Consider the following 72089-nt stretch of genomic DNA (forward strand, 5'->3'; position numbering starts at 1 on the left):
TATGAAATCATGATAAACAAACACAAGAAAATAATAACTAAACTAATTATATTAAAACAGAGTATGTCACAAGAGAATAAGTTCAAAGCAAGAAAACTAGCATCCAACGTTACAACGAAACAAGAATCACAGGAAGATATGCTTCCTCTTCGTTGCGGTGTGCTAAATCGGTCTTCTTCCTTATCTCCTTCGCTCATTGCGTAAAAACACAATCTTCTTCAATCCACACTTGTGAAAATGTCTCAAATCTACTTATATAATAGCCCCATAAAACTCAGATTACATAGAAGTGGAAACCAAACAGAAGTAGAAGTCCAGAAACATTATATCTTTTTTCCCGACCCTGCGCGGCCGCTCAGCATAGCTGAGCGGGCGCTCAACTTGCTGCGCGGCCGCTCAGCAATGCTGAGCGGGCGCTCAGACCTCTACTGGAAAAAATCTGATTCTGCTCCGTTTCTTCGCCGTAATCTGCCCGTTTCTTTCCTCTGGCAATGGTGAACACATGCCAAGGTTTATTCTTGATGATTCCTCCCCCGAAATGCAACTAATACCCTAAAATGCATAAACACTAGAAAAACGCATCAAATACACAAAATACTTGATTTCAAGACACCAATTTAAGCCATTTTAAGACGTTCTAAATGGTATAAAATGCCACTTATCACACCCCCAAACTTAAATCGATGCTTGTCCTCAAGCGTCACAGACTTAAAAACAAATAAAAACATGCATGAATGCAATCTATATGAAAATGCAGCGATCACCCTTACTACGATTAACCAACCAAATTGCAACATCTCAACGAATGCAGTTAGACAACTAAGATCAATAAACTCATGCAAACGGACATACAGCCAGAAACGTGGTGTGTGCAAATGCTTAACAGATATGCTTCGGAACTAGACCAATTATTATGACTAGACTATCCTCAAGGCAATCCAATGATTATACAAAGAATAAAAAATTCTAGGCACAAAGTGATATACAACACTACAAGAACTCTGGAGCTTATTACGGAATCGTGCTTTTTATTCACAACTCAAATGCTTATTTGACCGTGCAATGAGTGAGGTCCATAAAAGACTTATACAATGCTATCCATGTAACGAGCGTTAGGTTAGCGGATCCCAGACTCTAAAAGCCTTAGGTCACTAGGCACAAAGTCCCCTAAGAACTTAATAACTCGAATACCAAAGAGCACACTCTTGATCAATTATGCATAAACTAAAATTTTTTTTTCTTCTGAGCAAGTGCGTTTCGCTCCATCTTGCTCAACCCTAGACTACTCGCACCATATGCGAGCCGGCTACTAGCCATTTGACGCCTAGCCACAACTAGCAACAACTTCCATATTTTTTTTTCTCCAAATTTTTTTCTTTTCATGCCTTTATCACTAAGAACCTATAATCGAATTCTAAGCATAATAAGTAGATTGACCTTGAAAACAACCAAATCATAACAACAATCTAGCCCTTACGCATTCTCTAAGACTTAGTGGACTTATAATTGTTTCTAGCATGCATATCAACCTACACGACTTAATATCACTTTTAATGCTATCACTACACTCGCATCAATATCACAATTCAGTCGATAAATTATTGCAAAAGGGATCATGGTAAATGCATGAGCTACATGACATTCATAACAAAAAAAACTATATGGCATAAATTATGCAACTATATGAACTAAACTATCATGAATATGCAACTATATGACACACACACAATATTCCTTAACTACCACCCCCAAACTTAAAATCTTCACTGTCCTCAGTGAAAGTAGTAGAAAGGAACACAGGGTATACCTACTCGGAGTCATCATCATCATCACCCTCAGTGGGTGGAGTATCAGGCGGCGGGTATGCAGAGTCCTCACCAAAAACTAGCCACTGGATATCAGCTCCAAGGCCCCGAAAAGCAGTCCCTAACGCAAGGGTGAGCTCCTGAGCAAACCTGCTCTGCGTCTCATACATGGCATCCATCCGCCGTGAAAGCCTCCTATACTGGGCATCAACCATCCCAGCACCCTCCTGAGCTCTCGAAGAACCAGCCTCATCACGCCCTGGCCTAGCCATAGTAGCACCTCGTGCTGGACGCCCTCCTGGAAGATGATAACCCAGCCCATGCTCCTCAGGCTCACCACCGGTCCACTCCTGCATCCCATTCAGAGTGCCAGAATCAATCGGAGCTGCCGGCAACTGCAACTGCTCATGAGCCGGCCAGTTCACTCCCACTGCTTGGCATAGCTTCGTAACCGTGGATGCATAAGGGATGTTCATATGCTTCACTCCCCTCAAAAACTTCAGAATTCCTTGGTAGATAAACTCACCAAGGTCCACATAGTACTCCTCATTAAGAATTCCCCACAACAACTGTGCTCTCTCAACTGTGACCTCGTGTGCATGCGAAGAAGGCAAAATATTAACACAAATAAATGCATTCCATGCACGGGCATACCTGTTCATGGCGATCGCCGGAAAGTGACGATACTCATTAGTGCCGGTCCTGAAGGTCCAAACTGTGCCCGGTCGACAGAGAGTCGCACAAATCAAATCCAAGTCAAAATCCTCAGCAGTCTTTTCATTCCAGTTCTCCTCCTCGGGCTTCCTCTCTCGCTGTCCAATCACACGGCGAATCGCCGCAGGATGATAATGAACCGTCAGCCCTCGGACCACAGAAAACCCATTCTTTTCGGCCTTCGCGTTCGCGTAGAACTCGCGAACAACGCTCATCGGTACCGCTTCGGGTGACTCACAAAAAGCTATCCACCCCTTCTCTGCAATCATGGGCAGCAACTCACCATCCCTCCCCGATGGTAAAAACCCCCTCTCCTTCAGAATCGGCTTCCCCAACAGCCTAGTGTACTCCTCCTCCGCGGCTCTGTCAGTTAACCGAGGCCTTGCAGCAGTACCCCTCGATGAATCAGCAGTAGGAACTGTGCTGCTGCTGTCAATAGTGCGTACTCTCTTGGGTGCCATTGATTCGTGAATAAAAGTGTGTAAGAACTGATTTTTGATGTTTGTGAGAGAGTTTAAGTGTAGGAAGTTTTGTGGGAGATATGTAGGATAGGTGTATGTATATATAGGGTGTGGATTAGATTAGGGTTTGGGAATTAAGGGTTAAAATGATGGTGTAGTGGGAACAAATCGTGGGTTTATGGGCTAAAACTGTTTTTGTGTTTTTTTTTTCTGAACTGTAAAAAAAAAAAAATCTGGTACTCGACCCCTGAGCGGGCGCTCAGGGGGTCACTGGAAAAAAAAAATTCAGCCCCTATTTTCTGATTTTTTTTTGTGTTTTTGGATAGGTTATTAACTTCTAAGGGTTCCTGTAACAACAATTCATGGGTTGCCTCCCACGCAGCACTTCTTTTTCGTCATTAGCTTGACGTTTCCTACCCTTCTCAAGTAGTCAACAAAATGGCACTAACCACTTCTCGGTTTGCCATGTCCTCATAGTAGTGCTTCAACCGCTGACCGTTAACCTTGAATGCTTGGTCCGGATCATTCTCAAAAATTTCCACCGCTCCATGTGGAAACACAGTTTTGACAATAAAAGGTCCAGACCACCTTGATTTCAACTTCCCAGGAAAAAGTCGAAGCCGAGAGTTGAATAAGAGAACTTGTTGCCCTGTCACAAATAACTTAGGATGTAGCTTCCTATCGTGCCACCTCTTCACCTTTTCCTTATACATTTTGTTATTCTCGTACGCTTGAAGTCGAAATTCATCAAGTTCATTAAGCTGAAGCATTCTTTTCTTACCAGCTGCATCTAAATCCAGGTTCAACTTCTTCAATGCCCAGTAGGCCTTATGCTCAAGCTCCGCAGGTAGATGACATCCCTTACCGTACACCAACTGAAACGGTGACATTCCAAGTGGAGTTTTGTATGCTGTTCTGTAAGCCCAAACAGCTTCATCGAGCTTTAAAGACCAATCCTTCCTTGACGGACAAACAACCTTCTCTAGAATGCGCTTTATCTCTCTGTTAGACACTTCCGCTTGACCATTTGTTTGCGGATGATAGGCAGTAGCTACTCGATGATTCACATTATAACGCTGCATCATAGAAGTGAACTTACGGTTGCAAAAATGCGATCCTTCATCACTTATGATTACCCGAGGTGTTCCAAACCTTGTGAAAATTTGCTTATGAAGAAAATTTAGCACTTCCTTTGCATCATTTGTCGGTAAAGCTTTAACTTCGACCCATTTTGAGACATAATCGACTGCCAGCAAGATGTACTGATTATTGCAAGACGAGATAAAAGGCCCCATGAAATCGATTCCCCACACATCAAAGACCTCGACTTCAAGCATCACATTTAATGGCATCTCATCCTTCCTTGACAAATTTCCCACTCTTTGGCAACGATCACACCTTAAAACAAACTGATGAGCATCCTTGAACAAAGTAGGCCAAAAAAAACCTGCTTGCAGAATACGAGCTGCCGTCTTCTCACCACCATAGTGTCCACCATAAACCGTGGAATGGCAGTCTCGTAATATCCCCTCCGTCTCACAGAACGGGATACATCTCCTGATGATCTGGTTAACTCCCTGTCTAAACAAATATGGTTCATCCCACATATACCACTTTACCTCATACAGAAACTTCTTCTTTTGAGCGGATGTCAAATTAGGAGGCATTATATTGCTGACGAGATAGTTTACAATATCTGTAAACCATGGTTCTTCCTCCTGAATTGCAAACAACTGCTCATCCGGAAAAGATTCATTGATTAACGTCCTATCTTGTGAAGTAGAATCGGGATTCTCCAACCTAGAGAGATGGTCAGCTACTTGATTCTCAGTACCTTTTCTATCTTTGATCTCTAACTCAAATTCCTGAAGTAAAAGCACCCAACAAATGAGTCTCGGCTTCGAATCCTTCTTGGAAACCAGATAGCGAATAGCCGCATGATCAGTGAATACTGTTACTTTCGTACCAAGTAGATAAGATCGAAATTTCTCAAAACCAAAGACTATAGCCAAAAGCTCCTTCTCAGTAGTGGTGTAGTTCAATTGGGCACCATTTAAAGTCTTACTCGCATAGTAGACCACATGGAAGAGGTTTTTCTTGCGCTGTCCCAGAACTGCACTTACCGCATAATCACTCGCATCACACATCATCTCAAACGGTTTTGTCCAATCTGGTGCTGTAATAACTGGTGCAGTGATCAAACTCTTCTTGAGAGTCTCGAATGCTGCCAAACATTCATCATCAAATTTGAAAAGCACATCTTTCTCAAGCAAATTGCACAACGGCTTAGATATCTTTGAAAAGTCCTTGATGAATCGCCGATAAAAACCCGCATGACCAAGAAAACTACGGATTCCTTTCACAGAATTAGGTGGGGGAAGATTTTCAATGACTCCCACCTTGGCCTTGTCCACCTCCAGACCCTTGCTAGAGACCTTATGCCCAAGGATAATGCCTTCACGCACCATAAAATGACATTTCTCCCAATTGAGCACCAAATTAGTTTCCACGCATCTTTTGAGTACGGCGCGCAGATTATTCAAACATTCATCATATGAATGTCCAAAGACGGAGAAGTCGTCCATGAACACTTTGACGTTAATCCAATCATGTCAGAGAATATAGCCATCATACATCTCTGAAAAGTGGCCGGGGCGCCACATAACCCAAATAAAACTCTGCGAAAAGCAAACGTGCCAAATGGACAAGTGAAGGTAGTCTTTTCCTGATCCTCTGGTGCAATACAAATCTGATTATACCCGGAATAACCATCCAGAAGATAAAAATACTCATGACCCGCCAATCTGTCAAGCATCTGATCAATAAATGGAAGAGGGAAGTGATCCTTCCTTGTGGCTTTGTTCAATTTTCTATAATCCATGCATACTCTCCATCCTGTAACTGTTCGAGTAGGGATGAGCTCATTCTTTTCATTTGCGACCACAGTGATACCTCCTTTCTTAGGTACACATTGTACGGGGCCCACCCACGAGCTGTCAGAAATAGGATAAATGATGTCTGCATCTAGCCATTTCAGAATTTCTTTCTTCACCACCTACTTCATGATGGGATTCAGTCTTCGCTGCTGTTCCACAGTTGGCTTACTACCTTCCTCTAGCAGAATTTTATGCATACAATATGAAGGACTTATCCCCTTGATGTCTGCTATGGTCCATTCTATAGCCGATTTGAATTCTCTCAAAATCCTTAAGAGCTTGTCTTCCTCACTACCTGAAAGGTCAGATGAAATAATAACAGGTAACGTAGATGAATCACCTAAAAAAGCATACCTCAAGTGTTCAGGTAATGGCTTGAGCTCCAAGGTAGGTGCTTCCTCTATTGATGGTTTGAGCTTCCCTTCAGCATTCTTAAGGTCAGAAGTACCAAGAGATTCAAATGGTATGTCCAGCTTTCGCTTCCAGGGAGAAGCGTTCAGATATTGTAATTGCTCGTTGCCATCTTCATCATCGCTGTCAAAATCCCCCACTAAGGCCTTTTCCAATGCATCAGACATTAGCATGCGATCGAGTTCCGAAGTAACCGCAGAATCAATCACATCCAATTTTAAGCACTCCTCATCTTCTGTAGGGAATTTCATTGCCTTGAATACGTTGAAGGTCACATCCTGATCTTGGACCCGCATAGTAAGTTCACCTTTTTGCACATCTATCAAGGTACGGCCAGTAGCCAAGAAAGGCCTTCCCAAGATTATGGGAATCTTCTTATCTTCCTCAAAATCCAGAATAACAAAATCTGCAGGAAAGAAGAGCTTATCCACCTTGACGAGCACATCCTCAACTATGCCCCTTGGGTAAGTAATGGAACGATCAGCCAATTGTAGCGACATGTATGTGGGTTTTGGATCAGGCAGATCCAGCTTTTTAAAGATCGACAACGGCATCAGATTAATGCTTGCTCCCAAATCACAAAGGCACTTGTCAAAAGTCAGATTGCCAATGGTGCAAGGAATGGTGAAGCTTCCTGGATCTTTCAGTTTTGGTGGTAACTTTTGCTGCAGAACAGCGTTGCATTCTTCCGTGAGAGCAACGGTTTCAAGGTCATCCAGTTTCACCTTCCTTGAAAGAATAGTCTTCATAAACTTCGCATAACTAGGCATTTGTTCCAGAGCCTCAGCGAAAGGTATATTGATGTGAAGTTTCTTGAACACCTCCAGAAACTTCCCGAACTGTCTATCCAGCTTTTATTGCTGCAATCTCTTAGGAAAAGGTGGTGGAGGATAGAGCTGTTTCTCCCCTGTATTAGCCTCAGGCAGAGTGTGTTCAACAGTAGTCTTCCTTGGTTCCGCCGCTTTCTCCTTTTGCTTAGATTCTTCATCTCTAATTTCAGTTTCTCCTTCTTTTGCCTTTTCAGCATCAGCCACTTTTCCAGACCTTAAGGTAATAGCTTTGACTTGCTCTTTAGTTTCCTTCCTGCCTGGTACTTCCGTGTCACTGGGAAGAGTGCCAGGTTGACGATTGAGCACTGCATTGGCTAATTGACCGATTTGATTTTCCAAGGTCTTGATAGAAACCGCCTGACTCTTGCACAACAGCTTAAGTTCCTCAAAATCAGCACTAGTAGGTGCAGTTGTACTTCCCTGTTGAGGATATGATTGCCTTGTAGCATACTTCTGTGGTTGCTGGAATCCAGGTGGGTTAAACTGTTTACTCACTCCTTGCTGATATGGTGGCTGAATAGCATTCTGATTATTCCCCCAGCTGAAATTTGGATGATTTCTGTTGTTAGGATGATAGGTCGCTGGCACAGGCTGCTGTTGTCGCTGATAATTATTCACATACTGAACAGATTCGTTGACAAGAGAACACTGATCCGTAGCATGAGAACCTGCACAAAGCTCACAAACCATAGCTATTTGATTAACTCCATATGTAGCCAGAGAATCAACCTTCATTGTTAGCGCTTGGAGTTGGGCTGCAAAAGCGGTGGCTGCATCAACTTCCAGAATACCTGCTACCTTGCCTGACGTCATCCTCTGAGTTGGGTTTTGATGCTCATTTGCAGCCATCGTCTCTATAAGATTATACGCCTCAGTATAGCTTTTAGCCCATAAGGCGCCTCCAGCTGCTGCATCGAGCATGGGCCGAGATTGGGCCCCCAAACCATTATAGAAACCAGTGATCACCATCCAATCCGGCATTCCATGATGTGGACATTTTCTCAACATTTCCTTGTAGCGTTCCCAAGCCTCGCACATAGATTCTGTAGGTTGCTGCGCAAACTGAGTAAGAGCACTCCTCATAGCAGCAGTCTTTGCCATCGGATAAAACTTCACCAGAAACTTTTGCGCAAGATCTTGCCACGTAGTGATGGACCCAGCTGGTTCAGAATGTAACCAGTCTTTAGCCTTGTCCCTCAGTGAGAATGGGAAAAGCCTCAACTTGATAGCCTCATCAGTCACGCCATTATACTTAAAAGTGCTGCAGATCTCGACAAAATTCCTTATATGCATGTTGGGGTCTTCAGTTGCTGCTCCTCCAAAAGAAACAGAATTCTGCACCATCTGAATAGTGACCGGCTTGATTTCAAAGGTGTTAGCTTGAATAGCCGGATGAAGGATGCTTGACTGAATGTCATCAATTTTAGGCCGAGAAAAATCCATAAGAGCTGGACCAGCTTGAACAATACGATCTCCCATGTTTACTGGTTCTTTCTGCTCAGTTCCTGAATCCGGATCCTCAAAATCTAACTTCTCCGAAATATCAAGAACTTCGTCTGTCTCCTCAGCTGTATCTAAAGTCCTCTTGCGAGCACGAGAACGAGTTTGCATAAACGCTTGCTAAAGTACCTGAAATACAACCGGAAAAAATAAGTAACTACTACGTCCTAATCACTGAGTCCTAATGACCAATGATGGTAAGTACATAAACTAAACAAATACGCCGAGTCCCCGGCAGCGGCGCCAAAAAACTTGTTAGGGCTAAAATACGCACTAATATTCACGCAAGTATACGCGTTCGCAAGTAATATAGAATACTTTCTAGTTCGTTCCCACAGAGACTCAGACTAAATTATTGTCTAATTAAACTCACTCACCAATGTATGATTACTTCTCAATGTTAAGATACTAACACTTAAAATTGTTGATTAAATATTAACTATAATTAACTACTTAATTAATCACTTAACTAACACTTCAATTTATCAATAATAAAACACTCATGAGATCACAACTTCATTATTACTTCCTTCTATAGCCATTGTTATTACCTTTAGCATGTGACAGTGATGATATTAATCGAATAACACGAAACTGATAAAAGCCAACTTTCATTGTACTAATACCATTCTACCAAGCATCCACAATTAAGATAGAAGTTGAATAGTCATCAATTATGTTGAGTTCCTATATGTCTACAGAAATTGACAACACAACGATTTAAGCACAAGTTATTCCTTTTGATTACATAGGGCAAATAAAACTGTTAGAGTTACCCATTAATCATGCACAACGTACATGAACCTATGCTAGCATGGCAAGTTCTAAATCTCAAGATCCACCGTCGCTTCACAAGAGATTAACACCCTATCTTATATGTTCGCGACGCACATAAGACGAATACGCACAACCAATACTAGATATCATACAATCATCACACACTAAAGTATTAAACAATTAACTAAAGAATTCCATAATAAATCCGTTGCAACCCCATGATCACGATTAGCCCATAATAGCACTTATCGTCATCATGGGTTCATATGAAATCATGATAAACAAACACAAGAAAATAATAACTAAACTAATTATATTAAAACAGAGTACGTCACAAGAGTAAATAAGTTCAAAGCAAGAAAACTAGCATCCAACGTTACAACGAAACAAGAATCACAAGAAGATATGCTTCCTCTTCGTTGCGGTGTGCTAAATCGGTCTTCTTCCTTATCTCCTTCGCTCCTTGCGTAAAAACACAATCTTCTTCAATCCACACTTGTGAAAACGTCTCAAATCTACTTATATAATAGCCCCATAAAACTCAGATTACATAGAAGTGGAAACCAAACAGAAGTAGAAGTCCAGAAACATTATATCTTTTTTCCCGACCCTGCGCGGCCGCTCAGCATAGCTGAGCGGGCGCTCAGCTTGTTGCGCGGCCGCTCAGCAATGCTGAGCGGGGGCTCAGACCTCTACTGGAAAAAATCTGATTCTGCTCCGTTTCTTCGCCGTAATCTGCCCGTTTCTTTCCTCTCGCAATGGTGAACACATGCCAAGGCTTATTCTTGATGATTCCTCCCCCGAAATGCAACTAATACCCTGAAATGCATAAACACTAGAAAAACGCATCAAATACACAAAATACTTGATTTCAAGACACCAATTTAAGCCATTTTAAGACGTTCTAAATGGTATAAAATGCCACTTATCATTTATTGACAGTCAGTGTTTGAAGCCATAAAGTTGTTGCAAGCTTAACAATGTAATTAAGGCTATAATATGAAGACCTGAATCGAAGTTAGTCTTCTGTGAACCAGACCAGTTGCACTAGACGTCAGTGGATCGTGAAAGAAATTTTAGTATTTATAGAAGAATTGTTAAGTTGAAGAACGTACTTGTAATGAACGTTTATTTAATTAAGTACGAGAAGAGATGCGCAGAGTGTATAGCTAAATAGCCAAGTGGTTACAGGTATAAAGTTTGAGTTGAAGATTGAATATATAGCTAAGTACAGCTCAATAGCTAAACGGCTCAGAGGCTTACAAGTGGTACAATGTGGCACCTCCAAATAAACTAAGTACTACTACAAGGAAGCACCCCTGTAGGTTCCACCAAGTAGTAGAACTAGTTATAGGTGCCACCAATTAACTAACACAAAAGAAATGAAGTACTAGTACTGGTATTTTAAGGTGACACAACTAAATTTGGATGGAAAAAAACTAAGTTAAGTACTAGTACTTAACTAGCTCTTGGTGCAACTAAATTTAAGGCCACAATCAAGTTTTTGTTGCGCCTACACTAGTACTACTACTACTCCCTCTTGGCGCAACTGATGTCTCAAGCAGCTACTTTTTGGAAACATAAATTAATTTGTAAGGCTCACAATCAGCCACATAAATTAATTTGTGTATTAAGTCTACACACAGCAGCAAAAGCAAAAGTTGTTCTTTTCATCTTCTCTCTCAGAATAGCTGAAGAATTGAAGCAAAGAGAGAGAGAGGAGATACACACTCAAATTTATATTCGTTAATCTTCTGACTGAAGTAATGTTATAATGCCCGATTTAACTCTTGTATATTCATTGGGGCTATATAAACGTTACCTGGTAATTAAATCTTTAGACAAACAAAAGCTAGATCTTTGTATAGGATTTAATTTGTTGATCTTTGTAGTAGCTAGGAACTTTGTTGTTCTTGGATTATAGCCGATTAATTTATTTACCGAAGTGTGGCAACCCCTCGCAGATTTAGATATGAATATATATATAGATATATATATATATATATATATATATATATATATATATATATATTTCCCCGAATATCTTGTGTTCCTTGTTTTAATGTCATAAACACTATTCACCTCAAGAACACGGTACCACTAACCGAACACTACATTAATTATCCACAAAAGATTCGAAAGAATTGTTTAATTTAGTGAGTATCGTATTTAACCCCCCTTCTACAATACTTCGGGACCTAACACATATGTTAATGTTGAGGAGTTGAACCTCAATTGCGGGGAATTTCTTTATTTTACCATATATGGAATTACACCATGTCTGGGACATTTGAGGAATATATTGAGACTTGCATTAGAATCAGAAGCTCCAAGGATGGAGGTTCCTTATAAAACTTAAAAGTTTTAAAGTAAATTAAAGTGAAAATGTTTAGGTTTATTCCTGGAGCAGGAGCTCTAGGAATATGGTAAATCAAAACATTAGGGTTGTTGTTGGGTTCATGGTTGAACCTAAAATATAAAGGTTTGAAGGTATATTAGAGGAGCAGGAGCTCTAAGAGAATGGCATTATTGGTTAAATGGTACTTTGGTTCATATTATATTCAATATTGTAAGGAACCGGGGGTAGTTGTTGTGCCCAAAATCTTGAATGGACTAGATTTAAGGACCATAAAAGGATTGGACTTTATTGGCATGGGCTATGATGTACTTTGATATGAATTTGGCCCAAAGGTTCATGGTTTTGGAGGTACCTGCATTGAGGTACATGGCCCCTTGATGAAGCAGCAGTTAACCAGGAGGTTTATCTGACTGCTAGTAGGCATACATAGTCATTATATATGCTGAAAGACATCGGGTATAGTCCTATATAGACATGTGAGGTGCTAGAAGCACCAGGAAAGCTAAGATAAAGATATACTGATGCAGGATCATCAGTGAACATCTGTTGGTAGAATTGGAGTTATACTAGGATTGTACCTCCTGGAATGAAGGAGGGCGGTTCTTATCTTCATGGAATGGTATCCTAATAGGTTTGTATCACTACACATGTGATAAACAACAACAATTAAAGAATAAATACATGGTTTAATGATAATTATATTTCGGTTATGGATTAAAATAGGTTTCTAGTGTCCAGCCACACTTGGACACTAGAACCTCACTTGAAAATAGTTGGAATAACAGTGGGAACTAGTTTAGCTTATCAAAAATGTGAATTATTGGTCAAGGAATGGAGTCGAGCCCTATAGAATTACATTGAGCTTGATCCCTGTATATAGGGTATGTAGGCAATTGACAAAGGGGTCTAGATATTCATTTTATACACAAATTGACACTTGTAACCATTGTGATTATTTTCCAAGTACATATGGACGGAACTGAGAAGGTATTTCTCAGCCATTTTTCTTGGTTTTTTGTAGATTTTATTCATTTTTTATACACAATTTCAGCTTTTCTTCTGCAGCCGTACATCTGTTCAGCATCCACATCCTCACCCGAAAACCAAGGTCGGGTGATTTAGTTATTTAGGCATGATTATTCTGGAGTGTTATAATCAGTTTTTTCTCATAACAGAGTACAAACCAACATTTTTTAGATGATGATTATTTCTTTTTATGATAATATTATATCATAATTATTAATTTGGACATATACCGAGCAACTAAAGTAAAGTGTGTCAGGAGTTAGAGTGTAATTCCTGCAGAGACACGCTAGCTAGCTACACAACTAAGACTATTTTTTATCAAGATTAATATCTATGGTCATTTAGTTAAACAGATAAGGTGCGTACATGGCGAATTAAATAACAAAGTTTTGTATGCGGAGAATTCACCTACACTAGGATTAAAAATTTGGTCCAACATCGTCAAATTCGTTTATAATTACATTAAATTGTTACCAAATTTTAATTTCAATGTTTAAAAATGATTTATTTCTTATTAATTTTTGAAGTGATAAGTTCGAAAATATATCCGACTCATTCAAATTAATTTGATTAACTTACGTGTAAATTCGACTAGTTGAATGAAAGAGTCAATTTAAATCAAAAATTTGCTCTCGTTCAATTTAAAAGGGTTGGCCCTAGTAATTAAAGACCTAGTAAAAAATATTTTATAAGCCATTTGGAACCTAATCATCTGCTATGATATTTAGGTTAACTTATCCATAAGACTTAATTTTTTAACTAACATGTTTAGTTTGAGAAAAGAAAAATTATCAAAATATAAAACTATTTTACGGGAAAGTTACAAGAATAAACAATAACTACATCAAAAATGTCTTCCTACAATTCACTTATGTTTTGTTTAATTCTCCTCACAACTTCGTATCTGAAATGATCTTCACGCACATCGGCTCGTTTAAAAATACTCAATTAAAATCCGTTTATTAGTTATCTGACTTAGATCAACTCGAATTATTGTACTATAACATGGTGTCTGAAAATAGGTCATGACATTCTTATCAGCATTTAATTGAAGTTATATGATATTTTTATTAATACTTTATTCGAATTGAAATTACGATAAAATTAAAGATTTAAACTTGAAATGTTAAAAGTTGACATCTTTTATTTTATGGGATTACTATGGTTAAAAATTAGTTTTTTAATAATTAACTAATATCTCTAGAACAACTTTATATTACATAAATTTATTATTAAATTATATATATATATAAAACCTCAGTCCCACATCGAAGAGATTTGGAATTTTTGTTTAGTTTATAAGATAAAGTATTATTACTACTTACACCAACAAATCATGATCTTTTGGGGGCTTGTGGTGGGCTTGTCGTAATCCAAGTTGGTTGCACTCGGGACAGTATGCTTCATCTTATTTCGGACTCGTAATCGGGACTTGGCCCAGTTTCGAAAAAGGCTCGGTATTTGACCCGGGTTATCACATATGGTATCAGAGCTCGGCTCGGCCGGAAGTGTAGAGACACTGCCCGGGTTTCGTATGTGTGTTTGTGGGCTCGACGAGGACATCGAGGTTATAAGAAGAGGTGTTTGTAACATCACACGTCGATAAGAATAAGAGTGTTTGAGACCTTTATATATACAAGTAAACAACCAATGTGTACCAAATTGCTAGCTTTTTTGGATTGACCTGTGGTGGGTTGTAATATTCTGTACTTTAGATCACAAAACTTAAACCAAACTCCTTATGCAACTAGAAATGTAACTAATAATTTACTATAGACCTTTATGAAATCAAATATGAAACACATAATACAATACTTACACCCTAAACCCTAAAGGGAAATTCTAAACCATAAAACCTCATTGTGCGCCAACTTATGCAATAATTTATGCAAGATTTTATATTTTAATCGTAAACTAAACACCTTATTTAAAAGTCATTATACAACCACTTATGAAATACTAACCATTATTTTAAACCCAAAATGCAACCTCTTATTCAACAAATTACGCATCATTTTAAGCACGTATGCAACTAATAATGTAACACCCAGATGCAAACCACTTATGCAATAAAATTAAATTTATTTTAACCACAAATGCAACCCATTTCCTTTTATCGATCCACAAAATCAAGAAACTAATTATAAAAAGAATAATAGAAAAAAAGTTAATATATTAACACATAATGCAACCAATAGCACGCTATCTATTTCATTCAGTTTTAACCACTGTAATACACTACTACAACCTCAAATGAAAGATAGATATAACATTAAAAGCACAATCCAGAATATATTAAACTTTTCTAAACATTTCTTACAAATCCATAACATAAAATTTAATAAATCTGAGGATATTTCAAAGTTAAATAGAGCATTAATGAAATGGGACTACATTAAAAGTTCAAATTACAAGATCTTGGTGTAATCTTTCGTCTCTTTGCTTTTCTTCGAACGTTTAGGCAGCTTCTTCTTTGCTATCGCTTTCTTTTTATTCGGTTTTACATTTGGCACATAATCAAGGGCATCTTAACTAACATCATTATATATTCAGTGTGAGTATGTCATATTGTAAACCCTAAAAATTGAATAATCATACAAAAATATTAAGATGGTGAACTAAATTATAGTATTAAAGTAAATTCCTTAACAGAACTTGTAAAGGTTCGATTCACACTATCAAAATTACTCTTAGCAGGCCTGTTATCCACCTTCGAATAACTTTTCTTATTAGAATTATCAACACACCTAAGTCCGGGTATAGGTCAAACTCAATATCCAACTTCAATTTCACACCAACGACACAAATTCATACTCGTCATAGTTTGGTTGTACTAACCGCGTAACTAACAAATTATAAATAATCTAATTCTTAACTTTATAGTTAGGCAAGTTCATCAACTAACCAAAACACGATTTACTAAAATCACAAAGTTCTTCAACGAAAAGAATGGTTCACAATTCATTAATTATATCATATTTGTTAGCACAAACAACTTTCGCAACCTTATGTTTGTCAACCAGTAACCCATATAATCCAGTATTAATTATAGTTAAAAAAACATATGTAAAATACCCAAAATTGGAGATTACCATATTATATTGAAAAATTAAACATACATTCAATACACAACTATATATCACTAGTAACGAGTATTAAAATATCAAAATCAACTAAATTAGAAGTTACATTTAGATACGCATGCAACGAGAGAACACGCAAAACAAAAATAAATTAAATCAAATTACCTCTAACGGCTTAAAATACTAATTAAACCTTAAAAGAGCTTCAAACAACAGCTATAAACAGATTGGAAAAATATATTGAGAAAAAAACAGAGAGACAGGGGGAGAGAGAGAGAGAGAGAGATTTTTGTAAAATAAATGATGTCATTTAAAAAAATGAATATTTAAAATAATTATTAGATGTTGGTATATTTGTATATAAATATCCCAAAATTGGTATTCCTAACAATTTACTTAATATTAATTGTATATAAATTTAAAATTTATTTATTTATTTAATTCAGGTACTTTCAGTGTCGAATAATTATTTGGTAAAATTGATACCAATATTAACTATATTTCTATTTTTTTCATACTCGTGTTCAGGTGCCAAATTTTGCATCCGAACACTAATTATTTTTATCTTTTCGTCACATTTTCACGTGTATTATACCAAATTGACAACCCATAAAAGTTTTTAAGGATGCAACTTGTTAGGAATATGTTGAAGTATTGATTATAACTCTCCAAAACATCTTAAGTAGATTTGTTAAGTGTCATTTGGAAGCCTTCAACGGATAACCATAGTTTGTCTATCTGTTAAAGGAGTAGCTTATATTAATAAGTATGTAGCACATTTTGTACAATATGGTAGCTGAAGAATTTGGGAGTTATAGTGATCTCTAAGTCATATTGACTACTAGCAAGATATAAAATGCCTTATAATTTTATATAAATGAAAGAGTATCAACTGCTAAGAAAATATCTTCAACTGCTAAACTACAAGCTTCAACGGATGACTCAATATGTTAATAATGTACCTAGGAAGCGGCAGATGAGCTAACCCTTGACGGACTTAAGGGGGAGGCAAACGGGCTTTCCAGTATGGGCCTAAGTGGAGCAGATAGCTGGATGGACTTTCAGTATGGGTCAAAGGGGAGCCAGATCACAGTGAAAGGGGCAGCTTCGATAGGTGTTGAGCCTGATATGTGAAGGGGAGATTGTTGGGATATATCCAACACCGTTTGTGGGAGGGGCGGGTTACTAGTATGTAAGCAGCGAAATAAAGCCAGATAACAACATTAGTATGAGGCCTTCTGGGATGTGCCCAAAAATAAATTCGTGTGGGCTTGGCCCACAGCGGACAATATCATACTAATGTGGAGTTAAGGCTTGCTCGCGACTTAAAAATGATATTAGAGCTCATGTCTCAGTTGGATCTTGGGGAAGTGATGAGTTGTGGTAGTTCGATGTGGGGGTTCCCCTCGGTGGCGATTGGAGATATGTTGGGTTCGTTGTGTTGAAAGTCTTCTTGATGGTGTTCAAGTAGCGGTTTCTACGAGGTGAATTGTGCGGTGCAAGATGTAGACAGATTTATCGCGGGAATAAGAACACGAGTTATGTGATTCTTGGTTTAAGGGGAAGATTGTGTGGTAGTGTCAACCCAAGTACCACATTGATGAGATAAGTGATAATTCTCTGGTATATAAAGCAGCCAGTTAACTTTATTAGTATGAGGCATTTTGGGATGTGCCCAAAAATAAATTTGTGTGGACTCGGCCCAATGCTGACACTATCATACTATTATGGAGTTAATGGCACGCTCACGGCCAAACAAGTGGTATCAGAGTTTTAGGTTATAAATGTCCATAACAATCTCACATGGGCTCCAGAATGGACCTAGAAAGCGGCAGATGGGCTACCCCATGATGGGATTAAGGGGAGGCAGATAGGCCTTCCAATATGGGCCTGGGGGAGCATATAACCAAATGGACTTTCAGTATGGGTAGAGGGGCCAGATCGTACAATCAGGAGGCAGATTCGACAGGTGTCGAGCCCAATGTGTGAAAGGGGAGATTGTTGGGAGTAGTCCCACATCGTTTGTAGGAGGGGCAGATTGCTAGAATCTCCATTAGTATGAGGCCTTTTAGGATGTGCCCAAAAATAAATCCGTGTGAGTTCGGTCCATAGCGGACAATATTATACTAATCTAGACTTAGGCCTTCTTAGCAAGCCTAACACCACCGTCATCACCTCCGTCGATTTCTTTCCATTTTTCTCATATAATTCCTCTTTTAATATTTTCTAAACTTTTCTTCTTTTTTATGACCTCTCGCTTCCCGCCTTTCTCTGTCTCTTTTCCACCTCTCTCTACACGTAATAATTATTGTATTTATAATTATAGCTAGTGATTGTTGTTTGATATTATGGGTGTTGCTCGGTGACGGTGGTGAACTGATTGGAACTTGGAAGTGATGGTAATGGTGAGATATGAGGTAATGGTATAATGGTTATCTATAATATTTAATCACTTCGTCTCAATTTTTATTGATTTTTAAATATAAATTGGTGATTTGTACAACACTTATTAGTGATTAGTGTAATATAAATTAGTGATTTGAGCTCTAGTCCGGTATTTCAATAATATAAAATGGTGATTTCTGTTTAGATCAGATATAATATTGATGAGTAATATAAAATTATGATAGTTTAGATCATATATAGTGGTTATTGTGTATGTATGTATATCTATTATCATGTTTGTATGAAGATGAAGATGGGACAAAAGAAAGGTATATAACATTGTTCAAAAGAATGGTATATAACATTGTTGGGTCGGTTGGGGCACTTAAATTAGGCAGCTTGTTTGGTTTCAAACTTTTATTTTAAGGTTATTATTATTTGAAAATGGAAATTTATCACAAATACAATTTTTTGTAAAATTATTTGTGATTTTGCCAACTCATGAAAAAATTTGCAAAAATACTAATCTATTTAGAAAATATTTGCAAAAATAAGATATTACATATTAGATTGCATTTGAGTTTGAATTGTGCAAATGTTTGAGTTAGCATTTTGGGTTACATTTTATGTTACATTCTAGGTTGCGAATTATATTGTAAATATGGTTACAAATTTGTTGAACTTATTTTAGCAATTTTTTTTTAAAATTCAAGTTGTAAACATGGTTGTAAAATGCAGAACGTATTTTTGTAAATATTTTTAAATAGTGATAATATTATAACAAAATTTTTGTAAAACTTGAATATTTATGTAAAAACACTTTGAAAATTAGTCTAAATTTGAATTTCAAAGTGTTATTTACTTACAAGTTAAATTTGAAACATGATAAAGATTTATAACAATGCATTGAGGACATGCTTTTATGAATGATTTTTTACATAAATAATAAGCACAAAATTTTATAAATTTAATTTATTTTAATTAACTTTCATTTTTTAGTATTGAGAAAAATTCATGAATTTAAGTGATTAGCATATTTATCAAGCTAGACAAACATAAAGGATTAACAGTAAAAAAATTCCCAAATAACGATGGTCGTTGGATTGAGCAGCAAGTGAAGTGAGGTGACAAGACAATCTAAGCAGCAGAAGCAGCTGGTTCATGTGAAGTGAGATATACGTAAAAATAAACAAAGATGGGACATGAGGGGGGGAGTTATGTTACATAGAAATCCGAAAGGACTATTTATTAATCCTTGTGAAATGACCTCTCCTTGACTGCAGTCTCTCTGATCTGCATGCATGTTTCATCTTTCCCTTCATGCATCATCATCCATCCCATGCTAGCTAGCTTCTTCCCCCTTCTAAACGGCTATCACCAACCGTACGATCACTTTACTGTACTACTACTCTTTCCTTGTATAAAGTTTGCAGGTCCCCTCGTCATTGGTATTGACACGTGGCAACAACTCATGACCTCTCTCACTCCACTCCACTGTAGTTTCTGATTCGTAACATTACATTTACTTTCATCAGCAGGGTTTAGTCCTGATCCACAACATGCACTTTTCTTTAGGGTTTGGTCTTTTTTTACTCTGAACCGTAAGAATCTTGTCATGGGCATGGGGAGGAGAGATTGGCACTGATATTCACGTGAGATTTACCTGATAAGTTCTGACACTACTCTACGATTCTTTCTTCATTTATTTTGTTTGTTTGATTCGTTTCTTTGGTTTTAATTTGTCAAACTCACAGAGTATCCCACTGCTAGCTCATAGTCCTACTCCTACGTAATTACGTTTGAAATCCATAAGATATACTATATTTAAATATATATGTTGGTGTCCCTTCCAAATTTCAACTACTCACTAATTCCTTTTGCTTCACTTTAACAGCTTTAGAGTCATTTTGTATCAAGACTGATTGATCCCATGTATGTGATGAGTGTATAGAGTCTACGTTAAAAACTGACATTAATAACGTTAAATGATGTAAATCATATTATGACTGATTTTGATATTTGAGTTGATATGTCAACTGAAATTTCATCATGTAATAAGTCAGCCCCTTGATTATTCCTTCTACCTCATTTGGTTGGAGCAGTTTGTTTTCTTAACCAAAGTTTCAACTGCAAGAGAGCGTATACAGATGCAAAATGTAGCTTTTTAGTGCACCCCGAATTTGAGCCTATAAATTTCTTCTATCAATGAAGTTGATTATTAACCCCTTATAGAATTGATGTTCTTAGCATTTCTTGCAAAGATTTATATGAATAATATTGTTAATTTATTCAAATATGTAACTAGTTATATCTATTATTGAGAAAATATGGACTGCAGGGTTAATTAGGGATAACTAATTGAGTAAAAAGGCATTTATTCACATTCATCAATCGTAGGTATATCATCTATCCCTGAAAAAATAGCTAATAAGAGAAACTCTAAAATCAAAAACTTAAGCTAATAAAGGGACGATGTATTATACTACCATATTGGCCTTTTCACCTTCCATGTTAAACCTATTCCCAAAAAAAAATTCTTTCTCATAGTTAATGGTCTGGACCGTTGCCCAAAATAGGGTGCTTTTAAAGTTAGTAAAGTTAGAGGATCTCCAGAGGACTGTTCAAAAAGCTTTTACCTCAAAATATAAAAAAAATGACAAAAAATGAAGGTTCCAATCATTTCCGAATTTTATTAAGAATCTATTTACAAAGAAACGCTCCATTCTACTCTATAATTTAAAACTACTGCATTGCCCTTTTTTTAGTAAAAATGTAGGGTACCTTCAAAAAATTGGATGTAAAAATTCATGATAGGTAAGCATTAACCAGGTTAGTAGGCCATTATAGCTTTTTCTCTTAATTTGGCTTTTTTTTTTGTTTTTTGTCACTTTAACTTTCTAATATAATTTATATTTTTTTAGATTGTTGTACTATTTAATTTTAATGTTTTATTCTATTTATAAAAGAATCATCTTAATATATTAATTTAAATTTCAGTAACTATATTCATTGAATTCTTTATTGAATTATATTTAAAAAAAATTACAAATTAAGCTATGTACTAGTACTTGAGTAGAAATAAATTAATCATATATAACATATGTTATCATTTATATGCTATATTATTTTTATAAATTATTTTAATTATAATAGGAAATGCAGAAAAAATATTAATTGTATTCAACCTTTTTACAAATTTGTATAAGAAATATAGCCAAAAAAACCCTTTACAATTAATTTAATTTGTTTGTAACATTAGATAAAATTAATTTATTTTTCCGCATATTATAATTAATTTAATTTGTTTGTATAAGAAATATAGCCAAAGATTAGATAAAACTAATTTATTTTTCCGCATATTTTATTATAACACAAAAGAATTTCACAAATAAAAATATATACAAAGTGTAACATATGCGATCTATCTTAAAAGTTAAATTTATTATTTCAACCGAAATAGTGATAATGTAACGCCCCATTAAGTAGTTTGGGATTTATGCCCTAACAAATGGTGATTTTTTTATGCATGTTGTGAGCTTATAGTTTATCCAAGTTGGTTGAAAGGTAAAGTATGCACTAACAAATGGTGATCTTTTGATGCATATGGTGAGCTTATAATTTATCCAAGTTGGATACATTTAGGCTAGTAGGTTTCGCTTTATTTTCGGACTTGAAATCGAGATTTGACCCGATTTTTGAAAAGGCTCAAGATTTAACCCGGTTTTTCATATATGGTGTCAATCAGACTCTCGAAAGTTTTATACGTCAAGTTGTCGTGGATAGGGACACGAAGGTTGGTAGTATTATCGCATAATGGACAGAGACCGAAGTTGGGGATACGAAGCTAGCCGATATTATCCCATAATGGCTAGAAAAGAATGACCTGAACCTGTAAATTGTATTCAGGCCTGACGAGTATGTTAGGAGTTTAAGTGGGGGAATTTGTAACACCCCGATTTTACATCGCGTAGATTTGAGACTCCGATTCAGTTTATGAGACAAAGTAATACTACTAAGTAAACCAACAAATTATGATATTTTGGGGACATGTGATGGGCTTGTTGTTAACCCAAGTTGGTTGGGCCAGTAGGCTTCAGTTTATTTCGGTTTATTTCGGTTTATTTCAGACTCGGAATCGGGACTTGACCCGATTTTTAAAATTGGTTCGGGATTTAATCTGAATTGTCACATATAGCTTTTTTTATATACAGAGTAGTGATAGCTAAATATTTAATCATTTTACTTTTATATTATTCAACAGAATTTTTAATAGATAATGATATTAAAATTCAAATTGACATGTTTAGATGATTCTCACTATTAAGATGATAATAAAATATTAATACTAAGTAATACAAGAATTAAAGAATAATAATAAACCATAATAATTTTAATATAAAGCAAAACAAAAATACATGACAACTTAGTTAATGTAACTAGGGATGGGAATTTCCTCGCCCCGCCCGACTCCAATCTGATCCTTGTCCCGAACGGGGTAGGGAATAGGAGATTTTTGGGTACGGGACGGGGATCGGGAAGATTGTGTGAAAAATTCAGGGATCGGAGCAGGATCTGGGATTATTGTCTCTCCGCCCTGATTCTCGACCATGAATGGTATTTTAATTAAAAATAATATATTATATATATAAATACCTCAAATAAATATTGAAATATATATAAGATATTATTATTTTCAACTCTTTATCACCTAAATAATTTAAGTTTACTTATTGTGATATTATTTTACTATAATAATATTATTTTTATTTATTATTGATACTAGAAATACATATTAGTTTGAATTAAGGTTAAAAATTAATATTATTTACATTTTAATTTTATTAAACAAAAAAATAAATAAATTTCCTCGATCCCCGTGGGGATCCCCGTTCCCCGTTTGGGGCAGGAATCTGGGAGTAAATATTTCCCGTTCGGTGATCGGGTCGGGTTCGAAAATCGATTTTGGGTTTGGGGATCGGGGTAGGGATAGTACTACCCGGTCACGAAGTGACCCGATGATCATCCCTGAATGTAAAGTACAAATCAGTCTTCGGCCCCTTTATGAAATACTAGCTTTTAAACAGTGCGTACCGGCCAATTTAGTCTATTTTTTTTTTGTATTTTTATGCATTAGCTATTTTTTTATTCTATGATATTTTCAAAATAAAAAAAAATTACATATATTATTTTTATATATGTTGAAAACGGTAAAAAAAACTAGATATTTTTTAACTTAAGTTAATTACTTTAGTATGTGTTATCAAATATGAAACTATATTATTAATTTGAATTATTGCTAAGATGTTGATATTTGCTTTAAATTTCAATGAAAAAAATACCTAAAATCAAATCGAGTAATATACTTTAAACAAAATTAATATAAGATTTAAATACATACTCCTTTTTAAAAAAAAGAAACATAATCACTTGCTATTTTTTCTTTGACCTTAATATAAGCTTTAAATAAAATTAATAGAAACTACTTAAAACGTCTTTGCATTTAAATATTCACTTAAAAGATTAAAATCTTTTTGTTGAATACACGACATAAAACATATTATACAACAATAGCTATGTACATAACAATAAAATAAAAATTAAATAAAACTTTTCATGAAAAGGCTCATATGAATTTAATTTTAAGAGATTATTTATATCTTTAAATTAATATAAATATTTGTTGTTGACGAATTCGAACCCTTAGATAATGTATAAGTAATATAAAGGTTTTTTTATTGAAAAGATGTACCAATTTATAAGGGTTTATTATAATTTAGTATAAAGTTTGTATTAAATTTTGTGAACATGACATTACTTTAAATAAAATATTTACTAGCAGATGTTTTAATTCAAATTTTTGTCATAGTGAATTTCACATATGGATATACATATATATATATATAGGTTATGAGGCAAGATATAACTATATATTGTTGGAGTTGAATATATATATATTTAACGTATTATTTAGCAAATTATTTGTATTATATTTAGAAGCAGTAGACCTTGGAGTTAAAGTAACAAACTTAAGCTAGCTATAGGCATGAAATAGATAAAAATTCGATTTCAGAAGAATGTCATCATCTTGAAATAAATCTTTCTGGAATATTATAAAGAAATATGCAGGAAATACATACACTAGAATTTGTGTTGGGTAGATCCAAATGGAGCACTGTGCAAGAGATGTGAGGAAATCTCGTGTAAATGTCAATCGTTTGTGGATAAGAGAGGAGACTTTTTAATTACTCATGACATTGCACATCTGCATACAACATTACAAATAACTTGAGCATGCATTCTGATAAAATTGTCATTGACACTGCCAAAAACAGGTTCACCACTCTCCCTACTAAGCAATTCTGATGAAGAGAGCGTGCAACCTGCAAGGGCATAGTATAAAATTATGACAATTTCAAAAGTTATGTCTTTTGTTCATATGTCCATGTTAGAAATTCCCCCAATAATTATTCAATCACTTGCTGCTGGTGTAGGTGTGTTAGAGCAAGTCCCGGTATGTATTTAGTGATGACATTTCTATAATTTGAAATCAAATGTCAAAAATTTCAACTCCAAAAGAGTTATATACTTGAATGCAAATATGTATACATGCATTTTTTGTTCTAAATTTGAAACCAATAATACATTTATGCATCTAGTCATATCATCATACTTATAAATGAGATGCATGGTTTTGTAATTTAAATGAAAATTAAGGCAAAGTCACAAAATTTAGACAAATAAGCAAATATTTAGTTTTAAAATGCATTTAGTATTGGAATTAAAATTTTATTTTAACACCGAAAAATATTTTTTGATGTCAAATTATAACAATAAATATAATTATCTATAATTATTTTACATCTTGTATTAGACTTACTCTCTGTGCGGATACAAAGGCTGGGCTGCATTTTTTTTCAAGAACTACACTTAAAATAGTAACTCCATGCCCTGCCCCTTACAAGATCCCCTCGACCTACCTTCACATGTATCTATAAATACAATCATGAAATATACACATACATATACAGCAGCAGCAGCAGCAGCAGACTTAATTAGGTAGATTATGCAAAACCAAACAAATTTAAACAATATTGTCACATTAGATTTGATACGGCATTGATTGGAAAATGCATGTGAATTTGATTGGAATAATAATAAATGACAAAAAAAGAGTGGGCCGGGTCCAAGCAGAAAAGATAAGCAACAAAGGCGAAAAAGACAAGTAACAAAGACTAAAAATTGGGTCGGTTTAAGGGGCCGACAAGCATGGGGTTGTGTTGTCATATCAAGACCCCTTCTATTTTAAATATATTATGCATACTTAAATGCCAACTAAATAACATGCACACTTCCATTATTGGTGCTTGAAAAATCTGGCTTTGGTAAATAACACCACCAAATTCATTAAAGAATTTAGAGATACTGCAACCCTACATATCCCCCCAACTTGCAACATTACTTTGTTGCCCAAGATTTACAATTTATTATGCTTACAGAATATCTATATCAATTATTATCAATTTAATGTATACGAACTGGTCGGCTTAACACATGTCTACAAATTCAGCTAAATTACAATATTTTTAATTATATATTCAATTATGCTGGCTTGATTATTATATTGTTTATTTATATAGTTAAACTATATATAAAGCAACTTTAAATTAATTTAGCAAAGAAATTCTTTATTGAAGTTACAAAAAATAAAATCGATATGGACTTAGAAGTATCACTCCATTATTTAAGAAGAGTAGAAACAATGTTGATAGGTAAGTAGACAGACAACAAAATTTAGGTCTATAAAACCAAATCTTACACCCTCGTGGGCCTCAAGGATCTCCAGCTGCCTAGTCCATTCTGATGAAATGCAAATTAAGTCTTTTTGCCATCACATTTTAGTACGACACCTTTATTATATACCACTCTGCCCAGACCAATTATAAAAAGATACAAAACATTGATAAAAAAAAATGCTTCAATATATAGACAAGGTAAATGCATGAGTATGTTCATTTTTATTTTTATAAAAAACTCAGTAAAATAGAAAATAGACTTTATTATCACAGAGAGTTTTATGCCTACAAAATCCAAAAAGTTTGCAAACAAATAAGTCACATCACAAAGCTTGATGTACAATAATTAGAAGCATTCCACAGTACCATCCAGCTTTCAAATGAAGGATAGTAGAGTTACTACTAGGGGTGAATTGGTGAAGGGGTTTTACATTAGTTGCTGCAAGTTGTGGCAGTACTTAAAGAGGACATGAGTATTTTTTTACCAATCCACTCTTTTACTATATACTGACATCACATGGACACCATATAAAAATTAAAAAATACACATTAATGGTTAAGCTTCTATCAAGCACCCGCACTCAAATATTTTGTCTTCCCTCTGAATGGTATTTTAGGTACAATGAGAGTGTGTGCATGCCAAACAGATGGATTATAGACAAATAGCTCATTTGTTATAAATTTCTTTCTGGAAAGTACAAGATAACTATAAAAGTTATTTACTGAATACCCGAAACAGGTTACAGTATCTAAGCTATAAACTGTGGATTGATCTGTAAACTGAAAATAAAATCTCGATCCCTCATCCCATGTAATAATCGTAAAAACTATAAGTTACAACAAAGTTAGTACTATGAATAAATAAACTAATTTTGCTCAGCAAGATAAATATGGTACAAGCAACGTGCAAGTCAGACAACAAAGTTGTATTGAATTAACCTCTGGAGATGTCTCAAAGTTGTTATCATTTAACCTCTGGGGATGTCTCATGAAATTGCCCAGAACTTCTTTTGGCATATTAACACAGTTTCCATTTGCTTTTGTTCGTTTTCCAGTAAATGTGATGCTATTTCCCATAACAACAGTGCAGCGATATCTTTTATTCTTGATATGACGGGTTCTTCATCTCTAATAATAACAAAACCCTGCGAATTGAAAACAAGTAAATTGTTATTTGATTGCATAATTCAGGGGACCTAAAAGAAACAATATCTCCTTCAGTGCTTAGAGCTAAAAGATGGTGACAATGCTAACAAACATATTGAATGGGAAAGATACTACTCACTTTTCAAACTTGCACGTTTATCAACGGCTCATTGCTTCAATAGCTTTTGAAGTAAAGAAATGAGCAATGTTAAATTTTAAAAAACAATCTGACTTCAGAAAGCAACATATTTTTTCAAGTGAAACTGGATTCATGTTTAAGCAAACAAGGAACGATATACTACTGAATACAGGAATAATTTTGTGCAAGTCTCAAACGCGACTTATATTAGATAATTTGTAGCTCTAAATTTCATTGTTTCTACCAAAAAGATTGAAAGAAATCATCTTCGATAGATGAAGTTTGATAGATTTAGAATTAAGATCATAGAACTTCTCAAGCCCTATTTTATAAAGAGAGTGATATGCATTAGTAAACAAAATATAATTGTATATGAAAACGATGTCAGGCTTCACAAAAGAATCAAAACTACAATTTCAGGCCAACAATTTATCTGTACGGGCCAAAAGTGGGACCAAAGAACTAGAAGACTGATCACCACTTATACAAACAAGTATATCCCTGCAACTCTGCCTTGCGCAAGAAAGAGAGGTATATCTTAGAACTTGATGCAATTTCTTCAGGTCTGCAAGACCAAAATCAGAATTTTCTAAGAAAACTTAAACTAGAATTTCAGGCATCGTAAGGCTTTTTCCATGGGGTTCTACATTATTTTATTATGTGTTTTTATTGTAGTTCTGCAAAATATTATTATAATAATATGGCTCTGTAGACTGTAGATTAAATATAACTAAAATTTAATGACAATTCATTTTATTGATTTTACGTAAATTATAAATTATACAAAAATGAGTTATAATTATTATCATTACTCGCATTAATCCATCGGTGAATAATGAGGGCGTCATGTTTTTAGGATAAGAATAGTTTTCACGTAACGTTAGCCACGATTACACATACAGGTTATATAGCATATCAATATCTGTCATTTCACTCTTGCTCTCCCTAGGTCTTTCTTGCGGTGTGTGTTTATACTAAACGTGAAGGCGTGATTTTATTCCCAAATTTGGAAACCCTAATTTTCAGATTTTTACTTCTTTATTATGTTTTAAACAGAACACAAAACAAATACGTCTTTACTTCTAAATTTCAGGACCCTAATGCCTCCTACGATTATCTTACAAGTTCTCCTCAATGGCGTTCACCTTTCTCTTCAAAGTTCCATAGTACTAATACATTTACCTTTAATTGTTAATTTCCTGGTATTTTTTTGTGTATAATTTTGTAGTTATGCTATACTATTTTCGGGGTCAGGGTGTTTACTAGGAAAAAGAATAGAAAGAATTAAACGAGGGCAAGGTGGTCTTTTCAAAAGAAATATTAGCTATTATTAAATAAAAGAAGTAAGAAAGATATGTGGGCTTGGGCCGGGTGAACAAAAGGAGGGAAAATGCGAATTAGGGTTATGCTACTGTGTGGAGTCTAGTGAGTAGTTGGGAGAGGCGACTGGGGACTCTCGAACCCGCCCAGTACTGTAATCATTATTGTTGAAACAGTGAATCCATTTACATATAATTTCTGCATATTGTTGAGTGATATTGCTTATTGAGTTGGATTGGTTATTCGATTGAGTAATTAATCAAAGTAGTGAAGCTAGGGTTTGTTCAGATTCATCTTAGTTCATTACAGATTTTAATGAAGTACTAGTCATCTCGAAATCCCAACTGAACGTTTTTCAACTTAAAATATTTATACGGTTCATTTTATTAAATTTTGAAAGTCCTGCTCTGCTTTGAACTGAACCAACCGTTTGTGCACCCCTACTATTAACGTCAAGACTAGGTCAAGTCTAGAAATTCGTATCTTACAAAACTGTAAAAATAACTGATTAAAAAGGTGCAGTGGAGAACGGCTATCATCCGAGATGAGTCAATAATTTCCAAAACTAGGTGATTTAAAGACAATCATATGTAAGCAGGCACTGAGGTAGCAAGACTCGGCTGAAGGCATAAGATAAACATCATCCATGTGTATGAAATATTAAATTTATTCCAGTTGTGGGTGTACTGCAAAACTACATCGGCGTTTTAACATAAAGACCAAAAGACCCTTCTCATATTAAATGCAATCAAGTTCAAATCTTAAAATTTGAGGAAATTTTATGTAGTGGGTGCACTAGAGGTAAATTTATGGATAAAATTCAAGTAAAGTTGAAGGTCGGATGTTCAATTTAGAAAAATATACACTTGGCCAGTAGTTGGCCTTATTCAGACCTTGATCCAGAAAACCCTTGTGAGTTTCGACGTGAATTTATAAATTATCACAAATATTCAGATATAGGTCAGTTGTCATAATTTAAAAGGCATAATGACAATGTGAGGCACAAATAGAAAAAGTCTTGCCATGTGAGCATTATAATTCCAGGCTATACTCCTGATTTTATTGAAGTTCAAAGCGAGATATCGATTATTCAGGAAAGCTAAAGCTCTACAACATACAAAAAGATCTACTCAAGAATGTAGAAGACTATAACAATGCATAATTTATTCTACAAGCAGATATCATATGTAATTATTGTGAGTTGTGACAAGTAGAAAAGGTAATAAAGGGTACTCCTAAAGATCCACTAATAACTGATAAAAAGGAGAAAGTCTAAAAGGCTAAAATACTAAAACAACTAATGGAAAGGAGTGAGTTCAAATGGATTCTTATTCTACGTATAGTGGGTGACTTTTTGTTTCATAAGCTTGCAAAAAGAATCAATATACAAGGCATTAAATTTAATAGAGTTAATATAATCATTTCAAATTAGAGATGTGAAAATGATGAATTACCTGAGGTCTCAAGACACGATCCATTTCCATCATGACATCCTCAAGCAAACAGCCTTCTTTTTGTTTGTTATAGTGAGAAAAGAGATGATCAGCATGCAACAAATCATATGAACGTGGATACGTTGAGAATGGTTCACACCTACAAATCACAAACAAAGACTATTGTTAAAATTGCCCTTGCCTGTATCACGGAGTGGTGACACAAGTGACTAGTGAGATCAAATTTCAATTACCAGTCATGAAAAGCACCGATCAAACCTCGGCCAAATATAGCTTCCAGTGTATTGTTCATGCTTACTGGAACTACATTCATCACCCAGACAGACCATGTACTCAAACCAACTGTGAATCCACCATAGTGAGCATTCATGTCCATAACATTACGGACAGATGTCTCATCAGTATTCATCAACCTCCAGTAGTGGCGAACTTGATCTTGCCAGTAAAGCGTATTCGATAGAAATATTTCTCGATTAATACCTGTAGGATAACATTAAGATTACTGCGTTAGCGAAATTCAAGGATAAAAATGAATGCAGCCAATTGCAAATTTAATATTCTCTTATCCATACAGAAGTTTCAGGTGTGTAGAGAAACAAAGGTCACCAATGACTACTTGGAACAGTCAAGACTTTAAATAGCCTGAAAGGCTAAATCTCCACCAGACTATTTACTTGTTCGTATATAAAGGAACAAAGATATGCATTCAAGGATTCGTTAAAGGATTTCCTACTTGAACGCACTTTGATCTGGATCAAATCACTTTGACAAATTTATCTAAGCTTCACGATATCAGATTCAGGAAGTTAAATATCAAAACCTAAATTGCACCTCAATTAAGGACAGAGATCACAATATAAATTGTTTTCCCGCTTCAAGAATAAAGATGTCCTTCACTTTATTAAGGATTTTTGAAATGCTTCAGTGCAATAGAATGTAACAAGGTAATTTAGTGGCAATGTAGTGGTTAGAAGAATTGTCATATTTTAGTACTACTCTATAAGCCTATTGAAGCCGGTCAATACACTTTTGATACAAGGAGTGGGCAGGTGGATATCTACAAAAACAACTGAGAGATTCGCTCTAACCAATAGGTCAAATAAAAAATAAATCCCCCCAGGTAAACAATCTGGATTCTAGGAAACCAAAATTCCAAAGTGTAGCATAAAATTGTCAGTATATAATGAAGATCTCAAAACTATAACCATGGAAGTAGTTATTTTTAATCCCTTCCAAATAAATAAAGATATATATATGTGTGTGTGTGTTAAAGACTCTCAAAACATATTTCTTAGATATGGTCGCATATTCTTTCAAGTGGTCTTGAAAAATAATATTGACTCTCGAACATGCATAACGATAAAATGCAAAATCAACAGCCCCATAGTCCAGAGAAGATATGGTTGCAATCTTTAGGTGCTCAACCATCTTTTTTATGAAACCAAACTACAAGCTCAGATTGTAAGGGTGCTGCGGTGCTGCATGTGCCGTATTGTCAACCTCAGACTTGATAGCTCATATAGCTGTCCAGCAATTAGGGAGCTAGGTAAGTATATTCAATTATAGGCAAGAGGTGTATGTTCCCGGAGTGCAGCATCTCACACATCAACTAACCGAAATCATCATTTCCATAAAATGGGCCCTTGTACGGCACTAGGAGTACGGAAGAGAGTTGGGCTACTATGTCATGCCTTGGTTCTTGGAAGATGTCAAGTGAGACCTAAATATTTCCTAGATATCCAGCTTATTAATAGCTGTAGTGCCGTTAGAGACTCGGATTGTAGGGAATGAAGCCCAAGATAGTGCATAAATTTTCCTTTGAGTTCTTTCTTGGAGCTAAAGTGATAAACCACTGTCAAATTATAATGTGTATCCTCCACTAGAATGTGTAGAGATTAATTTTAGATAAGCATGCTCACATGCCTCCACAGTGACCGAACCCTACATCTCTAATTACCAACATAGTGCCTTTATTATGAATATCACATTCAACCAAGTAAGAACTTAATTTGGCCTTCAAAGTTATATCGATAGGTTAATTGAGGGCCTTTCTAACACTAAAATAGCCATTGCGCGCAGTTATCATTTAATCCATTATATATTGATTAAGTGCTAGAGCTAAAAGAAAAGAAAATAGTAACAAGAACTACCAATCTGTATAAATACCGAGTAAGAGTTTGGACAAACCTATACTATTAAGACTTTCGGAGTATTCCGAACGACGCTGTGGGATAGGAGGAAGTTTTTTAGAACCAGAGTCTGCACTACTTAGAGAAACACAATTCCGCATCGGTGTTTTCCATGATGGTTTAGAGTAATCCCTGGAGTCACATATGCTAATAAGCTTCTTCTCCGCATTGTCACGAAGACACGACTGATCATCCTGCTTAATCCAAATTGCTGTTTGAACTTTTTTTGCAATTAGTTTCCAGCACATTGCAGAAGTCAGATTTGTCAGCTTATCCCAAATCGCTGGGTAATCTTTATCCTTCCTATAAGCTGGTGGTGCAGAATAAACAAAATATCCATTTGGACGCAGAAGGCGATTCACTTCTTTAATGAGAATACCATCTGTAGCAAATAAATAAAAACAAACTAATCAATATCCATTTGAGAATTCTAATATTTTCAGCCTCTTACATTAAAAAAAATAATATTTAAAAAAATGTAGGCCACATAATTTACCATTGACCTAACAAACTACATGCACCTATGCAAGCACGGGAGCTAATGCAACTAATAACAACAGCAATACATACTTAAAAGAATCATGCCAGAGGTATTCTTTCTGCTCAAAATAATTAGACCCGAATTGGAAATCTTGGCATGCATCTATAAATTTAAAACAATCATGCCAGAGATATTCATCCTGTATAAAAAGATTAGACCCGAAACGGACTTCTTCATATACATCTAATAGCTTTTTCCTAAATCAAAACTAAGAAAAAAAATGTCTGAATAACAGCCAACATAATAGAACTTATACAGGACCAAAAAATGAGATTGACCACCCCGTGAGATATATTAGTAAAAGCTTCCATAGATATGCATTCAAAATTTATTGTCATTAAACCCACAATATTCTAATGTACAAAATGGACCTTGTGCCATTTTTCTAAACCAATACACAATCTTTTTCTAATAAAGAAATAAAGAATGTGTTTCACCTCTGTTACTAACATAATAGATAATTTAAGCAATTTGCAACTTTTTGAATGCAAAAAAAAAAAAATTAATAACACTCTAGGGTTATGCTACTTTATGCACCACATCTGAAATATGTTTTCTTTTTCTATTTGTAAAAAACTAATGATAACTTTATAGCACGCGACTACTAAAAACCCTAAATTTTCCAGCTCATTCTTCTTTTTTACTGCAATGTGTAAGAAAAATTGCGGTAACCCTGCTCTCTCCAATAAAAGATTTTATATGCCAATGTTTCTCTACATTGTATCATCTACACATCATCCTTCACATTCTTTTTTCCTTGTTTTCGTTTTAGGCTGCAATGTTCAACATCCTCACTCTATTAGTGCCACTGGCGTACTTGCAAACTTTTTAATTTGGTCCTGAACTACAGCAATTTTTTATGTCATGTGTGTACATATTCTACAAATTTCATTATTTTAAGACAATCCTCATCCAAAACACTTGACTGCATATGGTTGGTAATAATGCAACATCCTACAATAGTATACCAGTGATTCTAAACATAACTAATAACCACATCAGCCCTAATAACAATACACATGCAGACAATTTTCTTTGGAAGGTAAATACCGTTAGTTGTATATGCTACTCATTAGTATATGCAAAGAACAAAATAATGCAGGGAAATAATTTACAAGAATATGCTTCCATGCATTTGACATAACGTGTGAACACACATTCCAGCAGTAGGATAGAAACGTACCATTTTCGTGAAAATCAACTCGGCACCTTGAGCAATGAACCATTTCAAATGAATGACTGGGATATGGTAGCTGTTTCGTACCCAGGGAAGATATCATTGCACCAATACCTCGCTCAAGAGCAAATTGAATTTGATTCTCATGACCATCTTTTGGAGCAAATGACATGGTTTGAATGTCGAAAGGAAGAAGGTACGCTGAGAAGCTGGCAACACCACATCCGACATCCAATACTTGATATACTCCAGCAGAACGAAGATCACCAGTCTCATTTGTTATCATATTTCCTAACCTGCATTGGTCAAAGAAATTATATTTCTAGGATGAACATATTGGCTTGATGATAACTTGTAAATGCTCAACTGGATCGATATGTCAGAATACTGAGTACCCGGCATGATTATTGGTTATCTTTACATAAGTTTGCAATTATTGTTATGTTGTGATACAATGTAATGGTTGTCTAATAACAATTTACACAGAAGAAATCAGCCCGGTATACCATAAACCCGACAAACTAGGTTGACAGTTTGTTATATAAGATCGCCTTTACACTTGTTTTTTCTTCTCACAAAAAGCCAATTATAGCGCATTCTTTCATAAAAATAATAAATTAGTAAAGTTGATTTCTCACTGTCCCACTTCAGTATATTATAATGATCGTTGTCTAGCAAATACTAATATCTGAAACTTAGGAAAGATAAGGGCACCAAGTTAAATGCATTGTACTTCAGCCCTTTCTTGCACGTAGTAAACCTACTCGCTCATGCACCTGAATTTCTATATGCTCTCTATGAATAGAGTTACGTAGACAACAAAATTACCAACAAGTTTATAAGGTAAGGTAGACATTTAAAGACATGCGCTTTGGAGAGAGAAATATTATGAATTGTTGCACAAAGTTTGAAACTACTCTAAAAATGATATTTTTTAATCAATCATAGTTACCTCTCAATATATTCAGTTGCACCGTGCTTAAAATGAGTACCACCTCCTGGGAACCACCACAATTCTTTTTTCTCATGCACCCAATTTTGCCCTCCTTTTACCTCCGAAAGACGCGTATGATTGACATTGCTGCGCCAAACATAGTCTCTACTCGTAGGCCATCTAATTGGTAACTTATAATCAACAGGAGGAGGAACCAAGCAAAACAAACGCCTTTCAAGAGGAGGACAATGCCTCTCCAGCTCTTCCCTCCTAGTAAGATCTAACTTTGGAAGCAACTCTTTGACATAAGAAGGATCATGGCAAGGTATGTACTCGTTAAATTGCAATGGGCAAACATTCATTCCAGTTCTGGGAATTTCAAGTGGGGTTTTCCGATAAGAAAGCAGAACACGGTTCGTAAATGTACTTTGTTTACCTGCTAGAACAAAACATAAATCACTAAATCATTCCAAACCAAAAAAATCCTAAATCCAAACTCATCCCTACCCCCAAATCGAAAATCCGATTAGTCAAAAAGCACAATCTCACCTAAATAATGTCAAATCATCTCTAAACTTCAAACTCCATCACACACATTACACTAAACTTAGTACCTCCTGTAACATAAATAAGATAATAACATACTAGGTAAATCAAGTAAAATCAAATAACCTCTCTCTCACACACACTTTCTCAGCATGCTAGATAAATCAAGTGAAATCTGATAACTCCTCCCTCCCTCTCTCTCTCTCTCTCTCGCTCTCTCTCTCTCAATATGCAAGATAAATCAAGTGAAATTCAATAACATCTCTCTCTATGTCTCCTTTCTCTCTATCTATCTCTCTCTCTCAGTATTTATAAATAAAAGGATAATAAAGTGGGGGGAAGTAAAACTAACCAGAGGATGAATTAGAGATGAGTTGTTGCTGTTGTTGGGAGACAGAGAAATCAGAATTGTGAGAGAACAAAGTACCAGCATAAAAAGAAGCAATCATAACAAACAATGCAATCAACAATATCTGTCCTGTCTTGGAATCGAACGCTGATGAGATGTATCCCCCCGCCATTTTCCCCCAATTAACACCAGATTTACATACACAACAATGTAAATATACAGTAACAGGATACTATCAGTCTATCACATTCAGTGAGAAATGTAAATAGCAAGGGGGATCAGAACGTGTGGATCGGGGACATTGAAGCTATATAATAAATATAGATCTCTCTCCTCTCTCTCTCTGTTTGTTTCTCGTCGTTTACGACAATGGAATGGAACCAGCTCACACAACACTAGTCTGGAGTGTGTGTCGGTTCGCGTCTGAGCTGTGACTGTATACGATCTTGTTACCCTGGCCCAACCCTTTTGCTAACCCGGCCCAATCCCCAAACTTTTGTTTTTTCTTTGTCCAGGGTGTTGCTCATTTTGACTTTTACCTTTTAACTTGATCAAATTTTGACCGAAATTTGTACCTATTATATAATTTAAAAAATAATAACAAAAAATATATTTATTCTATTTCAAAATGTATATTTCAGATTTTAAATATAATTAATCGATAATTATTAATGTTAAGTTAAAAATTGATCAGCTTGACTTTTAGAAAATAAAATGAACATGTAATTAGGGACGGAAGGAGTAATTGTTTCCTTACCATATATATGAACTATTTTGAAAATATGGCCAAATTCGGTAAAACATAAAATGATTGTATACCTAGTTTTTGAAAATTTTATTTGTTTACTATAATTTATTCTAATTTTAAAAGGATTTTGTCATTTTAATTCATCCTTCACTTTTCTTTTAAAAAAGGTATTTTTCCCCTAAGTACTATTACAATCTTAACTTAAAATAAATTAGCTCTATAGCTCCTGGGGCATGATCTAACATCAACTATTATAAAATTTGTATATATGCTTGTGAAATGCAATATATTTTTTGTTATGAAAAGTTATTTTATCTATGCACATTTTTTGTTGTAAGGATGAGTTTTTTCAGCATGTATATTTTATAGCCCAAATGAGACACGCAATTTCAAAACTAATATTTTAGTGAAATGTATACATGTTATATAATTGAAAAAATGGTATGATGTGAGACACACTTTTTTCAATTTTGTATCACATAACTCATAAATGATTTTTGTAAAAGATGTACTTCAAAGTATTCAAAATTTTGTTAAATTCCATAATTGTTACGGTAAAACATTGAAATTCATTATTTGATAAGATCATGTTTATCGATTATGAAATTGAGTTCATTTGTGTTAGTTACCTTAATTTCTTATATCTTGTATATATGTTTGTATATGTATATGATTGCATATGCATATATGTATGTACGTACGTACGTATGTATATATGTATTAGAATTTTAAATTTGTGAAAATAAGTTATACGATAATTAATTTGACACAAGTACATTTGTATTGTGAACTTATAATATAAGTGTTATGCATATCTAAATAAGAATACGATATTTATTTTTCGTTTGAATCTAAGTTTCTTCTACCGTAAATGGAATAATTAAAATATGACAAACGACATTAATTGTGATAATAATAGATATATAAAAATATTATATTATTAGAATATAATGATAAGTATAAGTATAAGTTCTTATTATATAATAATGGAGTAGTAATAAATATACGATTATTAGTAATTAATGAGTTAAATGTAATTAATATATGTTATTAAATTTGATATTTATTAGCATATATTTATGAGGGGTAATTAAGTAATTTTGAAATGAATAAATTATCTCAATCAACCTCTTAGTTGTTCTATTATATATATATATATATATATATATATATATATATATATATAATAGACAATAGATGCATCCGGTGTTTAACTCTTAAGTTAAGTTGGGAGTATATAATATATTTTAATGATAAATTTGATAATATTTTAATTAATTCTTGTAATTACATATATTATACATATATTCATACAAAATGCATTTATACGTATTTAGGAGTATCAAATTTATATTAACGTTCAAGTAGTTTAAAAAAAAATGTGAAATGAGTAGTTTGAGAATTTGTCTGCTACCATATCTAGATTTTGTAGCTGGATAGCCAAAAAAATGATATTCATCCGGATTTTATTTTCATCAAGCGGATATTTAAACCTTTGATATTTGTTAAGAATATATATAAAATAAATTTTAAATTGTTTTGATCGAACATTTATGCATTTGTATAATTTTTATGCAGTTTTTTGTCTTTACTTTTTAACCAAAATAATTACTTGGACTTTTTGGCATTCCTAATAGATGAATGAAGCATACTTTCTATGCCGGGTTTCCATAAACTTTTCTTATTATATTGGGGCCTGTTTTAATCAAATCCATTCAGGTTGGGTTTTTTATAATTGAGATTGGGCTCATTTCTCCTGTACTAGCGTATTATCCGCCAATTGTCTTCATATTTATCCGGCAGGTAAATAATTTTGTTTCTATAATTTTACAAGAAAATTGACTTTTATTCGTTAAATATATAGTAGTAAATTGGATTTTTTTTAAAAATACCCAAGACTAAAAATGTTTTTGTAAAAATACTATAATTTAAAAAAGAAAATTTTAAAAATACTTTTTTATCTTCAAAAATACTATATCTCAATTTTTTTTTTGCAAAAATACGATTTTTTGCAACTTGATTCAACTACATGCAATGTTTCTGCAACTCCATGCAAACTCGTGCAACAAAAAAAAATTGATTCAACTCATTGCATGTTCATTTTGGTTAATTTTAGTTCAATTCGTATTTTTGCAAAAAAAAATCAGAAAATAGTAAAATTGGGAAAAAAACTTAGAAAAATTAATATTTTTAGTAATTTCTCTAGTAAATTTATCTAAGTAAATAATAAATTTACATCACTTTAGTATATCTTTTCAGAATAACTAATAATTTAATGTTTAAATTGTAATAACCTTATTAAGCTAACTAACTTAATTTTAACTTAAAATAAATAGGATTTGCCTCAGTTGGTTAAAAAGAGGAAAACTAACATTTTGATCACAAGTTCGAATCCCACGGGAGGAGAATTTATGATTATGTCTTCTGAGCCAGAGTCTGTCGCTTAAATGCGGTTTACTTTGGTTCACGTGGTTTGCAGGTTATTACGTGAACCCGTAGGGTTTACCCAGTGCACACCCGAAGGATAGCGGCTGCGGGTTATCTACGATAAAAAAAAAATAAAATAATAATAATAATAATAATAATAATAATAATAAAATAAATAGGATTATAATTGCACAAATAATTTTTAGTATTCTTAGACATTTTCATTCTTCAGTTAAATAGTAGGGTCGAATTTCTTCATAACTTAGAGCAAATCTAATTGGAGATTGATGTTCATGAGGTTTCCTCACAAACTTTTTGTGAGATTAAAAAAAATCGCATATTAATATGTGAGGGTATTTTAGTAATTACATGAAATTATATATATTTATAAAAACACTTTTACTATTTTATATTATCAGGAACATTTTTCTAATCTAATTTATATATGTATTTAGTTTTATAACTATAATATAACGTTGGAATATAAAACTCAACTTCAATGCATTAATATACATTAATGAATAAATACATAAATAAATATTTGGTCTTATATTTGAGACCGATAATGACTATAGACATTCTTGCCGCAATATAAAATAAATAATAAAACAGGGCAAATAAATTCACTTTAAATCAAAATAAATGATTTGAATAAAATGTTAGCTAAATACAAAATTATTTGAATATAAAATATAATTAGCATTAAAATGTAAATGATATTTTAATATCAAAAAATAATTTTTAATATCATATTATAATAATAATTATAGGCTTATAGTGTTTTCCATTTAACATTAAACTTAGCTCTTACATCGGATGTGGCGGGAAATTGCATTGCACTATTTGTACTAAATAAATTATATCTCGTGTGACTTGAATTTAGGAATCATTGTTGTCGTATATAGGTGGACGCGTGTGTAAAGCGTGGTTGCTTGTTCAAAACAAGATTAAAACATTTTGAACAAAACAGACACGTTTGTTTGTTTTCAAATGATTTTACATATGATTAACAAGTAATATTGTGAGGTTAAGTTAAATAATCTTAACAAGGTACTAATTTGTACAGTTTTGATCAAGAATGTTTGTATTTAAAAATTTCCTTATTGAAAAAGCTATTCGCTCGCCATTTCACAACCGGCCGTTCCGCTAACCGAACAAGCCATATTTTTGTACATAATCTAGAGGTTATTGGTATGGCGGAGCATTCGGTCGGTTCGGTCCAAAATCGGACCGAACCGAATAGACCGAAAAACTGAATAGTCATTTTTTCTTGGACCGAACCGGACCGAAGTTATATTATGGACCGGATCGAACCGAACCGAAATAATTCGGTTCGGACCGGTTTTGGACCGAATAGACCGAAAAAAAATTCAAAAAGAAAATTGCATTAAAAATTAAATCATAAATTATAAAATTTAAAATATAATTAAAGTATTGTGCTATGTAGAGTTCTAGTAGTCCATGAATATAATTAAAAATTAAAAATTATGATTATAATTTTTAAGATATATGTAAAATGTATATAATATGAAAATATAGCCTTTATTATTTGGTTTATTCGGTCTATTCGGTCCGGACCGAAATATTTGTTAAAAGAACCGAACCGAACCGAATTTTATTTCGGTCTATTCGGTCCGGACCGAATAGACCGAATTTCTGAAAAAATTAGGACCGAACCGAACCGAATTAGCACGGTTCAGTTCGGTTTTTCGGTTTCGGTTCGGTTCTGCTCAACTTTAATTATTGGGGGCAGTTAAAAAGATCACCATTACAAATGAAAACCAAAAAACAAAATAATTAAATTAAAACGTACGTCAATATCCCGGAATCAGTACAGTACATACGAATGATTCAACAAACATCATAAATAATTGCATAAAACATGTTCGCACACCCAAAAAATCTCCGCCACTAGTCAAACAAGCCATCCCCACTTGTTATTATGTCAAACCAGGCCATTCCATTTTAAAGATGCACAAGAGGTCCAACCGGACGGGTTTTGACCGGGTCTTTAAAAATTCGGTCTTTGTTCGAGCCGAACCTTTCGGGCTTTGAATTTAATCGTGTCAGTCCAAACTTTCCGAAAATGTCAGAGTCCGTTTGGACTTTCAAGGTGGGTCTCACTGGCCTTTTTTAGGCCGGATAGGACACGACTTTAATTTAACTTAAATTTGATCGAATTTTATTAGAGATTCAGAAGACACAGCTAGATCATCATAAAAATGTATTAGTTAGCGTGAAATATTTTATAAAAATATTAATTCGTTGAAAACATTTAAATTCGGCAAAAAATAAACATGTTTAGAGAATAATATGTTTTATCAATGTTATCCAAATATATATATTTCGCAATAAAATATATAAATAATACTACCTTCGTCCCATAAAATTATATACGTTCACTATTTGCACGCATTTTGAGGTTTCTATAAAATATAGTTTCATAATTTTTTTAAAAAAAATTGAGTAAAAGTTTAAACATAAAACTTTTTTAAGGAAAAAAAATATATATTGCAGAGATATGTTTTAAATGAGTATTGAAAAACGTGTCAAAAGGTAATGTATAAAATTTAATGGGACAGAGGGAGTATTATTTATCAGGAATATCTAAATATATATGTATTTAAAGTATTATTTTTATTTATAGTAAGTATAAATTCATAAATATATAAAAAAAATATATTACAATAATCAGATTTTAACCGGATTTTTTCGGATTTTTAATCATGTCGGATCAAAGATCGGGCCGGACCGAAAACCAGAATTTTAACTAGATGGGCCCGGGCCAGGCTTTGTATAAAAATATAGAACCTATCCAGACCGTAAACCGGGCAGAGACCATTTTGATCGGGTCAGATTTCCAAATCCGGGCTTTTTTCATATCTATCCCTTTCCCATCCCCCCACTTTCAATTTTGATAGATACTTCGATCACTTAACATTGCCTTATCAATAGTTTCAAAAGACTTTATCAATATGCAAATTGAAGGGGATAGAATTTTTAACTCCGATACTGAACATAACAGAAATTAGATTACTATTTCTCAATTCAACCCAAAGCCCGATAATCTTTAAAAAATTTAAAATTATATCAAAACCGCAAGTTAATTTTCACGTATCAACATGACACCAGAAAATTCCAACACAAAACTTTGAAAAAATTATTAGACATTATTTTCATGTATGTATAAGCGGAGGAAGGACTCTCAATGAAAGTATCCTTAAATTTTAATCTATAATTTTTGGTGCACTTTTTTTGTTGAGATCACTGGTAAGCACTGCAATCGATAAGAAATTTACAGGCTACAGCTATATATCTTCACTTATAAGCAGATAAACAGATTATCAATGAGCTAATAACTGAATTGAGCATTATTATACTGTAATTAGAAGCATAACAATGACAGTAAGCAACATGTGGTGGGTGCGCATTACCTGCAATAAAAAACACCTAATAAACCAACTTTTTTATCTTAATTAATCAACCAAAAACCAGATCATATATAGACATTTTCATCATCACATTATAATCATATATACACAGTACAGAGCAGTAGTGGTAGACAGATATTTATATTCCAATTCATTGAAGATTGATCAATCACAGCCCTTAAAATTCATCAATCAATTCTCAACACTCAATTTAAACACCCACAATTTACCTAGTTTAATTGATTATTAATCAAACATTAAAAAAAAGGTACACATCATCATCTTTGTTGTTGTTGTTGTGACATCATACGTGTAAAATCCTCAAAACAAACAAACCCGTCATTATTTTTATCAACACCACTTATCATCCTACGGCAATCCTCTAACGTACACCCACCATCTCCAATAGACGTGAACACACCATATAACTCCTCCGCCGTTATCTTTCCGTCACGATCGTTATCAAAAAAATCAAACGCTTCTCTCAACTCCGCGTCACATGACGGCGGCCCAAACGCGGAACTTATCGCGCCAAACTCTTCTAAACTAATACAGCCGTCCCCGTTCCTATCCACTTCACTCAGCATCAAACTCAACTCCTCTTCACTCGGTGGACTCGCTCCGAGTCGACTCAGTAACGCGCCGAGTTCATCCCGAGTTATCTTCCCATCACCATCCCTATCGATCACCTTAAACGCCTGGACCAGCTCGTACAACTCGGAAGTCGACTCGGAGGATGACTCGGACGAGTCACGGATCGGTAACACACTCGTGGGCGTAGCTAAACCTCCATTAGATTTGAGATTCGGTAAGTCAGAGGATGAGGAAGTGACGGAGCTGAAGGAAGACGGGTCGGATCTTGAGACGGATCGGGTTTTTTTGCGGAAGATTTTCTTGGGATTGATGTTAGAGAGTTTCATAATTGTTGTGATAGTGATAGAGAGAGAGTATAGTACAAAGTTTAAATGTATGAATGTTGATTGAAGAAGAAGAGGAGGAGAGTGGGGGATTAAAAGGGGGAAATTTGGGGAGAAATAGAGGTGCCATGGCAGCTTCCGCGAAGTTTCCTTGGGTGGAGGTTTTTGTTTGTACAGATTATTTATTACTGTCCTCCTTTTTTATACTCAACAACGTGTGTGTGAAATCTAGACATTTTGTTTTTAATATTGCGGTTGCTAAAACGACAGGTTGCGCTATCGTTAACATTAGCAATTTACCATACGTTTCTGACGTTTTTAGCAATGTATCGACATGAGTATATAATTTTTAAAATTTCAATTTTTTACGGTTTAAAATATGGTATACTATTTTTAATAATTTAATTAAAGTAGACAGAAAATAGTATTGGAAGTAATTCATGCTTAATAATTACTTAGATGTTTAGGTAATAATTTAATATCTTTTTTCTTTCTTTTTAAGTCTTTGATGATTATGATAATAATATATTTTACTTGTACGTAATATATGAGTTAAATATATTGTTATTTATAATTTGTATAGTTTCAATATATATAAACGTAAAATGATGAAAACTTGTTCCATATGAAATAAGAAATATCCAAATCCAATTTCAAATTTCTCATAAAGCGTTTGTGTAATGTTATTGAGATATCTTAGTCAATAAATATATGCAGATAAATTATTTATGCAGGAGATATATATTTTAAAATATGTCCTTATATGTGTTAGTGTTGATGTTAAGTCACATGTTCTTTTTTAGCATGGAGATTAATGTAGGATTATATTACTCGTTGTTCATTTTGTTCATGAATGATTTCAACATTTTTTACGTACATATTCAATAATAATATATATTGGCTTTCTGTGCTAAAATTTTCTAAATTCGATTAATTTTCATAAATACTAGTACTAAAACATGTACTCCTCGTCCCTTGCAAATGTTTACATTTGTGTTGGGCATGAATTTTAAGAAAAATGATAAAATAATAGAGGAAAGTTAAAAAGTAAATAAAGTAGTGCGACCGATTGATATTATATGTATAAAATGGATATAGTTGAGAAAAGAAGTGGACGTGTTTATTTTAAAAATTATAAAAACTTTACTATATTTGGAAAATTTTAAAATATAAACAATTAGAATGGATATCTCAAAAATGAAAACGTAAACAAATGAGAGGGACATGAGTATGTTTTAGAGAAAATATATACACATGGTCTTAATTTTGATACCCATGCATATTTATTTTTACGAGTGAAATTGGGAAAAAAAGCTGATTGGTTACTTACACCTCATGTAACTTCACCGATCGTGTGATAATCTGAACTAAATGATGAGTACTTTCCAAAAATCAAGTCAAATTCTAAATCACGTTAACAACTTTGATATACATTATTTAATGACTTTGACTTATCTCTAACACATTAATCTATATGGATGTAACATTATACAAAAACCTTATTTCATTGCTATAATGTCCTCGTCAATTAAATAAACAAAATTTTAAATTCCTCTAATTAAAAAAACCATTTAAACTTCATCGAGCTCTGATATATTTTTAAAAAACGTTCGATTTTATTTTTTATTAAATCAAGTAAATTCTGATGTTAAGTTAAAAATAAGATTAAATATATTGGTCTAATAAAAAATCAAATAAATTTAAGAATATTCGTGTGTACATTTAAAACTATTTCATTTATCTCATAATTGCTGACTTTTTTAATTTTGACCGAAGAATGACTAAAATTAAAAAAAATGTTTTTTTTTAATTAGTATTACATATACTTTTTAATAAAATAACTTTTATCGAATAAACACACATTATAATCATTTATTTTCGTTTCGTGTAAGTGTGAACATGATTGATAATCCCAGATCACCCCGGGGTCCTCTGCCTGTCCTTCCCGGACTCAAACTCCATTTAGACTGGAATAACGGCGGCGTGCGGTGTAACTGTAAGGTGGGCACCTGCAAAATAGAACCGGAGGGGGTGGGGTCCCCGCGACACCTCTGGAGTGAGAATGAAAAAGGATTTTGGAGGAGAAAGGGGTAAAATAGGAATTACGTGAATATAGGTGGTGTGTGTATATTTATGTATATTGTAGAGATGAAATAATCCCTGATACTCCTTTTTGTTCAGCCTTTTATAGGCTTCTCATTGGAATTTAGGGGTTTGTACATTTGATCTGAACCGTAGGTGTGTTCTGGACTGTAGGACGCGTGGACGTCCGTGATGCGTTGGTGTACTACTGGATCTGGACTGTAGGAAGGGTCCGGAATCGGGTCACCTGGGCGGTGTAGATGCTGCCACGTATCCTGAGGTCTTCGAGGGTTATTGTTTCCCGAACCCTGGACTCTTCATATTGGGCCCTGGACTTCTCTTATTTGACCCTAGCCTCTTATTAATGGGCCTATATTATTATGGGCTATCAATGATCACCTGATATTCTTAATTAATTTTTATATAAGATATTGTAGATTTTAATAAGATAGTTATTTAAAGATAAATATATTACACTATTTACTAAAAACTAAAAACTAGTTATGTCTTAATTTATTATATTTTTCGTATAATGACTATCTTTACATGTTGCATATTGATTAAAATTATTATCTAAATTACAAAATTTAATCATTTAAAAATATATAGCTTACTAAATTAAAAAAAAAACATGATCAAAAATATTATTTATGAATTGGAATAAGGAAGTCAAATTTAACTATTTAGCGACACACAAAAATTAAATTCTTGAGTAGAAGAATGAACGACATAGTAGCGTAGTGGTATTGAAGGGGGAGAACTAATGGATGGACTCGAGTTCGATTCATGTTAACAACACTTTTTTAAATGTAGTAAATAAGCGGGCAAATATGTTATTTCATAAGAATAAAATGTCTTATTAATTTTATAATCATGGCGGGTTATTATATATAGAAAAGAGAAGAGATTTAAACATTTTTTTAATCTATTTTTCCCGACAAGATAGGTCAGTAATAATAAACTATAATTAGGACTCAATAAGTCGATACGCTTTATTTTAAAATTTGATTCACGATGCATCTTAAACATATCATTTTACTTAATTTTTGCGGTATTTTAAAAATCAGTATTCGGTTCAAATCGTGAAGATAGGGAGCAAAGAGCATTCGGGGAGTACCCGGAAGTAGTACTCTGTTAAAAATTTGGGTAGGATATAATATTAATTTTAGTATTAATATTAATTTAATTTATAATATAATATAATAATCAACATAATTAATTACGTTTACAAATATATCGAAAGAGTACTCGATTTAAAATTCGAAAATGATAAACTAGTAACTTTTAATTTTAGTATGTATTAACTTGTAATATTTCAATTTAACAAAACAAAACTTGTAATATTTCATAAATGAAAGGCAACATAATTTTTTTTATAAATTTTGTCTAGTTATTTACCATCACTTTAACCCTAAAAATGTCAAGTTATCTTTATTTGTCAGAAACTAGTATTTACTTCGAATTTTATTTTTAGAATAATTATCCAATTTTTTGATTTTTTTTTATTCTAAAAATGAGATGTTTACAAATAATTCAAATTTTGACTCGGGTCAAGTAAAAAACAAAATTATGACTTAATGTTCCAAAAATAAATCGAAAATAGCGTTGAATTGAAATATTCCCACGAATACTAGTGCGAGTAATTCGAATTTTAGAACACTAATTTTGGAAATTAAAGAATCGAATTTAACCTTTAGGTTGAAATAAGATTGGGCAGTATTTATATAGTCAAAAAATAGAGTATACGGCATTTATTTTATAATTAACCTCGGTGAATTATTTAGATATCATAAATTAAGTCAGTGATAGTCATTATGAGATTAACAACCTTATTTTGACGCTCCTATTCAAAATGCTCTAACAATAAACTATAACTTTTTTGATACATACGGTGGGCTTGTGTTAGCCAGCACTTTTTCTGTACTTCAATTTATTTCAGGATGAAAACAGGGACTTAACCTAATCTTCAAAAATGGTTTAAAATTTGATCTTGAATTGTCATAGTAATTTCAATTAGGTTTTACTAATTTCTTTAAAAATTTGTACGGTCATGCCTTGTCATTTTTAAGCACGAATTGTTTATTTATTTATTTTTTTTGTCGGAGAGATATAAAATCTCGAAATATAAATTATATCAAAATACAAAAATTAAAAAAAAAGAGTTTCTTTGTTATTAAAAAAATTATCATCTAACCGAAGGTGATGGTCCCGGAAACTTAGACAATAATATCTTAAGGTGTGAAGAGAAAACACCCGAATAAAAATAAATATTATAATGACTTATGTGAAGTATATGCTCGATTAGGTTACTTGTAGATTGACCCAAATCTTCGATTATCAAATCTAATCACATTAGTTTCCCGTTCATGAAGGCACCAGATCACCTTTTGAAGACACCAAACATATACCTCTTCAATGCCCACCAATCGTAAACCTCTTAAAGGACAAAATAACTCTTGAATGCATGGTTGTAAAAATCGGTAATCGGCACTAATCGGTTTAGGTACCGATTATGGGTTAATTGGCAAATTGGGGATTAATCGGAGAGATTAATCGGAACAAAAATCGGATATATTTGAATATTTTAATAATATTTAATATATTTATCTTATTTATTATGAAATATATAATTCAAAAATAATTTATAAATATTAATCAGATTTCAAAAAATAGATTGCCCAAATATTTTATAAAAATTAATAATGGATTAATCGAAGATTTTTTAAAAAATCGGTGATTTTTAGAACAGTGCTTGAAGACACCAATTATAAACCTTTCTAGACACCTTTTAAAGGCATCGACCATATACGTTTTGAAGGTATAAGAAAAATCTTTGTTTTGAAGGCATAGACAAGCTACCGATATTGACCCCATGATTTATGATATTCATGGCACATAAATTATAAAATTTTTTAAGAAAAAGAATACAAATAACTCCACAACTCAATTCTTTCCTTATTAGTTAAAATATTTATCATTTACTTCACCATTGCCTTTAATAAATAAAAGATAACTGAATTTAAATTCAATAGATAAATTATAAATTTGTCATATATATACGGTACAAAATTAGAAAGAATAAATACAAAAAATAAAATACATGCACAATCATTATTATTGGAGTATCGTTAACAAAATTAATATTTCAAATTTCAAATTCAACTATCATTTACTACAAGCAAACTGATAGACCCAATCAATGATATTCAACTTTGTAACCAAAAAGTTTTTAATGACAATTAAAGATAATTAATATTTTACCTCTAATTATGCACACTTTAATCCAAAAATGCTCAAATTAAATTTGTTTATTCATTTTTGCGTTAAAATTAAATTTCATTATATCACGAGTACTCGTTTTATTTATACGGCACCTGCTCCATAAGAAAGAAGTAATATTTAAATATATATATATATATATATATATTATACTATATTAATCGGAATAAGGTATATTTTGATTTAACGGTTATCCCCTTATTTTGATTATTAAAAAATAAAAATAAATAGTGTCATATACATGTTAAACTACCAAATTGCTAAATTAACTAGATATAGTTTCCTTATCCCGCTAAACTACGACCATGATACTAAACTATGATCACGGCTTCTTCCTAATTATTTTATTATTTTAATTATAAATCTAATTATTGTATATTCATATAAATATATTAAAATTAATAGGTTATAGAATAAATAAAATTTAAATTATTTAAATATTAACAATTTAAGCTAATAATAATAAGCTTTAGGTTATGTGATAAGTTAACGTTTTGTATACATGCAAGTACGTTGCTGAATTTGACACCGGAAAAAGTTATCCATGATATTTTCGGATAAACACGGACTTTAAACTATTGAAGGAAGATAACAAATGTGGGGGCTAAGTTATATTCCAAATTCATTTACGAGTGCAAAAACAAACTGTGTGCCGCACATATTTTCAACTTCGAAAGTTATGTCACTCCCTTGGGTATACAGTTCCCGGCGAAGTGTAGTAGATCAGTGTATAATCATGCACTGAAGCTTCGCTTAGATACTTTCTTTTATATACTCTTTAGAGTAAATAGTATAAAATTTCGCGATAGAAAAACCATAAGGGCTTCAACTGAGCTTTGTTGATGAATTTGTTATAAGGAACAGTGTTTAATTGTTGGTACCCACGGCCGGAGTGTCAAATGTCAACATTGTTAAGCATGAGCGTGGTATGATTCTTTGCTAAATTGCACCGAATTTAATTATGATGTCGTATAACTAGGCAAGATTATGTATATGTATCATACATACATGCACATGGGGATCTCGTAGAGGCATATGTAGACGTTTGAAAATCAAATTTTACATTTTTCGTTATTATTATTTTTGAAAATATACGGAAATGTCCATCAAAATTTAAAAATATAAAAGTGTATTTTCAAAATTTGCTCGGGGTCCTATAAACCAAAAATTTCGAATTCGCCCCTGCATATAGGAGATTCATTAAAAAAATAAACCAATCAAAATTTGATAATTAATTTATTAAGAAACATTTTAATATTTTTCAAAAATTCTAAAATTACAGGAACCCAAATTACTTTGGTGATTCACGAATTACGGTTGATAGGAAGTGGATACAGTCATAGTGCAGCTTACAGCTGGTGGGAAGTACAGAAGACATTGGCATGCGGTCTTTCAATAATTTAAATAGTCAGTCCGTGATTTTGCTGTGAAGCTTCCTGGGAGGTGAACAACCAATAAGTATATGTCAGGATTTACTGGAATACTGAAAGTCTGGAACAAAACATTCGTGACTGCTATCTTCCACTGTGTGCGCGGCACAGCCTGTAGTATCCGATAACAAGCGGTTTTTTGAAGATAATAATAATTTAATAATGCAAAGATATCCAACATCTAAGTTTCAGAAATCGCTAAGCGTGTCAGAGCGGGGAGACTATCTTCGAGAGATTAATCAGCAAGTCGGAGATTAATCGGACCGATTAATCGGAATATTAATCGAAAGAATATAAATGTTATTTTTAATTTTTATAATTATATAATGATCAATATGTCAAATATTTGATTGAAAAAAGAAATTAGAATGGTATTAAACAATATCTACACATTTGACATGCGTTATGTACTAATTATTGAGTTTACAATATTAAATATATTTTAATTCACACTTTTAAATTATTATAATATGTTATTTTTAAATTTTGAGTGAGAAAATAAATATATTAGATTACTTGTTATTTTTTACCAAATACTTTATATTAGAAATTGACATGATATTGTGTGAAATTATGAAATGAATTAATTAAAATTATAAAAATGAAAAAAAATATATTTTTTTAATTATTTTTTGCCTAGACCGCCTAGGACCGATTTTTGACCGCCTAATCCCGATTTTAACCCGATTTTTTGAAAAAACGCCTAAATCACCGCCTAGATCCGAGTCGGGGCATTTTACCACCGCCTAGCGCCTATGTGCCGCCTATACCGATTTTTAGAACACTGCATCTAATGATGAGGTTCGCTCTCTCTCAAACGTTTGCCAGAACCTTGTTATGCAACAAACGGTTTGTAGGCCGCAGGATGGTTGATCCAACAGTTAAGATAGAAAAAAATATGGAGGTGGACCGCGGACAATCAGCGGTCCGGTATAATTATCAAAATGCCCTTGCATACGGAGCGCAACCAATGTCATCGGTTGGTCGTTGTTTTTTTGCAATTACATAACAAATCATATAAGTAAACCCCGTGTTCAAAAATAAAAACACAAAAACAAACCACAGAGACATTGGGGGATTGAACAAGGGGCGCACAACAAACACAAAATAAGGCTCGGTTAAAAAAAATGGAGGCGCGGTATAATTACCAAAATGCCCATGCACACAGACCGCGGACAATGTCAGCGTTTGATCGTAGTTTTTTTGTAATTACATAACAAATCACAGAAGCAAACCCGTGTTCAAAAACAAAAACACAGAAGCAAACCACAGAGAGATTGGGGGATTGAACAAAGGGCGCACAACAAACACAAAACAAGGCTCGGTTAGCAAATTGAATCGATCCCTTCTTCCTAAGTACGGGTATGTAATTGATCCCTTTTTCCTTATCAATTTGAATCCTTTTTTCTTGTTGATGTGATTTTAGTTTAAGCAAATTCATGATTATTTTCTTGATTGAACGACAGTTTTGTTCGATTAACTCCCTCGTAATTCAATAATAAGTGTATATGCATTTGTGTTAGATATATTTGATAATGTCATGTCTAATATGATTTGTGTTTAGTTTTCAGATCTTACTTAAACAGGACAAATCAGTACTTAACTGAAAATCAGCACTTATACTGAAGTCAGAACTTAAGTTGTCAGAACTTAGGTTATCAGGAGATATTTATCAGAAGATAATATCAAGACTTAAGGAGACTTTCAGATAAGGAAGGCGGCTGATTGAAAGGAAAGAAGATCAAGACAAACGCAAGAAGAGATATGCATGAAGAAGGAATTCTATGAAGAATAGAATACTTGGAAGAAAAGATAACTAGTTGATATATTTTAGGAAGCAGAATTATATTCCATATCAATTAGGGATTATCTTGTAATTGTGTAGTATATAAACACATACATAGGGTTTACACTATATGTGTTATCATTATCGAGAATAATATTCATTGTAACCCTAGCAGCTCTCGTGATAATTTGTTCATCACTGAGAGATGACAGTTCCATATTAAACAGAGTTTAATAAAGCTTATTTTCTGTTACTTGTGTTCTTTAATTCGATTTGATTGTGATAAACACTGTATTCAACCCCCTTCTACAGTGTGTGTGACCTAACAAATGGTATCAGAGCAGATCTGTTAACACACAAACAGTTTAAGATCCAAAAACAATCATGTCTGAAGCAGAAACTCCAACCAAGTCCACCAAAACTGAAAAACCTCCAAAGTCTCAAATCCATAGTCGATATGAGACTATTAGAGTTCCCATACTGAAACCATCTGAATATCCCATATGGAAGGTGAGGATGTCTATGTTTCTGGAAGCTACAGATCCAGAATATCTTGACAGAATCAATGAAGGACCACGCAAACCAACCAAACTCGTAGTTGCAGTTGCAGGTGAACCAACAAAGTCTGTACCAAAGGAGAAGAGTGATTACACTGCTGAAGATATCTCTTCAATTGCTAAGGATGCTAAGGTATGACACTTGCTGCATAGTGCCATTGATAATGTCATGTCAAACAGGGTAATTAACTGCAAGACTGCAAATGAGATATGGGAAGCCTTGGAAACAAGATTCCAGGGAAATGATTCAATTAAGAAAAACAGGTGGACTATACTCACTCAAGACTCAAGAGTATGAGCACTTTGACTCAAAGTCTGATGAGTCATTAACTTGCTTATATGACAGATTTGTCAAACTCTTGAATGATTTGTCACTAGTTGACAAGGAATATGATCTTGAAGATTCAAATCTTAAATTCCTGTTAGCTCTTCCTGAAAGTTGGGATTTGAAGGCCACAACTATAAGAGACAACTATAATCTTGAAGAAACAACTCTTGATGAAATTTATGAGAAGCTCAAGACTCATGAACTTGAGATGGAACAAAGAAGCAAGAGGAAATGAGAAAAGTCAAGGACAATTTCTCTTAAGGCTGAGGAGGAATCTCCCAAAGCAGCTACCTCAAGGAAAGGCAAGGGAAAAGCTCTCATCACAAAGTCTGATACTGAGTCATCAAGTTCTGATAGTGATGATGACTCAGAAACTGAAAGCTTGCCTGAGATGGATGATGATGAAGAGATGATGAAGCTGTGTGCTCTTATGGTGAAAGGAATCACAAGGATTGTATACAGAAAATTCAGGAAGGGAAAGAAGTTTTCCAAGAAAGGTGCAAGTTCTGATAAGAAGAGTTTCAGAAAATCTGAAGGCAAAGGAGTAAAGTCTGACAGAGGAGATTACTCAAATATCAAATGCTACAACTGTGGTGAGAAATGCCACATATCTCCTGATTGCAAGAAAGTGAAAAGTGACAAAGGCAAGGCTCTTGTCACAAAGAAGAAAAGCTGGACAGACACTTCAGATTCTGAAAGTGAGGAGAACTATGCCTTGATGGCAAATACTGATAGCAGTTCTGATGCTGCTGAGTTAAAGGTACCTCAAACTACTTATGCCTTTCATACTGATGATATTAATGAGTTGAGAAGATATCTTAAAACCATGTTCATTAGTTATAGAGATCAAACTTTAAAATGTGAAAGATTAACTTCTGAAAATCTTGCTTATAAAAAGAGGAATGATTATTTAGAAAAAGAGTTAGTCATGTTCCATCAAACTCAGAAAGATAGAGATGGTGCTTTCTATGTTAGGGATGAAGTACTTAAAATGAATGAATCTCTAAAAACTGAGTTAGAAAAGGAAAGAGAGATTATCAGGACTTGGACTAACTCTGGCAGAACAACTCAGAATTTGTTAAGTAGTGGAAACTGGAAAGAGGGCTTAGGTTATGGAGCTAATAAGAATGATAAGGGAACTGTAGAAATTGAGCCTATAGTTGTTAAACAAAAGCCAAAGGTAAATCATGTTAAGTTTATAGCTGTAAAGTCTGATAATGATAAATCAGGAGTTAAAGAGAAATTAACTTCTGACAAACCAAAACAGGGTAAGCCAACTGAAGTAAACATAGGTTTAATGACAAAGAAGCAGCTTAAGCATAAGCTGAAAGACGTTAAAAATGTAAACAAGGTAAAGTCACCTAGGAAAAATAGGAATGGAAAGGAAGGTGTGAATAAAAGTAATGATTATAAGCCTGTTCCTAATGCTCCTAGAAAGAAATGTCATAATTGTGGAAATTCTAACCATCTGGCTTCTTTTTGCAGGAAGAATAAGAACATAAACTCCTTACCTTCAAAGTCAGGAGTTAAGAGTCAGTCTGTTAGATATAGGCCACAAAATCCTTGTTTTCATTGTGGTAGTTTATGGCATTCTATTTATACTTGTAAGGAATATCATAGTTTGTACTATGATTATTATCAAATAAAACCTTCTTTAAGGAAAATTAGCATTGTTCCTTCTAGTGTAAGTTCTGATACAAAGTCTGATAGTGTAAATGCTGATAAGAAAAATGTTAACATAAACTCTGATGCTAAATCCGTTGCAAATATTAACAAACTTAATAAGGCCAAAGGATCCAAGCAAGTCTGGGTCCTTAAAACTAATCACTAGCGGTCTTTGTGATTGCAGGGCAACAGGAAAAACATCCTAGTTCTGGACAGTGGATGTTCAGGACATATGACTGGAAATAAAGCCTTACTATCAAACTTTGTGGAGAAAGCTGGCCCAAGTGTTCTATGGAGATGGCAACATGGGAAAAACCTTGAGATATGGCAATATCAATTTGGGGAATGTCATCATTGAAAAAGTAGCTCTGGTCTCAGGACTTAAACACAATCTGCTGAGTGTTAGTCAAATCTGTGACAGAGGTCATCATGTGGATTTCTTTGAAGAACACTGTGAAGTTGTAAGCAAATCTACAGACAAAGTTGTTCTAAAAGGATACATGCATGGTAACATTTATGAAGCCAGGCTTTCAACAAGTACTGATGATTCTGTAATTTGTCTGTTAAGTAGAGCATCAATTGAAGAAAGCTGGAATTGGCACAAGAAACTCTCTCATTTAAATTTGAACAATATAAATGAACTAGTCAAGAAAGATCTTGTGAGAGGACTGCCAAAATCAGTATTTTCTCCTGATGGCCTTTGTGATTCATGTCAGAAGGCAAAACAAAGAAAATCTTCTTTCAAGAGCAAGACTGAATCATCAATTCTTGAGCCTTATCACCTACTACATGGTGATCTATTTGGTCCAGTGAATGTCATGTCTATTGCAAAGAAGAAATATGCTATGGTCATAGTGGATGAGTTCACCAGATACACATGGGTGTATTTCTTGCACACGAAAAGTGAAACTGCATATATTTTGATTGATCATGTCAAGCAACTGGATAAATTGGTCAAAGATTCTGTGAAGATCATAAGAAGTGATAATGATACTGAGTTCAAGAATTTGATCATGGAAGAGTTCTGCAAAGACCATGGAATAAAGCACGAATTTTCTGCTCCTGGAACTCCACAACAAAATGGAGTTGTTGAAAGAAAAAATAGAACTCTTATTGAAGCTGCACGAACTATGCTTGATGAAGCAAAGTTGCCAACCTACTTTTGGGCTGAAGCTGTGCAGACTGCTTGTTTTACTCAGAACGCAACACTCATTAACAAGCATGGAAAAACACCATATGAGATTGTGAAGAAAAAGAAGCCAAATCCGAAGTATTTTCATGTATTTGGATGCAAGTGTTTTGTTCTTAAGACTCATCCTGAACAGCTATCCAAATTTGATCTAAAAGCTGATGAAGGAATTTTTTTTAGATATCCACTTTCCATAAAAGCCTTCAGAGTCTACAATTTAAGAACAAGGGTTATCATGGAATCTATCAATGTCTCTTTTGATGATAAGAAGATTACTGGACTTGAAGATTTCAATGATCATGATCAACTTAGATTTGAAAATGAAGTTTTAAATTCCGATACTTTAAATCCTGATAGTCTAAATCCTGATACTGCAAACTCTGATGGATTAAACTCTGATGTTATTGAAACTGTGGTGACTACTCCAAAGGAAGATGCACCTGTACAGGGGGAGCATACCGAAGATAAAACCACATCTCAAGAAGCATCAAAACCTACAACTGGCTCTTCAAGTTCTGATTCATCAAGTTCTGATGAGCCAAGTTCTGATAATTCTGGAAACTCAAATTTTGGAGGATCCAACTCAGAGAGCATAATTTCAGGGGGAGCATCATAAAGTATTGATGAAGACAGCATGAATCATGGGGGAGCATCCAGTTCTAGAGAAAATCTTCCATCTACAAGGAAGTGGACTAAGGCACATACACCTGACTTAATTATTGGAAATCCCGATGCATGTGTCAGAACTAGAACAACTACATCAAATGAATGTCTCTATAATTCTTTTCTTTCTCAGACTGAACCAAAGAAAGTGGAAGAAGCTCTTCAAGATGCTGATTGGGTGCAAGCAATGCAGGAAGAGTTAAATGAATTTGAAAGAAATAAAGTCTGGACCCTAGTACCAAGATCAAAGAACAGATCTGTTGTTGGTACAAAGTGGGTGTTCAGAAATAAAACTGATAGTGATGGCATAATTACAAGGAATAAAGAAAGGCTGGTTGCAAAAGGATATTCTCAACAGAAGGGAATTGATTATGATGAAACATTTGCACCGGTTGCTAGATTGGAAGCCATAAGGATATTTTTGGCTTGTGCTACTCACAAAAAGTTTACAGTTTTTCAAATAGATGTGAAAAGTGCTTTTCTCAATGGAGAATTAGAAGAGGAAGTATATGTTGAACAACCTCCAGGTTTTGTAGATTCCAAACTTCCAAATCATGTCTACAGGCTTGATAAAGCACTTTATGGCCTTAAGCAAGCTCCAAGAGCATGGTATGAGACTTTAGCTCAGGTTCTTCTGGAAAGTGGATTTAACAGAGGAACTATTGACAAAATATTGTTCTACCTCAACCATGGAAAGGACTTACTTTTGGTATAAATATATGTTGATGATATCATTTTTGGTTCTACAAATGACAGACTTTGCAAGAAGTTTGCCAAACTGATGCAGTCAAGATATCAAATGAGTATGATGGGGGAACTTAGCTATTTTCTGGGCCTTCAAGTCAAGCAGAATAAAGAAGGCACTTTTATTTGTCAATCCAAGTACACCATAAATTTGCTGAAGAAATTTGGAATGCAAGATTGTTCAAGTGCATCCACTCCCATGGCCACTGCAACAAAATTGGATAAGGAAACTGGTACATCAGTAGATATTACTGATTACAGAGGTATGATTGGCTCACTACTCTATCTTACTGCAAGTAGACCTGATATCATGTATGCTACCTGTCTTTGTGCAAGATTTCAAGCAGATCCAAGAGAACCTCACTTAACAGCTGTGAAAAGAATTTTCAAGTACCTTAAGGGTACAGCTGATCTAAGATTATGGTATCCTAGAGAATCAGACTGTAAGAAAATAGGTTACTCAGATGCAGATTTTGCAGGATGCAAAATTGACAGGAAAAGCACAAGTGGAAGCTGCCAATTTCTTGGAGGCAGATTAGTTTCTTGGTTTAGCAAGAAACATAAGTCAATTTCCACATCAACTGCAGAAGCAGAATACATTGCTACAGAAAGCTGTTGTGCACAGATTCTTTGGATGAAGAATCAGTTACTGGATTATGGGTTAGAATTTTCTAAAATTCCTATTTACTGTGATAATCAAAGAAAAAGAAAAAGAAAAGAAAAATAAAAATCAGGTACTCCTTTGAGATCTAGAGTAAAAATGTGGAAGGGAAGACCCAAGTGCATTGCTGGTATTAAGTTATATGCATTAGAAAAGCAAGATAAATATTTTCTTGGTGACTTTTCACACTCTATGATTACTGGAGAAATACTCTGATAATAGCATAAATTCTGATAAGCAGTCGTGACTCACTTACACTGAGAAGCCACTGTAAAATGGAATTTTGAAAGATGCATAAAATGAGCACAAAACAGTTGAGGTGGACTCATGCATGAACTCATTCTATAGTAGACTTCAGAATAATGACAGATTTTGAGCAAAGTTCTTAGTTATATCTTATTTCTAAGATGTACTGAAGTGAATCAGACTTTAATCTTTATCATATATTTAGCTTACTGCACACACATACACTCCATATCAATGATGAAAATTACTGTGGTGATAAATGTTATTTTAGATGAACAGTTTAAGTGTCAGTTGCATATATTCTGAGGATAAGTTATGATGGAAATTCGGATGATTAAGTTCTGAAGAAACGAAATCAGTATTTGTGTGAAGAATTACAGAAATAGGCATCCACTTTTCGAGTTAAGGAGTCATGTTCTGATGACTGTTAAGTTCTGATATAAGTCAAAGTTCTGATATTAAATCCTGATTCTTTACTTGACTTATTTGTGGTTACTCCTGGAGCAGTTCGTAAAGCTCTCCACTTACCAGAAGGCTGTATTTTTTCAACAGTGAAGGACCATGTTCTACAGTAGCTCATGGCCAGTTTGGGCTATAAGAAAAGTCTGGGCAAGCTTGGACAGTTGAAAAGGGCAAATATCAGGAAGGAATGGAGCTTTTTCTTCGATGGTATCACTAAGGCATTCGCCAATAAGTGCTCCAACTTTGATGCCATTCCAATTATGAGTCAGCAAATCAGGTATGCTCTTATTCATCAAACTCACTTTGATTTTGCAAGTGCGGTGCTAGGATTCATAGGGTATAGGATGATAGAGGATAGGAATGTAGTCTACTTTGCTAGATTCTGTTAACTTATATATAATTTTTGTTGTGCTGATGAACCTCAACCTACCACTGATTTAATTCCACCCTTTAATCTTACAAAAAGGGCTTTTAATAATTTGTTAAATGCTGACATTAAGAAGAAATTGGTTAGACCCTTACAGACCTCAGTCTGTAAAACAGATTCTTGTAAATGCTGATCCTCAAACCTACACATCCGTTTACCCTGATGTTCAACCCAGCAGCATATCCCAGCCACCACACCAACCATCAAAACATACACACCTACATCTCAAACTTCCCAACCTCAACCTACTCAACCATCCATCATGACATATTTTAAACCATCACAGACATCTCAACCTTCACCATCAGCACATCCTGTGAGACCTTCATCTTCCAAACCTAAGAGGACAAAGACTGTACCTCACACACAACAGAAGAGAAGGAATATTGTTCTGAGGGATGAGTCAGACAGTGAGGAACAGGTTCCAGTATCAGAACCTGTTGTTGTAGAAGCTGAGAAGGTCTCTTCTCAGAAGGATGTTGAAATTGGGAGTTCTAGGCCCCTAAAAAGGCCTAGAAAGCTAAATTATGATGAAGCTCCCAAAGTCTCTAGTTCTGCAAAGAGACATAAAAAGCAAAAAGCCAGGAGGGTTGTTAGTGTATCATCACATTCTAAAGAAACTCTGGAAGAAGGAGCTAAGGAAGGGGGTCAGGAATCTCTGATCCCAACAGAATCAATTGTTGTTGAATTACTTCCTTCAGCACAACCAGAAACTACTCAAGACAGAGTGCCTACTCCTCCTGTGTCTCCTGTAAATGAACCAGTACATACTGAAGACCCAGACACAAGTGCTGAGATTGATATTCACAACCTGATTGTGCCTGAGGTTCTGTACTTGGAAGCTCCACCAGCTCAAATTACTCCACCAACAACCTCAATTCTGGATGCTAATTTTAATGAAGATATTCCTATTACACCTATTCTGAATCTGGATGATGAAAATCAGGTTTTAGGTGGGCATCAAGATTTGGCTATTGATCAGAACTTAGTTGGAAATCAGCACTTAGAGGATGATGTTGAAGCCTCAATAGCCACTCATACTATTCTTTTATCGGAAGAAGCTGATGATGCTGATTCTATAAGTTCTGATGCTGCTAATGATGAAGTTACTGGTGAAGCTGCTGCTACTGTAGATGCTGATGCAACTGGTCCATCTGGGCATGCACCTCCACAAGCTCCTTCAAAAGCTGATCTTGTTAAAAAGTTTGTTAGAGGAGATGCACCGGTACCTTGGAGTGAAACTCCCAGAGGAAGGGAGTGGACCAAGGAATGGAACAAAGTTGATTTCGTTCCTACTTCAAACATACTTGCCGAGCACTTGGCAAAGGCTGATGAGATGCTAGTAAATGATGATTTCAAGATACAGCTCAGGGTTACTGCACTCAGTACAAGACACTTTCAAAGTCAACAATCTGTAACTCAGGCCAAGGTAGACAAGATTCAAGAATCCTTAAATCAGCAAGATATGGTTGCCAAGCTGGACAAGAAAAGGTTTTTCAAACCTACCTTTGACAGAATTGAGTACATTGAGAAAACTCAAGAGAAGCAACATGCTCAGATTGATGATATTCTTAAGAATCAAGCTTCTCAGCAATCTCAACTCAATTAGATCCAATCCTCAGTGGAATTGCTTCTCTCTCTTCTTTTACCTGCTGATGCTAAAAAGGGGGAGAAAGTAATTAAGTCCAAATGCAAACCTCTTAAGTCACTGAAGGGAAAGGATGATGAAAAAGATGACCAGAGAAACTCTGGAATGGGTGGAGGTCATGGTCAAGGTAAAGGTCTTTCATCAAGTAGAACTGGAACTACAAGTCAAAGAACAAGTTCTGATACTGGGAGAAGAATAAGTTCTGATACTGGTAAAAGGATAAGTTCTGATGAACATCTGGAACTTGATGAGGAAATTTCAAGACAGTTATTTCTGAAAGAAAATCCAGGAATGGACTTCGAGAGTCTAAAGGAAGAAGAAGCTAGACTTAAGTTAAAAAAAGTCAACTCCAAATCTGAAGCTTCTGTTGTTGAAAAGAAAATTCCTAAGGATAAAGGCATTGAGATAAAAGAAAGGATAAATCCTGAGGCAACTAAGGCCAAATCAATAATGGAGATAGATCCAAGGTCCAAGGGCAAAGAAAAAGTTGGTGAACCTGTAAAGGTTTTTGTGCCTGCTATGGATGAAGAAATATCTGATGAAGATGCTAATCTTACTCTGATTTCAAGGAAGATTTCTCAAACAACCTCTGACATGGCTCAAGTTGTTTAGAGTCAAGATATAGTAAGTTCTGATATGACACTGAAGCAAGCAACCTCTGACATAGCTCAATTGGCTTGATATTAGAAGATAATTTAAAGGAAACCTCTGACATTGCTCATGTTAAACCTTCAAAATTACTCCTACCAGGATTCACCAAAGCTAAACAAACTCAACCTTTGAAGACTGCAACAAATGGTTTTGAAGCAAGAGTGGTTACAGGAAAAGAAGCAAGAGATAAATCTGGATTGGGTAGTGCTGATGAAAGAAGAATACAGAACACAACCAATGATCCAACTTCTTTAAGTGAACCAGGTGTTGAAGCAACTCCTGAAAGATTGAATTAACTTGAATCTGTACAGATGGTTTACCATACCTTCTTGAAAGAACACATCTTGCTATATTTTATGACAGATGGAAGGGTATACCATATTAGACAGAATATTGTACCACTAAAGTATTATGAGGAACTAGAACATGTTCTATTCTTATTTCAAGTGAAGAACAGATTAACAGATGGTGCTGCAAATTATTTGAAGACTCAAATTCAGAGACAGAAGAAGCTTTATTCTGTGAAGTCTGACAGCACATATTGTCCCAAGTACAGAGATCACAAAGGTGATATTGTCGAGATGAAGCCTAACTCTGCTAAGATTATAACTACCTTTATGGGTTATAAAGCTGTGGAATTCAATCTTGAGTCTGACAAGGCATATTTGATCAGACTAGATCTGGACATAAGAAAAACTAGAATAAATGATCTCAGGGCTGCTATCTTTCAAATTGGCGAAGATACAGTTGAATTGAAGAATGCTAAACGGAGGATGATTGATGAACTTAAATATGCTGAGAGATGTTTATTAAAGAACTATCTCAGAACAACTCCTGACATCAAAGAGATCAGTAATTGAATCCAAGTCAAGATCTACAACTGCTCAAATTCTGATGTGTATACAGACTGAAGTTGTTATCAGAAGTTAAAGATGGTAAAGCTACAGGGACTGTAAGTTGTAGTTATCTAGTCAAATTCTCATGCATTTGTACTTAATGTTTTTGACATCATCAAATATTAGTTAAACTTGTATATTATGCTAATTTACAAGTTGGGGAAGATTGTTAGATATATTTGATAATGTCATGTCTAATATAATTTGTGTTTAGTTTTCATATCTTACTTAAACAGGACAAATCAGTACTTAACTGGAAATCAACACTTATACAGAAGTCAGAACTTAAGTTGTCAGAACTTAAATTATCAGGAGATATTTATCAGAAAAAAATATCAGGACTTAAGGAGACTTTCAGATAAGGAAGGCGGCTGATTGAAAGGAAAGAAGATCAAGACAAACGCAAGAAGAGATATGCATGAAGAAGGAATTCTATGAAGAATAGAATACTTGGAAGAAAGATAACTAGTTGATATATTTTAGGAAGCAGAATTATATTCCATATCAATTAGCGATTATCTAGTAACTGTGTAGTATATAAACACAAACATAGGGTTTACACTATATGTGTTATCATTATCGAGAATAATATTCATTGTAACCCTAGCAGCTCTCGTGATAATTTGTTCATCAGTGAGAGAGGACAGTTCCATATTGTAACAGAGTTTAATAAAGCTTGTTTTCTGTTACTTGTGTTCTTTAATTCGATTTGATTGTGATAAACACTGTATTCAACCCCCTTCTACAGCGTGCGTGACCTAACAATTTGCTTTAATTCTTGGAATTTTGTAGTGGTTTAATTGTATTCGAAATTTTTTGTGACAACCCGTGTCAAATCCCAAGTCTTTTTCGAAAACTGGGTCAAGTCCCGATTTCGAGTCCGAAATAAACCGAAACCTATTGTCCCAAATGCAGCCAAATTGGGTAACGACTAGCCCACCAAAGGCCCCCAGAAGATCATGATTTGTTGGTGCAAGTAGTAGTAGTACTTTGACTTATAAACTAAACAGAAGTCCCAAATCTCCTCGATGTGGGACTGGGGTGTTACAAGCTCCCCCACTTAAACTCCTGACGTCCTCGTCAGGCCAGAATAGACAGTCCATAGGTCCAGATCTTTGCCTCTCTAGCCATTGTGGGATAATACCGGCTGGCTTCATGTCCCCGCCTCCGGATCTCTGTCCATTGTGGGATAATACCACCAGCCTTTGTGTCCCCACCTCCAGCAACTTAACGAATCAAGCTTTCGAGAGTCAGCTCTGATACCATATGTGACAACCCAGGTCAAATCCCGAGTCCTTTTCGAAAACCGGGTCAAGTCCCGATTTCGAGTCTGAAATAAGCCGAAGCCTACTATCCCAAATGCAACCAACTTGGATAACGATTAGCCCACCACAGGCCCCCAAAATATCATGATTTGTTGTTGCAAGTAGTAGTAATACTTTGACTTATAAACTAAACAAAAGTCCCAAATGTTTTCGATATGGGACAGGGGTGTTACAATTAGGGTTGATTTAGGGTTTTGAATTTGGGGCCTAATAGGTATTTGCAATTATCCCTATTTATGTATGATTTTTTATGAATTTTCAAAATTATTTGGTTTTAATTTTGAATTTTGTTTGCAATTAAACTAAAATTGGAAATCAAATTTCGAATTTATTATTATTTAATTCAATTTTTTTGGTGTTTTAAAGGTATTTTAATTCAGAATTATTGTTATTATGTAATTCGATTTTTTTGGTTTTTGATGGTATTTAAATTTGAAATTATTATTATTATATAATTCAAATTTTTTGTTATTTTGAATGTATTTTAATTCGAAATTATTGTTATTACATAATTCTTTTGTAATGTTGAATACGTGCTGATTGAATTTTGTTTATAATATTTTCAGGTATGGCTAATTTTGATGATTTCGGGAATATGTTGCTGGGTCCGAATATGCATAACGTTATTTGAGATAACCGATATCACGTTGGTGAGGATGTTTGGGATGGTGTAGGGAAAGAGGAGTTGGATAGCTATTCCGAAAATAAGTCGTTGAAGAATTGAAAGTTAAGAAGATCATAGAGGGATTTGTTATACATGCCCGGGTTTAGAATATTTGCAGACCCCCATGTTGTCTTGGCTACTGATACTAAGTGGATATCCGCTTTGGTATAGCGTTGGAGACCGGAGACCAACATTTTCTTTACAAGACAGGGGAGATGACTGTTATATTGGATGATGTGGGCTTCATTCCGGGGTTGTCTGTTCATGGGGATGCATTGACATGTGGGGTGATATAGAACAAGGCTCGATATTTTGTTAATAATTGGTTTGAACCTTTGACCAAGGAGCATGTGGGGGAGGCTTTGTATTGTAATAATATCAAGCTATCTTGGTTGTTTAATAAATACGAAGCCCGAGAAGAATAATATGTTGGCCACAATTGTACATACGAAGGCGTATTTGCTATTCGTGATGGGTTATATCCTCTTCCCTACAAACAACATGTCTTTTGTTCATATTCGGTACATCCACCTTCTGAATAATATGCGGGAGATTCCTTACTATGGTTGGGGTGCAGCTGTGTTAGCTCACTTATACATGGGATTGGAGAATGTTGAGAAGAAGGGTAGTACCATTGTTTGTTGTACGTGGTTGTTACAGGTTTGGTCTTTCGAGAGATTTCCTCACATTGGCGTTCCTGTACGGTCCCCCGGTCAAGAGGATTATCCGGTTGCTGAGAGATGGGCCTATTCTACTTATTATGGTATTACAAAGAAGCGCAGGAAGGCAGGTCCTTACCATAGTTTACCATTTTATAGGGGTGAGTTTGTTTGTGTTGCTGGTAATGAGGTGGTTTGGAAGCCATATGTTAGATTCAAGTAGGTTATAGACAGTGAGATGACACAGGCACAATTAGCTGGGTGTGGTCGAGTTCCCCTTGTATGCTATGATATGGTCGAGTGGCAGCATCCGGACAGGGTGAGCAGATAGTTTGGTGCTAGTCTCCAGATTCCACGAGCGCCAGTGAACATGGCTGGTTATAGGGGACCTAAGGAGGCCACATTTGCAGGTGAGGATTGGCTTGTTCAGTGGTTCATTGATATTGGCAGATGGACCAGGTTCTGTTCAGATTTAGATGGTCTTATTGATGACTCAGTTGACATTGCTTCTGAGGCTGATTACATGGCGTGATATGCGGATGTATCTCGTATTCTAATAGGGAAGCCGGATCCACACCCTCAGCAACAGTACGAGACAAGGGAGTTGTATTATATCCTCGAGGGATATGAAGTTGTAAGTGTTTTACAAATTTTCATATTCCACATTACACATTATCCACAACACATTACCATATGAATTGCACTCACACGTATTTCATTCTTTGCACATATTATCCTTGTGGAATTAATGAAAAAGTGTATGTTTATGTTCGTAGATGGTTTTCGGACTTAATATTTTGAAGCAGTTGGATGATAGGATTCCTCCAGAGTTTGTGGAGGAGTTTGGGAGAATTTCAGGTACCTTCCTTACACCTTTCACACGGTTGATGAAGAAGATTAAAGGACCTGCCTACAGAGCTCCCACATTTGAGAACATCAAAGCAGATTTCATTGCACCTTCCACTTACGATATTGACATTCTAGCCATTCCTTTTCAGGATGTCGCAGAAATGACACAGCCATCTCAACATTTGTCTCAGCCCCCCAGACTATTGCCTCATCTAGTAGACCTGCGAAGCTTGCATCCCGCAGGATGAAAGAAGAAAAGTGGAGTATCATGAAGAGTTTGAGCATGACAAAGAAGAATGAGATATATTCAGATTGGGGAAGGGGTTTTGGGATGGAGCTGAGGATCCCTGGTGGTCTTAGTGTTCAGGGCTATCATATCCATGTATCATCGATGCAGAGCCTTGTTCCAGGAATATGAGTTGCATACATTTTACTTGTTGCTAAGTACATACATTTTACTTAATATTTATTTTTAGGGTTGTCTAAGGAGTCGGGAGGAGGAGATTCACATTGGAGGTATATGGGAGAGGAAACTCATCTATTACTGCATGGATCTCTACTTCATGGTACTTGGGAAAGGACATGTGAAGAAAATCAGAAGAACATCTAGCATTGGCAGAGATACTTTACAGAGGGCATGAAATAAAGCATTACGTAGTTTTACAGGTTTTGCCACTGCTAATGTTGGGCCTTCTGTTCTCGAGGCAGACTACATATTCATCCCATGTTTTGTTGCAGATGTGCATTGGGTTTTATTCATGTTCAATACTAGAGAATTTGAAGGGCTTATCATAGATTCATTGAATGGCAAGTCGTCATATCGGGAGGAAATATGAGTGGTGGTATGGTTTTTAAACTTTATAATGTCTTCTATATAGTCCTAAACAATTGTATATTGTATTCATGCTTTGATCATGATTTCATTGTAGTCATGGTTGTTGCCGAGGCTATTGCATATGATACAACCATTCGAGGTGCGTGACCCTGCTTCAGCCGAGGTCATACCTCTACCATCTAGACCAAAGCGACTAAACTACAATTATTACGGTGTTTATGTGGTGAAATTCATGGACTATTTCACACAAGGATATGACTTAGCCTCGATAGCGAATTGGTCACAAGAGGAGGTGGACACCTTAGGTACCAGATAGCTAGGGAGCTTCATCTTGGGAAGGCAAGGGGGATTTCCGGGATTCGTATGCAAACATCACGAATTTTGTATTAGTTAGTTTTATTTCCTAGCAGTTGAATTTAGGTAGTTGGATTTTATTTTGTTTTGTGTAGTCGGATTATGTAGTCGGATTACGTAGTTGAATTTTATTTTGGTTTATGTAGTTGGATTACATAGTTGGATTTTAATTTGGTTTAGGTAGTCAGATTATGTAGTTCAATTTTATTTTGGTTTTTAATTTAGTTTTGGTTGGATGGATTTGGTATTTGGTATTCGATGGATTTGGTATTTGGTATTGGATGTATTTGGTATTGGTATTGGATTTGCTTTAGTTGACAGGTTGGTGCTCTGTTTTGTGTTTGCAGGAAAAAAATTTCAGTACCAACTGCGGACTATGTCCGCGGTCCGTGTTGGAATATTTTTGCTTCTGCAGCCAAAAAACAGAGCAAAAACAGAGTATTGCCACAAAACAAAGCAAAGCATAGAAAACCTTATGTAACTTTTGGTTAATTTTTGGATGTTAGCCTTAAATTAACTTTCAAAATTCCTAATCAATTTCAAATACCTTAAAATAGATTAATAAATGATTTTTAAATATTTTCTTTCAATTTTTACAATAAAATGGAAAATCCTTAAAAAGTCAACAAAAAGTCAACATAGTGTCCAAATGTAAAAAAACCCATTTTGCTCAGAACCAAGTTTTTAAAATTTATAAAAATTTCTAATTTATAATTAGACTTGTAATTTCTAATTTTCCTATTTCTCTAATAATTTATAAAATCTCTAATTTATAAATAGACTTTCAATCTTAAATTTCGTACTTGAATCTTACGAAATACATACAATCAACTAGAATTCACTGAAAATTACGAAATACGTAGATTCGACAGAAAATTACATGATCACTAGAATCCACTAAATATTATGAAATACATAGAAATAAATGAATACATTTGGTCATCTAACCAAAAATACCTAGTACGTTAGAAAGACCCCTGGATAACCGATGTTGAGCAAATCCTTGAGTAGTATCCACGAAGCATGCAATATGGTATATAACAAGTACACAACCATCACAAATATGCCCTTGTGTAAGCTTCCATGGGTAAGGGTTGGAGTCATTCCAAATGGTTACGGGAATGGTGCTCGAACCATCGTAGAGACGAAATCTTGCAAAATATGTCTCACGTTCCCTCTCCGTCCCTCCCGTTAGGTGTGAAACCCAACCCTTTACATATTCAATGCGCATTTGGTCCATATTACAACCCTCACGAGGCCTCAACTTTATAATATCGGCAATCTGGTCACATTTAACAAGCTTATCACCATTCCATCCGGATTTTTTCCATTTTCCATCGACTTGTTGTTGCCCAAATTCAAGATTGAAATGAAGTACAGATCCAGATGAGAGTTCACCAAGTTTTTCGGTTCACTACCCCCCATCCAATTACATGCCCCAATCCAATTTCTCGTCCTATAAGTGTGGCGACCTCAATCTCGGGGTTATGAAATAAGGACTCACACACCTCTAATCTAGTAATTAAATATGCATAAACCCCGATTAACTACTAACAGGATCAACAGGATAAAGTATGAGACAAGTTTACAACTACCAATCATAAAATATAACTTACAAACCCAAAATATTATTAAATAACCAATATCGATTCCGGCTGGGAACCGACAGATAACCCATTGTAGCTTTATACACCTCATTCTAGGCGCGAGCTCACTCATAATTACCACTACCTGCTCTGGCAACCGGAAGCCCTCAACATGGTAGGGACCACCAGGTACGCTCTTACGAGCAGTGCGCCTAAGCCTGACCATCTTCTTGCTTAACTTCCATGGTTAGATTAAAATAAAACAAATGAGTATAAAACTCAGCAAGTAACTATATAGCAGTTCTACAATATGAAATCACAATATGCTTTACCAAACTCAGGGCATTCTACTTTATTTGATCTAGGTGGCAGATTTCCATCTTTTGGGTTAAGGAAAGGTTTCTGAAGAATAGTGTGGGGCTTTCAAGGAACAAGGCTCAAAGCAGGACGAAAGCCGACATTCATCACAAATCATTAAAGGATCAGAATAGATCTTTCAATAGAGGAAAGCAACAGTATTTCAAGATATAGAATCAATCATATGATCAACAATTTCAAGAATCAGGGTTCTCGAGCTTTAAGCTCCACAATAACATAATCAACTCTTTCCAAAGCAATATAAACCATTTTCATTTTCAAAAATCAATTTACTGAACAAAAGTTTCAGTTCCCTTTTTAAATAATCAATTAGAACCCTTGATTGGATTACTTTTCTTTACATTTCATTATGTACGGGTGATCAGCCCGTACCGACCTCCATCCAGTCATTAAGGTACCAATCGACATAATTTCAGCCCTAAGTTGGACTAGCCCCGCTAGCCTCTTACCATGACTGGACTAGTCCCACGGGTTAATTATCAACTAGGTCACTTACTACGTCCAAATGTATCAAGTGAGTCACTGATTACAAAACTGACTCAAATGAGTCACCCATTTAAAAATTTGTATCAAAAATATCACTGTATCATTAGTCGAAATTCTTAAAAGTATTATATATTGAGTTCCGCACATTTTTTATGACTGATATTATATCCAAATGAAAGGTTCCGGGTTATACTATTTTAGATAATATTGTTAGATTTTTAAAATTTTATCAACTATTTATTTTTAATTTTTTGATTGTTTTATTTGATTTAAATAAAAATAAATAGTAGATAAATTTTTAAAAATCTAAAAATATTATCTAAAATACTAGGACTCAGAATCTTTTATTTGGATGTAATATCATTCATAAAAAATGTGTGAAACCCAATATATAATACTTTTAAGAATTTTGACTAACGATAGAGTGATATTTTTGATACAAATTTTCAAATGAGTGACTCATTTGAGTCCGTTTTGTAATCAGTGACTCACTTGATACATTTGGACGTAGTAAGTGACCTAATTGATAATTAACCCCTAGTCCCACTAGCCTCTTACATCCCAATCCAATCCATCAGGAATTCATTTGGAAAACCTTGAGTTGGAAAAACAAGCAGGTTTTCAAAAATCCATTTTATCATTACCAAGCATTTAAAATCATTCGGACTCTTTCAAGTTGAAACTCATTCTTAATTCAGATTTTAAGGAAACAAAGTTCAGGGAGTGATTCAAAGATATGCAAGGAACAATTCATAAGAATTCTGTATCAGGGATAACAAAGCACTAAATTAGAAGGATCAACATTGGTTTATGGATCAATAGGGTGATCAAGAGAAACAGGGTATCATTAAACCGGGTTAACAGGGATAATCAAAAGGTTCAATATGATTCATGGCTTAAGAGATAACTTAAGCAAAAAGAACAGAATATCAAAGGGTGAAATCAATAAGCTTTTCAATAACAGATTATCAAGAACCAGGGTACTTCAAATCAATATCAGGGTTTCATAAAACAAGGGTTTCATACGTAAACAGTTCAATACTCTATATGGTATGAACAACATTCTCTTTATAACCATTTACACAAGTAATCAGAGTTACTTGCCTGAATTTGCTTTCCAGAAGGTTGAACTACTGCCACCTAGTAAATCCTTTCCTTTCCTAGGCTGAATGCCCTCACGCTCCGAATCTACAATAAAACCAAAACCTTAATTAGATTCTCAACTCTCGTTCCCGGAACGATCACTCTATACGATTACTCGATTATATCCTTGACTCTAGCATACGAATAAAGCTTATACATATAAGCACATAACACATAGTATATCTCTTTTTCGTAACTTTTATATCCTTATATACTTAATAATCGAAGCACACTTGCTTATTCTTAGTTATTTCTCAAACCACACTATTATAACCCTTACGAGTACAGGATTTATTCACAACCAAACATTTACGTCCATAACTATCACTTATATCTTTTAAAATAAATCAACTTAGTTCCCTTTTTCTTTTATTCCTTAATTCGAACCATATACTACAATCAAGCAAACAAATTCATAGATATTCACTTATACACCTTCAATCATCTTTTTGATCATCGAAACCAAGTTTTTGACTTTTAATCCCTATGGTCTATTCGACCTTAACACACAAAATCAACCAAATACTTACTTTAGTTCACATAAACATATAGCTCATTCAAAAACCATTAAAGAATCATTCTCCTTTCTTTTAATCATAAAATTCGAACCATAATCATATATATACAATCAAATTTCACAAAATTATACCATGCATCCTTATTCTTAGCATAATCCAACTTTTAAACTAACACCCTTTTCTTTATCAACAACCATTCGAACCAAAACATACATACATGCTCGCATGCAACTTCAAATTCATTTCTTCATTATATCAAACACTCATTTTTATCGATTAAACACACTAAATCTCTTAACACAATCCAAGAATTTGAATTTCACCTAAATCACAACATGCATGCATCATCTCAAGTTTATAAATCACAAATCAATTGTAATTATTCTATACTTTCTAGTAACAACTATCCATCATCGATTTCATTGTCAAAAATCAACTTGATCTCTTTAAAAACAAAAACCCATTCGGCTTTATAGAAAACACTACATGCAACCACTAAAATTAGAGTGTATATTGTCTAGAGTTCAGTTTACACATCATAACTCACCACCGGTTCACCGGAGTTCATCACCGGTGGCGGTGGCTTCACGGTGGTGCCCTCATTCGAGGGTGTCCAACCACGAAACCCCTGATTTCCATCAATTACGCCAAATAACTAACATGCACATCTTCTCTATCATTTGTTTAGAAAGAATCAAGCTTAAACAAGATGACATCAACAACAATAACAAGAACCATGTGGTTCTCGGGTGAACACACACACCGAGCACACACAACACACACACATCGATATGCAAGTGGGTATACACACATGCACACACTTCTACCTACACATAAGTGTTTATCAAGAAGATTTAGGGATGATTGGTGAGTTTGATCAAGGAAAAGAGAGGTATACCGAGAGAGATTGAAGAAAGCCGAGAGAGAGAGAGAGTGTTCGAGTGAGAGAAGGAGAGAAAAGAGAGAAGAGAGAAAAGTGAATACACGGGAGAAAGAAGAAAAAAGAAAGGGAGTGAGTTTATATATTACTCAAAAACAAGGGCAATTTGGTAATCTTCTAATTCCTTTTTCACTCTTACTTGTCCCATCTTTTTACTAAAATAAAACAAGGATTAAATATAAAATATATCTCTCTCGGGAAGTCGAGAATTATTGAAAATGACATTTTTAATACGTAGGC

The 72089-nt window shown here is 34.4% G+C and overlaps 2 protein-coding genes and 1 non-coding gene across 4 annotated transcripts; 1 reads left to right on the forward strand and 2 right to left on the reverse strand.

The window, feature by feature from the left end:
• Positions 1–8136: 8136 nt before the first annotated feature.
• Positions 8137–8243, forward strand: LOC141694188 (small nucleolar RNA R71). The gene has a single exon (XR_012563514.1). It is a non-coding gene; the product is annotated as a small nucleolar RNA R71 (small nucleolar RNA).
• An 18618-nt stretch (positions 8244–26861) lies between these two features.
• Positions 26862–36289, reverse strand: LOC141690286 (putative methyltransferase PMT7). Of its 2 annotated transcripts, none has more exons than XM_074494992.1 (7): positions 35879–36289; positions 34999–35419; positions 34053–34342; positions 32327–32710; positions 30373–30619; positions 30140–30278; positions 26862–27225 (listed from the first exon to the last, which is right to left on the reverse strand). In XM_074494992.1, the coding sequence occupies exons 1-7, from the start codon at positions 36045–36047 to the stop codon at positions 27067–27069; spliced, it is 1809 nt and encodes a 602-aa protein (XP_074351093.1). In that variant the 5' UTR covers positions 36048–36289; the 3' UTR covers positions 26862–27066. The 2 variants fall into 2 exon arrangements, with proteins under 2 accessions (XP_074351093.1, XP_074351094.1); XM_074494993.1 differs by having other exon boundaries at positions 34999–35416; positions 35879–36288.
• A 6215-nt stretch (positions 36290–42504) lies between these two features.
• LOC141690388 (putative calcium-binding protein CML35) lies at positions 42505–43560 on the reverse strand. The gene has a single exon (XM_074495197.1). It carries the CDS (start codon positions 43399–43401, stop codon positions 42760–42762), a length of 642 nt encoding a protein of 213 aa, XP_074351298.1. The 5' UTR covers positions 43402–43560; the 3' UTR covers positions 42505–42759.
• Between the last annotated feature and the right edge of the window lie 28529 nt (positions 43561–72089).

The sequence above is a fragment of the Apium graveolens genome, chromosome 10 (genome assembly GCF_009905375.1).
Source record: "Apium graveolens cultivar Ventura chromosome 10, ASM990537v1, whole genome shotgun sequence".
In the NCBI taxonomy this organism is placed as follows: Eukaryota; Viridiplantae; Streptophyta; class Magnoliopsida; order Apiales; family Apiaceae; genus Apium; species Apium graveolens.

Excerpts from the sequence above, each read along its gene's own strand:
- LOC141690286 (XM_074494992.1), bottom strand. The coding sequence starts at position 36,047 with ATGGCGGGGGGATACATCTCATCAGCGTTCGATTCCAAGACAGGACAG. Across the intron at positions 34,343-34,998 it reads GCAACTGAATATATTGAGAG|GTTAGGAAATATGATAACAA; the intron begins GTAACTATGATT and ends TGACCAATGCAG. Across the intron at positions 27,226-30,139 it reads ATCGTGTCTTGAGACCTCAG|GGTTTTGTTATTATTAGAGA; the intron begins GTAATTCATCAT and ends TTCAATTCGCAG.
- LOC141690388 (XM_074495197.1), bottom strand. The coding sequence starts at position 43,401 with ATGAAACTCTCTAACATCAATCCCAAGAAAATCTTCCGCAAAAAAACC.